At 41.0% G+C, this 72,089-nt stretch overlaps 1 protein-coding gene across 3 annotated transcripts; it reads right to left on the reverse strand.

Moving 5' to 3' along the window:
* Positions 1-16,474: 16,474 nt before the first annotated feature.
* On the reverse strand, positions 16,475-58,982 carry Dsor1 (mitogen-activated protein kinase kinase 1). Of its 3 annotated transcripts, XM_080286845.1 has the most exons (11): positions 58,842-58,982; positions 55,145-55,289; positions 54,073-54,186; positions 52,715-52,827; positions 50,987-51,098; positions 47,859-48,035; positions 33,793-33,843; positions 19,800-19,986; positions 18,633-18,805; positions 18,014-18,153; positions 16,475-16,731 (listed from the first exon to the last, which is right to left on the reverse strand). In XM_080286845.1, the coding sequence occupies exons 1-10, from the start codon at positions 58,922-58,924 to the stop codon at positions 18,040-18,042; spliced, it is 1,269 nt and encodes a 422-aa protein (XP_080142971.1). In that variant the 5' UTR covers positions 58,925-58,982; the 3' UTR covers positions 16,475-16,731; positions 18,014-18,039. The 3 variants fall into 3 exon arrangements, with proteins under 3 accessions (XP_080142971.1, XP_080142970.1, XP_080142972.1); XM_080286844.1 differs by lacking the exon at positions 16,475-16,731 and having other exon boundaries at positions 17,528-18,153; XM_080286846.1 differs by lacking the exons at positions 16,475-16,731; positions 33,793-33,843 and having other exon boundaries at positions 17,528-18,153.
* Positions 58,983-72,089: the final 13,107 nt, after the last annotated feature.

Genomic DNA, 72,089 nt, shown 5'->3' on the forward strand with positions numbered 1-72,089 from the left:
AACCAGGTTATCGTAAGCATAACACTATTGTTTTTTAGAACAGGTCACACGTCAATGCACACAGCTAGGTACTTTGACCTCACAAGGTCAACTTCAGCAGTTTTGATCAGATGTACACCAAAGTTGGTGAACAGTTGAGGGTAATGCAGGAACAAAGGTGCTCAGTTTTAAGAACTCAGTAATTGAAGGTCAGGTCACAGGGCTAGATCAAAGATCGACCCATTTCTGTGTGAACAAAGTAACAAGCAGTTTGGATCAGATGTGGCCCAAACTTGGCAGAAGGGTTGAGGATCAGCGGTTGACCCACCATTTTTTATAACAATAGGTTAAAGATCAAGGCCACACAGCAAGGTCAATGTAGTTATTATCCATTTTCCACTAAACTCTGTGGAAGGGTTCAGGATAAGGCAAGTATAAAGGAATTCCACATTTGGAACAATAGTTCATAGGGAAAAATAAAAATTAAGGTAACAGGAAAATGTATACTGTGCTTGGTGTTAAAATAAGACAAGAATGAAGTCTTTCAATTTTGAGAACACTTGGTTGAAGGTTCAAGTCACAGTGTAATGTCAAGTGTTCATCTGTTCTGTTAGACCAACTGGTGGGCACTGGTGTGGCACTCTTCCAGTGCTCTGTGTTGCTTTATAATGTTATCTTTTTTTATTCTGATCAGTTTACATCACTCCACTGCACCTTTTCTTTAACCATTTATTAAGGATTCGGTACTACACATTAATATACTGTTTTACAGTATTCTCTTCTGTGTTAGTTTCTTACTTTTGACATTACAGCACTTGTATCGGTCACTAACATGGGAACAGTAAGGTGTTAGCTGTAATAAACCAAAAGAATGACCAGTGCCAATGCCCTACAAAATCTCCAAAACTGTTCATGCTTAACTATAAGGCATCAGGGATAAAGCAATTCAGTGAGTGAGGAAACATTGTAGGCCAAGTTGTTGGTGTCTAGATATTTTGTCGCATTTAGTTTTTAAGTGTACATATCACAATGGGTAACTGTTTTGGAAAGTGTAAATATCGTAAGAAGGGAGAAAAGAACAAGGAAGTGGGTGAAAAGAACAAGGACGTGGTGGAAAAGACTGAGGAAGTGGAAGATGCACCCCTCGAGTCAAATTCAGATGATGAAACTGAGTGGATGAACGACTGGCTACAGGACACCATTGACCCCTGGGAGCATATCATATGTGACAGTGATGGCAGGGGCAGATAAACCAACAGAATATCAAATCAGTTAAGTTCGAATAGCCAAGAAATTTCAGATAACGACGATGACAGCGGATTTGAGAGCACGGATAATGAGGACTCAAGCAGCCCTATAGCAAGGGCATGGCACCAGAGCGAAGGCCTTGCCCCGTACTTCAATTATCCAAGTTCAAGCAGCAGGTATTCAGATGATTCGTCTGAGTCAAGTTCAAGTGAATCAGATGGACCACTTCACATTAACGAGCTGATGTGGCAGCTTGTGTTGGGGTATAATGAGATCTATGTGGATGATATTGAGGACAGTGGTGTGTATAACTATGGTTATGAGGCCATGTTTGGTGGCAGTTACGGGGATGGTGATAGTTATGACAGTTTTGAGGAAAGGGAAAGTTATGATAGTTTTGAGGATATGGATAGTCTGCTGGATAATGATAGTTACAACAGTGATGAGGACAGCGATAGTTATGACAGTTATAGTGATGAGGATAGTGATTTCTCCGATAGTGATGACAGTGGTTATAGAACGTCTTCACCTACTGAGGACAGTAGTAATGATGATAGTAGCTCAGACAGTGACAATAGTAATGACAGTGATGATAGTAATGACGGTGATGGCAGCAATTCTGACCGCTATGGAAGATGGCGGTACAAGTATTATATCTATGCACACATGTGAGCTGCCCCGACACATCTGCGTCCCTCAACTTCCTACTGCCCGAAAGGAGGATGGTGAACCGTGGGAAAAGGATGAAAGCCTGCAGTCAACGGGGTCCACATCCAGCTTGGGGCCACAACAGCCGCCCCCGTCATTCTTACTTGTGAATTTAATGCTGTATTTTATGTACATAATTCCAACTTAGTCTACTTTTATCCTTCAACTGAGTACTGTAATATCTGTAACCTTTACTCTCCCTGCAATGTAATATCTGTAACCTTTACTCTCCCTACTCTAGTTACTGTAATATCTGTAACCTCTACTCTACCTACTGCCAAGCATACCTCATTCTGCTGTAACTTAAACTCCTTTTCTTCCCTCAGACTCTTTTGTAACTCTTCATCTGATTACTGGTTGCCATTCTAGCTTGTGTATACTGTAGTCTTGTACTTTAAGCTGGCTAGGCTACTTCGTCCTGACATTTAAGATGATGGTGACCAGCCTCCCTTTCCCTTGAGCAGCAGTATGTGTGCAATAAACCCCAAGTACCCCTCAGATGTACACCTTATGGGCCCCATCCACGGAGCATCGTAACCCACTACACCATTGGCCATCCCCTCCTGTACAAAAAGAGGTAAACATTAAACTTATATGTCAAAATACCAATTTATTTAAATCACAAATACTAAAAAAAGATTAGTCATGAAAGCCTGTCTAAACATCTTATTCTACAAATTGTTTCACATTGGACTGGCTTTCCTAAATCATGGTCCTACACTGTCCCAGATATATTTAATCTTTACAATACAAAAAGATCCAAGTTACGAATTTCCACTAAGTTGTCCTGTGCTTTCCATCCGAAATACAACAAGGAAATACATTACATAAGAGCACACTATTTCATAAACTTAGGATAGATTATTATTATTATTATTATTCCCCGTGTCACAAGAGAACACACAATGATGTATTAAAATTACAAAACGACAAACCCAGTTCATGCAATGATGAATGGCTTCTGTACAACAAGCCAAGCATGGAAAGCCTGGTAGTCCGCTGTTATATATATACTGGATATATATTTAGCAACTAATGAACTGCCTTCAAACAGGAAAGAACCTTGGCTGTACTACTCACAAACAAGTAATTAAAGGCTGTAGTCTAGGTCACACAGAAGGCCTCTTAGCACCTCTTCCTTAGTGATTTACTTTGCAAAGTACACCATAACATTCTCTTGTACAATGCCATTAAATATATCCTTTAATTATCATAGTAATCTGCAACAATATAATACAACTGGGCACTGGGATGCAATTTATTTTGTATAATATTCCTCAACATTCCCTTGCATATTATTTGTATCACTTTAATATCCACATACACTGCATCAATAACACACGAGAAGATATTGATGGGTAATGTGCAGAATAAATCACCAAGGAAGCAGTGTTACAAAATCTTCAAAGCCATTTAAAATATGACTCAACATGCCATACTCGTGAAGGCCTGGGAGGTTTCCTTACACCTGTTCCTTAGTGATTTACTATGCATACTTCACAACCCACTGAGGATGGGGATAACTTTTATGCTTTATTCCTCCCATCTAATGAATTTAATTAGGCAAAGGATAAAATCTTAGCATTGGGGAGGTTAAATACAGCCATCATAACCCCTCCAATATGAGGTGTCTGGTAAATTCAATAGTTATTTGGCAGCAGCAAGAAAAAAATGAAAATGACATCACCAGGACTGATGGAGTTAAGGTTCTGTGATCTCTACTTTAATGCACCGAAGGAGGAACCAAAAGCCAGAAGCCTCCATGACTGGTCCCTCCAAGAATAAATGAAAACAAACTAACAGACAGCTTCATTAATACACACAAAAACTGTGTAAATAATACATAAGAGAATATTAACATGCCTTTAGCAGAATATGCTGATTATGAATGGATTAACCAGCCATGTGCAAAAATAAATCACTAGAGAAAAGGTGCTAACAATGATAAAATCCTCCCATGTTTCACAAATATGGTCCTAAGGCTTGCATTCTTGTCAATTAAGGAGGTTCCCCAGCACCTCTTCCTTACCTGTGTATTTCTATATCTGGTACATTATTATATTTTTGTCAGTTAATTATGCAATCTGCCTACCTATCCATCCACCTATAATCAAATGCCTTAACCCCATCAAAGTATAAATCACCTTTAAGTTATCCTGTCCTCTGCAGTCAGTCTGCCCTCACTTCATGTTGACATTAAAAGGGAAATACAATAAATAGCATAAAAGTGAAATACATAACAGTAATATACAATATAAATCACTAAATACGAGGTGCTAAGGAGCCTCCAAACCTGATGACAATATGCCTCATAAGACCCCAGAGTAGCAGCCCAGGTTAGCTTCCCGCCATGTGCCCGGCTATAAGTGATAAATAAAGGCTGGGTCAAACTGCCACTGGAGTAGCACACTAGTTCAACACTCCCCCAGGTTACACACATCTCAACTTTGGAAATGAGTTACACAAATCTCGACTTCTCAAAAATTAGTTACATAAACCTCAACTTTCTAAATGAGTTAAGCATATTTCTACTTCTCGCATACGAGTTACACAAATCTCGACTTCTCATAAATTAGTTATCGTATGTAAATCTTGACTCTTCAGAAATGAATTATAATACGTGAATCTTTACTCTTCAGAACTTTAGAAATGAGTCATGCAAAGCTCCACTTTGGAAATGAGTTACGTATATCCTGACTTTGGAAATGATTTACGCAAATCTCAACTTCAGAAATCAGTTGCACAAATCTCGACTTCAGAAATGAGTTACGCAAATCTCTGCTTCTCAGAAATTAGCTAGGTAAGTCCAGACTTTTCAAAAATAGATTACACACATCTTGACTTTCTGGATATGGTTTACACATATCTTTATTTTTCAAAATTGTTTACACTAATACTGACTTCTGGGAAATGGTTGACCTGGTACTTAAATATGAACTTTTTATAACTGAGAGGCATGCAACTCAACATTTTTATTATTTTATTACTGCATTATGTATGGTTTATATTGTATGTTTATTTTTATTACAGTGTGTACAGAATATTATATTTCAATTATCACAATGTAAAAGGAATTATTTTTACAAACAGTGTGTGTCATGCAAACAGCTGGGATTTTTTTTAATGTGTCAACACAAGCAAAATTTGACACAGGTTCAGGGGTACTTCCTCTGAAATTTTGAGTGGTCAGGAATATATCAGGGTCGACCACTGACACCCCACGTTTCCTTGGCTATATACCTGGAGCTACAGTTCCATCTAATGTTGTTTGTTTATGCTTCAAACTGACCTAAATAAAGCTACCAAACATTTTGTAATCAAGCTAGAAGGACCAATACCCTGAAAAATAAGACAAAACCAAACCACAGAGATCTGTTTATCATAGGAATTGGTTGAGATATTATATGGAGTCAGGCCCTGGTGTGAAAAGTATGTATGTATGTTCTCTAATTATGCTTATCACAGTAAATCCAAAGCAGGTTTTTTCATACCAGTTAAAACTATGTGGAAAAATCTGCTCTGGATAAAGGTTTAAGTTTTCATATTTCTGAAGGTAAAGCCAACTTACGCAAATCTCAATACCATATTATTAAAGTCTTCCACAACAGATCTCATGAAAAATTCAGTTATCAGTCCTTGTTTAAGTCAGGCATGTCTTGGAAAATATCCCAACACTTTTTTTTTTATATATATAACTCATTCTGTGAAATGGAGATGACAAATCAGCTCCAAAGGTGGTGGTGGTGGTGGTGGTGATGGTAGTAGTTGTAGTAGTAGTAGCAGTAGTAGTAGTAGTAGTAGTAGTAGTAGTTGTAGTAGTTGTAGTTGTTGTAATAATAATAATTGTAGTAGATGTTGTTGTAGCCCCAGGATCATCTGAACCCAGTGGACTGCAGGCTGAAGCTGCCCTTCTGCAGTCAAGCATCTTCTGGGGTGTAACAAGCAGGATGCTAAGAATATTTGTATAGCCAGGCCATGAAGCTGCCTGGTTATATCGGTGCCACCACATGCAGACATCCCTCTCCAGCACCATCACTCCACAGGTAACAATGGAGCTTTAATGGGCAGTATTTCAGTAGGCCTTGTTAATTTAGACACAAAAACCAATGCATGAATGAGTGACTTACAAAAGAATGCATTATTCCATTGCTTCACAGTTAATAATAGAGCTTTAATACGGACTTCAGTACTTAATATGGACTTAAAGGCAAAAAACAATGCAAGAATGGGTGACTTATAACAGGCCTTACTACACGGCAAATAGTCCCTTGTGTGACCCGAGGGAGTGTGGAAACGCAACCCAGTCTGGTGGAATACCATTACATACATTCCCTACACTAGCAGTAAATAAATACACCATTATTTCTTTGGTACATTTAGCTATACTTTTTCTTATATATAACTATAGACCTTCATCCCTACACACACATTTTCATACACAAGTAAAAAAAATCAATTAAGCAGTTTATGATTTTTTTCCCTTAATTTAAAATCTACTAATTATTGTTTATCTATATTTACCATGAATCACAGGATCATACTCTAGGGGGCATAGAAGGCCTCTCAACACCCCTTCCTTACTGATTTATTCTGCAATTTACACCTTGATATTCTCTCATATGTTAGGTGTAACCGTTTAAAATTTTACAAGTTTGAATCAGTAACATATGATACTGAAGTGCAATGTGAAAAATAAATGAATATTACCCCTTTCTCCTGTGTTATTTATTTACAAATTAATACTCTTTTTTATGTTATTTATATCACCATCAGTATCATCCAATTCTACGTTGCCCCATGAGAAGCATATTTTAATATTGATATACTTGGCATTAATAACATATAGAGGATACTGAGGTGTACACAGAATATATTACATTTTCAAATTTGCCTGTACTCAATTTAAATTCAGATCAAATAATATATCGGGGTGTAATGTACAGAATATATTAACATCTCCACATTATTATGGTATTCAAATTAACATTTAGCATTAAGGAAACTATTGAGGCATTAAGTACAGAGTAAATCACCAAGAAAGAGGTGTTCAGTAATTTCCATGGCCACACAGAATACGAGCCATTCTTCCATTATACAAAAAGTAAGACACATATCATCCCACATGCAAAACACAACACTAAACAGTTAAGGCAATCAAACTCCCACACACCCAATTAGAATGCCTCTTCTAACTTTTCATCACATCATCTATGAAATCTCTTCCAACTTTTCATCACATCATCTATAAATTCTTCTGTTTCATCACATCATCTATAAATTCCCTTCCAACTTTTCATCACATCACCTATAAATTCCCTTCCAACTTTTCATCACATCATCTACAAATTCTCTTCCAACTTTTCATCACAGCATCTATACATTCTCTTGTTTCATCACATCATCAATAAATTCTCCTCTTGTTTCATCATATCATCTATAAATTCCCTTTTAACTTTCATCAAATTGTTTATAAATTTTCTTCTAACTTTTCACTGTCAATAAATGCCCTTCTGTTTCACCGTATCGTCTATAAGTTCTCTTGTAACTATTCATCACATCAACGTCATTATCCCTTCAATCCAGTGATGTTTCTGTTTTGTTCATGCTACCTGTTGATTATTTTTATAGGGAACTAAACTGACTAATGGATTTCTACTGCCACGTACCAAAGATCATACGGCACTAATTCAAAAGAGCGATGTTTTGGAAAGGGCAAGAGAGGATGAGGAAATGGGGGGGGGGGAGGATAAATGGTCCATCAATATTGGGAAATCTTTTATTATTATTATCATTATTATTAATTACTATTATTAATATTATTATTATTAAGTAGATAAGAAGGACTTTATGGCTGGAAACTTTCTAAACACATATTCTTCCCAGAAAAAAACTTAACAAATGGAAGTCAAATTCAAAATCTGTTCATTCTGAGATGCCTGGACACTGCATTTAAAAGCTTGGAGGTTATACACTGAGAGCAATACAGACTGAGGAAGACAGTTCAAGAGCTGATCCGTGGCATACAAGGAGGAGTAAGAGTATCGATTAATTCTGTAGGTAGCAAGATTACTTTAAAAATACACCACTAGAGTGAAGGGGATAACCACAGCCACATCAATCCTTCCTTGGTATTTCATTATATCAATTTCTCAACCACAAATATGAATTTTAAATACTTAATTCTTCACGTATAACTTCGTCTCATCCCCAGCACTTCTGGAAAATGCAGCAACAGCAAATCTTACCAAAACAAATGTCACACTTCAGTCAAATATACATCCAAGGTTTGTTTTGGTTGCTGGGGACCCCCACCCCCACCATCCCCTCCTCAATGGACATAACAAGCAAATTTTTAAGAAGTTCCCTACAGAATCATAATGCTATTTTTGTTACTTTATTTATTTTAACCCTCCCCATCTCCCTATCTCATGAATATCTTTTTAACTAATCATCCCACATACAGACTTTTTTTTTTTAGCCGGTGGATGTTTTTTTTCTTTTTCTTTCTTCGCCCCTTCCCTCCTCTCCCTCTCAATTTTCTGGGCTGATGACTCCCTTCCCCCCACTACACTTATCTATAAACAAAAAATTCAAGTGTCAATAACAGACAACTATGGCTTCTGTAAACCCTTCTCTCTAAGCTAATTATGATTGTGCCTTCGCCCTCCTAATCCCCTGACCTTTTTCTTCATCCCCTGACCTGTTTTATATGAACACTAACCCCCAACCATACCTCGGGCTTAACACCTTATGGGCCACATCCAACTGGAGTGCCATAACCCACTAGACCACCAGGCATCCACTGCTGATTGTGCAATAAGCAAAATAAATCCATAAGAACTAGGTGCAAGAAACCCACCATAGCCAAAAATGATACAGGCCCCAAATATTTTTAATTTACATAACAACAAACACCATCACCCCACTCAATCTGATAATGTATTTTTTAGTGCAGCGTTGCTATCTCCAGACAATTATATTCAGGAGTGGAAATTTCTAACATACAACTGATTCCTTGTCGTAACTTGGGCTTGTTTTTACAGGAAGAACTAGAAACATGGGAATATTCTATACAGGCGGGTTCCATTATATGAGTGGGATATGTTAATGGAGGTCTGCTTGGATAGCGGAAACTTGTATAACAGACTGAAAATAATACAGTGGAAACTCATATAACAGACTACACTACATAACTTATGGGAAAAATAGGGCTAGGTTAACTGACCCTGCTCGCATCACCAAATTTGGGTCTAAATTGCCCATACTCGTATCATCGGTTTCTTGTAAAGCCGATGCTCTTGTCATGGGACCTGCCTGTATTTCCTTTTCCTTCCTAAAAAACGACACAACTTCAGAAACTAATATTTGTAGGAAGGACACAACTTAAGGAAAAACTCTGCATTCTCCTTTTTTTGTCCTTCTTATAAAACAAATCACAGTTGCGACTGGGAACCCATATTGTATTTATGTCTGTAAATTCCCCTCCACCTTAAGAAGGATCCCTCATATTAAGGACACTAACCCAGTGCTGGAATGGACACCTTCTTGTGGTGGCACTGATATACCATAACCGAGTGGGCCTTCTGCCTGGTTTTAGAAATGTCCCTCAGCTCCCTTCATATCCCCCAAAAGGAGGATGGTGGATGGCAGGACATGGGTAACGTCAGCCTGCAGTCCACCATCCTCCTTTGGGGGAGAACAGGGAGGGAGATGATGCATGTTTGTATAACTGGGCAATGAAGCTACCAGTTACATCAGTGCCACCACATGAAAGCATCCCTCTCCAGCATCAGGCAGCAAGTATCAAACAATTATACATCATCAGACTGAAGGGATCAAGCTGTAGAGGAGGACGAGTATTCCTCCACAAATACGAGACTTATTACGATGCGCTTTTCAGGATATTTGGCACAAACCCCAACATGATAATACTGTTCTCTTGTGAACTGGGCAAAAAAATTCAGGAATATTTTAACTGGTAATTTCATCTTACCTACAGCACTCTAAAAAAATCATCTTGTGAACTATGTTTAAAATTCATGCAATAAGTTTTGGTTCATAATTTTACCTTAGTCACTGCACTCTCTAAAAATTATCTTAGCTGATAATCCATGCAGTTAATCCAGCTTATAATTTTTACATGACTAATTCCAAGCTAAGAACAGGCTGAGCATACCAAAGGATATATCTACATGACAGATTTAATTCCCTCAACCAACAGGAAGGAAGATATATACTGTACCTGATTCTAATTTATCTCTAATTTTATACAGAACTCACGGTTCTTTCAAAAACTCTTAATATGTCCAATTTCATACTATAATAACAGTTCCTCAAAAAACAGAAAAATAATAGTGCCTAATTTTCATTTATAAATAATTTCACACGGTACTCATGATTCTTCCAAAAATTTATATATACCTGATTTCATACACCATTTTCTCCAAATATCTGGGAGAAAAACATACCTCTTCCTCCTTCACAGTACTTGTGGTTCTCCCAAAACTTTTATATTCCTGATTTTGTACATTTTCTCCAATTAATTACTGACAGAAAAACATATCTAATCCTCAGTTTCATAAATATTTCTGGTGTGTCCAAAAATCACTTCATGAAACACTCATGGTTCCTTCAAAAACAGACACACACTTCACCCCAATTTCACACAGAACACCTCAAAAAATCAGGGAGAAAGACAAAATCCCTAACTCCCCATGTCCTGTCTCACACATTACTCTGTTCTTCTAAAAATCATTTAAGTAGAAGCCTCTGGAAAACTTCAAAAAGCAATACACTTCATTTCAACCATCCAGCCGGACAAATCAACTATCTCAGCACATGGCAATGACAGCAAATCTCGCATAGGTATATATACTGACACTCACCATTATCATCATCATCTGACGCAAAACCGAAAATGATGATGGCGATGATACAATGACACTGCTGAGAGAAATACAGGATGGTTCATAAAGTACAGTGCTCTGATGAAGGATTAACTGTTTGCTGTGGGGAGGACTTAAGTCAGCGTTATGTTCAACTGGCATTATTTAACTTTTACTCCCCACCTTTTATGCTGCATACTATCTGCTTAGATAACCCACTCCCTTTACCACCCCTGCCCACACCAGCAGACTAAGAGGTCCGTGCAACACATAAGACACCCAGAGCACTAATTATGGACCACCTTGTATTGCACTTAGCCTCCAGCACTGCCATCTATCACATGAATCTGCAACTGCAAAGAGTACGATCAACATCAAACATGAGGCTAGAGTATAAAAGCTACAGTGACATTATAGTGACACGCTTCCCAATGTGGTCTGGTACCATGAGAAAAAATGAGAGCAACATTGGTAGTGGGTAAATTGAGAGTATCTGTATATCTGAACACATCCTAACAGCATCACATAAAAGTAACACAGAGACTTGTCATTAACGCGTAACAGCAAAAAACTATTGATGAAACATGAGATACTGCGATAAACCATAACAGCAGGCAGCAACAATCATAATAATTCAAGATACAGAAGAGAAGTCTACAGAATAATATAGTACCTCAGAAAGTACACTTGATCAAAAAAGTATCCGTGAATGCTGGACAGGAAACACTTGTACAGACAACAAGTGCTGCGAAACATCCTATCATCCAACCCAAGGCTTTTTCTCATCTTGAAGTGGCATTTACTCTAACATGGCAAACCCCTTGGCAAATATCCCTTATCCTTTTTCAGTTCAGTTGATGGCCAAGTGTGGCTGGATCAGAGGGTTGATTTAAATATAACAAAGGTAACTCATCAACATCATACCTAAGACAAGCTTTGTCCATTCATGACTTACTTTTCAAGTAATAGGAGTTGCCCTGTTCCATCAGATAAAACAGTTTATAAGTGATACAAACAGTTTATACTGTGTTATACAAACAGTTTATATATTATATATAGTTTATATGAAGTATTTGTATCATATGCATAGCCACTTGTTCAGAGATTGCTCTTCTTCTGACAACATGAACTATAGTGATCATTTACAATATCACTGGAGCCTTTAGGTGTGATACTCTTTGGATCAAGTGTATATAATCATCAGTCTTGGTGTGTATGGATTTATATACACACATCAAATGACAAATAAATCTTGTATACATCACCAAATCATATGCGGATGCCCAAACAAATTTTTCTAAATGAACTTTGAAGGATGGAAGGTAATGCTTTTAACACCATATTTAAAATTGGTCTTTTTTTTTTTTTTAGGAAGGACCTAGTATTAATTACATGCTAGAAAAATATAAATAAAAATAAAAATCAATGTCATATCAAAATATATAAAAAATAAGGATGAACATAAAACACACACACATTAATCTAGTTTTGAGAACTGAAGCTAACCTCTGGATTAATATTAACATTGTGGATTAATAATAACCCCTGTGGATTAATATTAACATTGTGGATTAATATTAACCTCTGTGGATTAATATTAACATTGTGGATTAATATTAACCTCTGTGGATTAATATTAACATTGTGGATTAATATTAACTTTGTGGATTAATATTAACATTGTGGATTAATATTAACTTTGTGGATTAATATTAACATTGTGGATTAATATTACCCTCTGTGGATTAATATTAACACTGTGGATTAATATTAACTTTGTGGATTAATATTAACATTGTGGATTAATAATAACCTCTGTGGATTAATATTATGTATCAAGATACACCCACATTATACAGCCAGCCTTCATTATAGGTAAAGGGAGTGTTTTTAAATATCACAAAATATTACAACTGGTTCTGTGAATTTGAGGGCCTTGGCAATTCACCACTATATGTAGCAACGGAACCCCTACAGACTGATGATGCATTTCTCTATTATATACGGTGATAGATACGTAACACTCAGGTGATAGATATATAATGCTCCTCGTCCACTCTCCTGGCTGATTTCTCCTGTGTTGTGGGGATGGCCCAGTGTTTTCAATGTCTACCCTGCATCTTTTAACCATGTCCTCCTCCCACTGCCACAACCACACCAGCTCAGCTCAGTCACAGTTGTCAATGCCTATCCTGAATCATTTATTCATTTCCTAATCTCAATGTCACATCCACACCCACACCAGCAGACTGAGCCATCCCCAAACACAGGCTTCTACCAGGTGAATTTCTAGTGCAGTGCTACTGACAGACAATTCTGTATTCTTCCTAACTACAAGCAGTTTTATTCAGCTTAACCGAAACTTTTCAAACCATGAGAGAAATATTGTTGTTACCCACAGAACCTACAGACTTTACGTTTTAAATTATATTCTAGCCGTTCCCTGATTATTTCATTTGATTTGGGATATAATTTTTGAGCTAGAGGGATTAGGCACATCAAAACAATAATACATAATAACAATAATAATAATAACACTAATAATAATAATAATGAACAAAATTATAATGATAATAATAATAATACAGTAATAATAATAATAATAATAATAATAATAATAATACACAGAAAAGAAAAAGGAAAGAAAAATCAATGTGTGATCTTTTTATATGCTGAATAAATTTGCCTGGTGCAACAAGAATACATTAATAAACAAATCACCTGTACATAGGAGGGTTATTCAATTTCCATACTTGAACTTAATAAAAATTGCTGTATATAACTGCCTGTTGTTAGTGGAAATATAATGTCAAATACACCATCATACTGGGGAAGCTTAGGACAATTCTTTACAATTTACCATGGAACCAACAGCAAAGGAATATAAAAAATGCTGACCTAAAATGAAAGCTTACTGTACTGTGAGCCAACACCGTGCCACTGCTGAGTATTTGAGTCAGCATGATTGGCACATCCAAGTTCGTATTTCTGTCAGTGTAGGACCCTCCACAGCACCTCTTCCTTACCATATGTGTTGAGAATTTTCTGTATGTAGATGATCCAGTGTGGCAAGAGGAAATGTCAGGTGGGAGAGAGAGACATGTTAGAGCTTAAATTCTTTAGTTTCTCTAATGTTTCAGGCTACACAGAAAAAGAAAGAAAGAAAAAAAAAAAAAACACCAAGGATGGGTTCTGTTTAGCTCGAAACACTGAAGAATATAAAGAATTCAAGTTCTAACCTGTCTCTCTCTCCCACCCAACATTTTCAATCTCCGTATGTTATCTATGGAATAAACGTCGATGTTAATCTATGGAATAAATGTTGATGTTATTCAGATATCGGTAACATACAATAACTATGGTGCAATAAGCAAATAAATAATCAAAAGAACAAATAACTCATCCTTACCAGCTAATTTATTTATCTGGTAGGCTGCATGCTTCCTGTATACTAAAGATGCAATCCACGTTGATAATGGTGGGATATAAAGAAGAAACAATAAAATAATATGGCATAAAAAAAAACTCTTCCTTACCAGTTTTTTATCTGGCAAAATAATGATTTCTTGTATATCATCTATTCAATCCATACTGATATTAGTAGTAGTAGTAGTAGTAGTAGCAGTAGTAGTAGTAGTAGCAGTAGTAGTAGTAGTAGTACAATAGTAACCCCAGACTTATCTGAAAATTAACCCAGTGGACTGCAGGCTGAAGTTATCCTCCTTTAAGAAGACAGGGAGGGAACTGAAGAACATTTATTTTATCAGGTAGTGGAGCCATCCAGTTACATCAGTACCACCACACGAAGGCATCTCTCTCCAGCATCATTAATTCCTTGTATACCAGCCATGCAGTCCAAGTTGATGATGAAAGGACATACACAACACACAAGGCTAAGGAAGAGGTGCATGACAGCCTCCTACACCAACAAGAACACAAGCCCTGGTGATAGAATGTTGGGCTTTGTAATAAAACCCTCTATCGGTGAGCCCGGGGATGCAGCTTCCTTGTACCATCAGGACGCTGCATTCCGACGGGTCTCGTAAAATCACATCTCAACAACGTACCTCATATTCTCGTAAAACTATTGATGTTTTTCTTCAGTACTTATGGAAAGCCACAAGTAAAAGTTCACTTATATAGTGCATATCACAAACACCTAACATTACTAAAGCTAAGACATGATAACTCCATTACCGCTAGTTTCTGCAAAGTCATCTGACAACGGCAAATCATTTGATGCTCTACTCACCCAGCCCGGGATGTCTCTCTCATTCTATTCTTGCCATATACAATACTGATGGTTCTATTCAGCTTGGCACTGACTTAATGACTGAAGGGGTTAAAGACAGCCTTGATAAACACCTTCAGTATTTATGGCAATTCCTTGGTTGAATGTAATTGTCCAGCAGTTGCAAAAGTGAACTAAAATGGATGTCACCCAGAGTAATAGTAGCTGTCGTTGTGGTGGTAGCAGCAGCAGTAGTAGTAGTACTGTAGTAGTAGTAGTAGTAAGAGTAGTAGTAGTAGTAGTTCAGTAGTAGTGATTATAGTAGTAGTAAATATAACTGTAACAATAATAATAATAATAACAACCTGGTTCTGTTTCTCCAAAGCACCATTTCAAGCTAAAGAATTCATAAACTCTTCAAACACACTTAAACCTTTAAATTAACAAGACTCACAACCTCACACACATACAACACAAACAACAAAGAGACGTGGCAGCAACAAAACCTCATAATCAGCCAAGACATGACCTCCAAATATTGTAACTTCTTGAGAAAGGGTCTGAGCTGCCCTTAACCCTTCACTAAGATGATATATATTCAATTTTCTGAGTGTCTGGGAGTGAGATGGAGATGCGAGAGGGAGGGGTAGACCAAGGATGAGATGGAGGGATAGAGCAGAGGTCTTTGAGTGAGGGGGTGTAAGTTGTGGGGATGGAGAGTGAAAGACTAACAAGAAGAGTATGTGAGTGAGGTGAAGGGGGGAAGGGAGGGGAAGATCAAGGATTACATAAAACGATGGAGTAGAGGTCACTGAGAGAAGGGGGTGTAAGTTAGGGGAGGGCAGAGATATGGCAAGGGACAGGGTGGCATGGTGGAGAACCCGAGAGTAATGATGTAGTTCCAACCCATGGCTAATTTGAATGTGAAACCAGTGGACTGTAGGTCAAAGCTGCCCTTCTTTTGCAGTACACCATCCTCCTGTCTAGGGATAGGGAAAGAGATGGGAGACTTTTGTAAAACTGGGCAGCTCCACCACCTGGTCACATCACTGCCACCACTTGAAGGCCTCCCTCTCCAGCACCCTTCTTGATGCTACACGATGTTACTATTCAACCAAGGAAGGTGTCTCAATAGGGGTTTATTAAGACTTTATTGAACCCCTCCAGTTCAAAAAATCTATCCTATGGTAAGTAAAATCATCCTAACATGAAAGCCTCTGAGTAGCAACTCCAAAGGCATCAAACTTGATAAACAAGAAAGTGATGGTTAGACAATGAATTTTTTTTTATCTGTAACACCTTTTGAGTTCCTCCACAGTGCAGCATCAAAAAATAATACGAGGAGCTCCATGGAGGGAGTCCGAAGGTGTAACGTGACCAAAATTCATTTATCCACCCTTTTCTCGATTCTGCTTGGGTTACTCCACAGAACTGCTATGTAAAGAACAAAGTGAAAAATACATCCCTAGTTTCCAAGAGTTAACGTGTCATGTACAGAAACAAACTGGTAAGGAGGAGGTGCCAGGGAGTCTCCTAACCTGACAAGAACACAGCCCTATGAGACAAGCGTTTGACTGGAGAGTAAAGAGGGCTCCAAAGAGAACCTATCAAATTTACACAAGACATCAACGTACGGGGCTACGGTGCTTCTCCTGCCAGCGGAATGCGCACATCTCTTCCCTGAAAGCAATTGGCACGTGTTACTTAACCCTTTCAATCCAGACACGTCTTTTTTTCATTATGTTCTTGCTACATTCAGATAATTTTATTCTGCTTATAAGAGGCTTTATGAACCAGAGGAACAAAACATGAGAAACTCTGTCAGGTAAATCTGAGGCTCCCAACTTTGATAAACCAAGTATGGAGGTAATATATAAATGTTCCCCCCCCCCAGGCGCCTGGTGGTTTAGTGAATAATTACGGCGCTCCAGTCGGATTGAGCTGGTGAAGGTTTATATCCAAGGGGTGGTTGGGGTTTATTCCTCACATAATGCCACTCAGGGATGAGTGAAGCTGGTCACTCTCATCTTAAATGTCAGGACCAACTTGCCTTGCCCTGGGCTCCTACACTCCTCATGGGGAAATGTAGGATTGGAAGATGAATGAATGAATGATGATTTTTTTTTTTCTCATGATGCCTTTGGAGGTCTTCCACAGAGCTGACTCATATGAAAGGCTCCGTTGAGAAATTCCAAAGGCACCATGTGCCCAAAATTTCGTATTCTATCCTCTATTTTCTTTATTCTGATTTTTGGCGAAGTTGGAGTTACTCTACAACACTTCTCATACAGCACTTGTTAATCTGCTCAGTATGAGATGCCTTTGCCAAACTGAATAAAATCGCCTGGTGGATGCGAGAATAAAACAGGAAATATGCCAGTGAACTGAAAGGGCACAATAAAGATCAAACCACATAAATGCAGTCCTCTTTAGATGTGCTGTAAAGATCACAGTATCTTCCTTATAACTGGGGACATTGGCAAACAAAATCTGGGCAGTAGATGATTGGTTATTATCTTACCTGGGAGATACTACCAGGTGAGTGGAATGTGGCTACAAGCTTGGTAATTATCCACACAAGCATCACACAGACAAGAAAGATTCAACCACAAGTACACAAAATCCAAGCTAAGACTCTTAACAATTACAGTCATTATTAAACATCTTAGATTTCTCTTTTTTCCCCAAGAGCTGCTACAAACTGTTAGGAAGTAATCAGCCAGTTTTGGCACTTGGTTCAGCTTCCAGTCCACCAAAAACATTACCTGTGCCATGGGCACCTTCACTATGGGGATTTATTTAAAAGGAAGCATGACATTATTTGACAGACTAACTGACTTCAATTTTACACGTAATAAAGAAAATTTAATAAGCAATTTTTCTTTACTCTTTGCAGTAAAAATGAATATCAAAAGGGGCAACTTATTATGAGAACTGACTACTATAAAATTTGTCAACTCACCATGGCAATTATCATTACGAATTTCATCAATTTTCGGCAGAAGGCTTGGTGGGGGTGGAGGGTGTGATGTCCATCGTTTTACACACCCAGCCAGCTATGTCTACATCCTCCTGCTCTGCCCGCTTTATCCATTCGTGGTTCTATAACAAATAAAGTGAACAAGTAACAATGGAGAAAGGTAACTAATTCATGTGTGTGGTAGCCATGGTTTTACACACCCTGCCAACTATGTCTACTGCATATCCTCCTGCTCTGCCTGCTTTACCTACTCATGGTTCTGATCACAAATAAGGATGGCTCAAAAACTAACAGGTCTAAGATGGGATGTATGCAGTATTTCACAATACTGTACTGTATCACAGTTTTCACCTTAGGAGGCATATCATGTATTAAATTATTTAGTGTAAAGTGAAACCAGCAATCCTTCTTAGCCCACTTTGGGGGTCCTAGATGGCACATGAGTTGGCTACTAGAATTCCTATCATTTAATCCCTAGACTAACCTACACTCCTGGCTGCATTATACATGATACAAAATGCTCTGGCCACCCCTGCAGTCAAGGTATGCTGTGTTAATACATGGCTTCCTATTGCTAAAGCTCAATCAATCACCAACCAACCTGAAGTGTAGTAAGATCAGCACGCTCACTGGGGCTCTTCTTAAGGCAGCGGTCCACCAGGTCAATAAATTCGGGTGAGAATACACCCGGAGGCAGCCGTGGTGGTGGCTCATTCACTATGTAATCCAGCAGCTCAAAGATAGCCATTGGACGTGGCTCACCGGGCAGTCCCGCTGACACAACAAATTGTTTACATTAATCTCTTAGCCTAGGAGAACTACCCTGAGATGGTCTGGCTATGAGGATAAAAGGAAGAGAGACTAAGAGAATGTATGTAAGTGAGGTGGAGGTGAAGGGAGGGGGAGCCTGATGTTAGAGGAGACACTGACATGTCTGGCCATGAGAATAAAATGGAGAATGAGGCTGAGTAGGAGAAAGTGTGCAAATGAGGTGGAGAGGAGAGGGAGCTGCAGGGAAGGCAGCCTGGTGGCAGAGGAGAGGGTGAAATGGAGATAGTTTGTTTGTGGCCAACACCTCAGGGATTAAGGAGTATGGCTGTACAGCTAATAAGTTCACTACAATGATGAAGCAAAAGTACCAACTAATACCAATCAATAAAATATGAAACTGCAAACTTCTGAAATGATGGAGGACTTTATCTGTCACTATCTTACTGAATAAGCCCTTCATGCACCGTCAAAAAGGTCACAGTCACCTCTTCCGCTTCCCACCTTCCTCTGATGGATAATATTCCTAAGTTGAGTATGGCATGATATATTACTCTGTCCAAAGATACAAAAGTTGATCTAACATTCCATCTCTTTTGCTTTTCACTTCCCACTGCTAACTAATACATTCCAAAGCTGAGAAAGACTTGGTATGTTACTCTTCTCCAATTTAATTTTCTTTTATATGAGCATTTGGGAGGAATGTGAAGGACATGCCCTAAGTGTGAAGGAGATGTAGGGAATGACAGAGCTTTTGCCACTTACTAAACAGATTGAGGTACATAGTAACTGCACCCCAGGCCCATCTGAATGTGAACCTGGTGCACTGCAGGCTGAAGCTGTCCTCTTCCTGCAGTCTACCATCCTCCTATCTGGGATAAGCAGGGAGCTGAGGATGTATGAATAACCAGGCAGCACAGACATCCAGTTATATTGGCATCACCACATGAAGGCATCCCTCTCCATCTTCTGGGTGTGGAAGCGTGCAGTAAGAACTAACCTGAGCGAGGTGAGCGTGAGGTGGGTGAAGGGCTAACACCCTCAATTTTAGATCCGAATATCTTCTTCAGTGTGGCGGGGTCAGGGGGAGGGATGGGGTACATGCCAATGGCCATCTCCACCAGAGACAGGCCCAGGCTCCAGATGTCACTTGCCACCGAGTAGTGATCGCCATTCAAACGCTCCGGCTGACAACAGAGCAACACCCGCTATGTGTCACACTGACTCAAAACTCATATTAACTTAAACATTTATTCTAAGGTATACAGAAGGCTTCATAGCACTTCATCCTTACCAAGTCTTAGTGACACAGAAGGTTTCACAGCACTTCTTCCTTAGCAATATCTGTAAACAGTAGAGGGTGTCCACAAAGACCGGCTGATTTACAAATACAGTATATAATGTGTGTACTAGACAATATATCAAGATGCAGTTTTTCCCATAAGAAAGAGAATCTGTAGAAGTTCCTTAAAGGCTAACTTGTAATACTGCATATCAATCTCATATCATTTACATGCAATAAACTTTTTTAAGTCCAACAGACCTTTCTAGACACCCCGCACAGTATTTTGCATATTACACCTTCACATTCTCTTATGTGTTATTTGCACCATTTTAATACCAACATTGTTTTCATCAACAACATACAAGAGGATACTGAGGTGTAATTGCTAAGGGAGAGTTACTAAGAAATCTCCAAAGCCATTCTAAATACGGACCACAATGACATCCATTTGAAATCTACTTGAATAGATTGTCGTCTTTTATACGTTTATTCCTCATTATCAGTCACCTTTTTTTTTTAATCATTTTTTCTTTCCCTGTACCTCATTTTTGCTGTTAGCTTTTCAAAATTAATTTGTTACTTTCCTCCAAATTACAGATCTACTTGTAAGGTGAAAGTCATGTTATTTTGGAACACATCTCTGACTTATAATGAAGATTTCCTGTAGCTTTAGGAAGACTGTAGATGCTGTGAAAAAAAATACTGGACTACACTTTCCTGACAAAACACTGTAGTTTGACTTTTACCAACACTAGACTCTGTTCACATTAACTTGGCCTATAGCTGCCTCCATTCTGAATGCTAAGCTGCAGCAAGTGGTTAACACTAAAACATGATGCTAGTCACAAAGCAGTGCTGAGGAAAGGATGCAGAGCCATAGTACAGTACTGTTTTATTCTGCCACTTAACTAAGGGAAATAGGCAGCAAGGGGACAAAAACCTCTGCCAAGTTAAGGTGTACAAACTATAGTGTATCATTAAGTATATAATTTTTTTTATTTTCTCGAATTCATCCAAAATAAAAATGTAAAAAAACAAACATAACATCACACTTCTTACACTTACTATAACAATTATATCACATCATCTAAATGTCTACTTTACAATGCAATCAGATCTCCACTAGCTTTATTTTGGAAGTTGTGTGTGTGTGTGTGTGTGTGTGTGTGTGTGTGTGTGTGTGTGTGTGTGTGTGTGTGTGTGTGCGGAATACAGCAAACTGGAATGAAGTAGGTTATAGGGGGGATGACTAGCAGGGAATTATTTAAACCAGGGAAAAACAAAACAGCTGGGGTAAACCTTTAAACAGCGGCACCTGCTCATGGATGGCAAAAATTACTGTGTGTAGACTACAGTGTTATATATGATAGCTGAGGGACCAAATGTACTGGATTTACCTATACGAGGACTTTATGTAGGCATGATGCTTTTAATAAGTGCTATGGAAAGGATGTAGAGTGCATTTACTTTATCTGAACCACACGAAATAAGCCCCCCCCCCCACGAGAAAAAAAAAACCCTGAGCCAAGTTAAGGTGAAAAAGAGTACTGTAATCATAACTCCAATATACTGTACTGTGCTACCTTTCCATTAAAACACTTAAAAACAGCAAAATCCATTATAAATTTCACTTTTCCAGCAATGATACCAACCAAACATTATTGAACATACAGCAGTCTCTGTGCAGTCAGCCTTAATATGCAATGGAGACCAAAGAATATCAACACACAACAAACATGAATTATTTACAAGGAAGAACTGAAAGGAAGCATTAACATAACCCCTCCCTGATGAAGCAAAGAGGAATGAGAGCACAAACACACAAACACGCAATAAACAGGTGTTATTCAAGAACATAAAGCCAAGGGGAAACATAACACAAACACGCAATGAACAGGTGTTATACAAAAATGGAAATAAAACATACACATAACCCCTCCCTGATGAAGCAATGTGGTAAGAACAAGCAATAAATGTGTGCTGTGCAAGGAAGAACAGAAAGAACACACACACACACACACACTTTCCTAGCAATGCATTGGGTAGAAAAGCAACAGAACAAAGAAAGCAAACAGAAAAAAAAAAGTGTTATACGAGGAAGAACAGATATTGTACACCTAACCCTTCCCATATGATGCAATGCGTAAAAACACAAACACACAACAAGTGTGCTGTATAAGGCATAGTGGAAAGCATACATAAACACAGCAAGGGCCACCACATAAAACACTCCATGCACAGACAAGTAAAGCTGATATTAAGTGAAAATAAAATGAGGAAGGGTCAGGAATAGTAATGAGGGTACCTGTATTTCTTTGCCCACTCATGGTCAATACAATTCTAGTATCTGTATTGGAATTAACTCTCACAGAAAAAAAAAAAAAAAAGTTAAGTATTCCAGTGTACACAAAACAAGACAATATTCTTCAAGTGAGTGAGTCATAGTAGCCTCAGCCTGAGTGTTAAAACTGATTCCATAGGTCCTCTCATGGGGAGAATAACTCTACATTCTTATCCAGCTAACGCCAGAAAATTTTATCAGATGAGTCATATACGTCGGTGTTTAGCTTACTTTGGCAGTCTTATTTCTCGAACAAATCACACCTAACGCGCATAACCTAACTCTGAAAACCCACATAATGTATCTTTGTTTTCCCTTTTTTTCACAATGGTTAAGAATAAAGGATGGCACTGTTAACCCCCTAAAACAGGGCTATCTAACTGGCAGCCCGCAGACCAAATCCAGCCCTAGAGTCATTTTTGTTTGGCCCTTTGACTGACTCAGAAGAATGAAAATAAACAACTAAACAAGTATAAGACAGGCAGTTTTGCATTTTTCTCTTAATTTATTCATTTAGTGGAAACTGTAATCACAAAAAAACTATGAACTTCTCACTTCTTTCAGCATATGTGTTTAGACAGAGTGAAAAAATGCAGGTAAAATAATGTATGACCCTCTTGTTAATCTGAGTTTCATAATTTGGCCCGACTTCTAGAGTATATTACTGCAGATGAAGAATGAACAGCCTTAGAATATGGGGATGTAGTTTTGTGTCTCTCAGCACACCTACCTATCTATGTATCAATCCACCTATCTATAGCCAGAAATCTTAATCCTGTAAAGGGGTGACCACAAACAAACCACCTCCATGTCACCCTGTCTTCTACCATTAGGCTGCCCTCCCACTGGCCCACACCTCCATCTCTCCACCTCATCCTTGATTCTAGCATCTTCTTGCTATTTCCAGATTTTATTTAGCAAGGGAGTGACTTTTCAAACAGGAAGTATAAGATACAGTATGGCCTTAACCCAACAACTGCGCCATTAGGTTTCCTGGCCTACCCTCCCATTTGCAAAAAAATTAGAATTTTTTTTTTTTCTCAAAGTTTATTTTTGCTCATGAAATGAAAGAGTATAGGAAAAACAAACATGAGTACATTATTTACCTCAGTTCTGTTTTCCTAAAAGTAATCTACACGTCTTGCAACACTAGAAGTGGAGGGTTGTGGGTCCTGCGGCAGTGACTGCCCTCTGCCCTCCATACTGGCTAGGGAGATACTAAGGATGCATGGGTGGTGGTGGGAGGTGCCGGTGGTGGTGGGAGGTGCGGGTGGTGATGGAAATAGCTCAGCTGATATGCCAAATGACATTAGAGGACATATGGGAGACACAGGCAGACCACCCATTTCAAAAAAGCTTGTTCATATGATGTACGTCGCAGCTATCGGGTTAATTGACTCTACCAATTATACAGGTCATTCAAAAGGTAAATAAATTGTTGCGATAGTAAGCAAAAATAAAAAATATATAAACAGACTAAAGAGGATAGAAACAATAAATGACTTCCAGTCAGGTTAGTGTTGATTGGTCTGGTCTGTGTGATGTTGGAGCCTTTATAAACAAAACAAAATGAAACTATACCCATAAGTGAGTCTTGGGTCTGTATTCCTGTGGGCCAAGGAAGCTCTATAGCACCTCTTCCTTGGTTATTTTTTTTGGGATACTGCCAGTTTATGTTAAGTTTTGGTTATTTATATGGAGTATGGTGGTACTTGAATGATACTGTAGGGGACACTGTAGTAAACAGTAATTAGCATAAAAAATCACTTAGGAAGAGGTGTTGGGGGTCTTCCTTAATATATGAGAATATGGGCCTTGATGCTGGAGAGAGATGCCACTATGTGATGGCACCAATATAACTGGGCGGGTTCACTGCCTGGTTATCAAACGTGCCTTAGCTCCCTCCCTGTCCCCTAAAACAGATGATAGTGGACTGCAGGAGGAGGACAACTTCAGCCTGCAGCCCACCAGGTTCATATTTTAGATGAACCCAGGGGTATAACTACTAAAAATCTGTGCAACTCAATTATTACCACGCTGCACTTACACCTTCATGTGGTGGCACTGACATACCTGGGTGGCTGCACTGCCTGGTTATGCTAATGTCCCTCAGCTCTCTCCCTATCCCCCAAAAGGAGAAGGATGGACTGCAAGAGGGTAACTTCAGCCTGCAGTCTACCAGGGTTACACTCAGATATGCCTGAGGTTGCAACTATTACTACTACTACTACAACAACTACATAACTACCACCACCAGCCAACTATTTTATATAACCTGGGAAAGACCCTCACACTAAAGCGGTTAATTATGTTATATCTAAACCATCTAGTTTGAAAAATTCATCTAAGGCTACATAGAATTGTCCAGAGATGGCAGCAACTAAATGAAAAAAGACACTTCTGCATATGGCACAGTGATATCCTCTTTTGTTATTCAAGCAACAGGAGTAGGAATATTGTAGTAGCAACGCCAGGCTCATCTGGATGTGAACCCAGTGGACTGCAGACTGAAGCTGCCCTCCTCCTGCAGTCTACCATCCGCCATTTGGAGGATAGGGAGAGGTGTGGGATGCCTGAATTACCAGAAAGTGGAGCCGCCCAATTATATCAGTGCCACCACATGAAGGCATCCCTCTCCATAACTACCCATACTATTGAAGTCAATATAAGAGACAAACATATAGGAAATCATGTGGGTATAGAAAAGCCAAAGAGAATATGGCCCATGCTGTGCAGTAGAAGCAGCAGTTGTAGCAGTAACAGCAGCAGTAGTAGTATCAACCCCAGGCTCATCTAAACATGAACCCAGTGGACTGTAGGCTGGATCTACCCTTCGTACATGGTCCACCATCCTCATTTCAGTGGACAGGGAGGGGACTGTGGGATGCTTCTACAACCAGGCAACTCCACTGCCTGGTCATACCAGTGCCACCACATGAAGGCATTCCCTCTCCAGCACCAAACCATGATGTGAATACAAGGAAACACTAACCTATATTTTTTCTATTTATGGAGCTGGCTGGCACCTCTTCCCTACCAGTTAATATCTTTACATGGAGTGTTAATATTAACATTATTTATGCCACCCTGATATTATACAGGCATAAATGACATACAAGAGAATAATATGGCTTAGTCATTTGTTTGTTCATTTATAAAGGATCCAACATCCTTGCTGACAATGGCCTTGGTCAGCTAATAGCAGCTCACCTCACAACTCAATCTCTAGCACCTCTTTTATCAGTCCCTTATCTCTGAGGTCACAATGTACGACCTCATCCCAGGTTGTTTTCAGTCTGCCTCCCACTAAACACCCAAAACATTCACACCTCTCACCCTCTGTACATGCCCAATGGCCAAATAAATCTTTTAAGGAAGAGGTGCTACAAAGCTTCCTTAACTGGCAAAAATATGACCAATGAGGCCGATGGAGAGCAATTTCATTATACATTAGTGTATGTGATAGTTTTTTTTACCACCTTGGTGGTGCTGCAGTGGGGCACCTTTATGTGGTGGCATCAATATAACCAGGTGACTTCACTGCCCGGATATACAAACATCCCGTAACTCCCTCCTTTTCCCACAACAGGAGGAAGGGGGACTGCAGGATGGAAACTTCTGCTTTCAGTGAACCAGGATCACATTCCGATGATCCTGAAGTTGCTGCTACTACTGCTCCTCCTATTACTACTACTATTCCCTTAATATACGTAACTGTTTTCTCCTCATTTAAAGTTGTTTCAATGTTAATATGTTGATGAAGTTAGTGTCTAATTTTATCTTCAGGTTATTTATGATTCATCTTAGAGTTGTTTCATTTTTAGTCATGTTTTGTACTTTCAACCTCTCAGTCATTAATCAAACGCATGACCCAAAGTTAGCATTCTGCCTGCACATATTTCAGGCTTTGATGTTACTACCCTGTACTACTGTTGGGGCACCAGGTTCATCTGAACATGAACCAGATGGACTGCATACTAAAGTTATCGTTCTCCTGCAGTCCACCATTTTCCTCTTGGGATACTGGAGAGGAGCTGAGGGAAGTTTGAACAGTATAATGGACAGCTCTAATGCCCAGCTATGATAGTGCCATCACATGCGAGCACCCCTCTGCACCACCTACTTGAAGTAGCATTTTCCCTATAAACAAGCTAAACTTTTAATTGAGAACCGAACATATTTTCAACTGAAATACAGTATGACAACTAATCCACTCAATAAATTACATACTGCACTCCCACTGATACTGTACCAGTAATATAAAATTCCAATAGTTGAAGCTTTAAGAAAAAGTACACATATCTAGACAAAGGGAAAGAGCTGGTGAGAAAAAAAAAAAAAAATCTTGCCCCTACTTGGCTATCTTTCCCTTTCCTGTTTGTACCTGGTTATCTTTCTCTGAACATAATTTTGCATCCAAAGAACAGCTGTGCAAATAAATACTCTGGACATTATTTTGCATCCAAAGAATGGAAAGCGTTATCCTCAGGAGGAACCAGGACATCAATGTGATTTGGATTTACCCAATTAGATTTGGTTCAGTTTTCACAGCCATATAAAAAGAAAAATAACCTCTTATCACTGCATCTTTTGTGGTATCCTATTGCAGTTTGTGCCAAATTATTTTATTTTCTCCAAGCGTTGTAGGAGCTTGAGAATTATAGTCACTAATGACCCTCTCATGGTCTGAACAGCTCTAGTTTTTCAGTCAAAGCCAAATTACTTTGTTCAGTCTAGTGAGCCAAATGAGCCCAGGTGTTAACCACTTCAATAGTGTAAAGTACTTAATATTTTATTCTTGCTATCTCCAGACTATTTTTATTCAGTTTAGAGGGAGATATTTTGAACTGGAGAGGTTAGATGAAACAGAGGCAAGGGGTGGAGGGACGTACGGGTGAGAATGATGTGGGTCGGAGAAAGGGCTGCCTGATGGTGGACAGGGTGATATGAAAGCGACTCATTTGTGACCAACCCTTGTGGGATTATGGCATCTGACTACAGATATGGATAGATAGATAAACAGATAGACTGATTGATAAATTGACAGACAGACAGATGGATAGAGGAAAGACATATACAACCTTCTCTAACCTTTGCACTGTCTGAGACTATCTTTTTACCTCAAAATTTTCTGGGGAAAATTCACACATCTTTACCATACAGTGTATGGATATACAGCGTACTGGCATACACTTTACATCCATGGCATCCTGGCTGGTCAACCCTACACGCTGCAGCGGGATGCCTTCACGTGGTGGCACTGACAGATGGGCAGCTCCTCTGCTGTTACAGGAACTTCTCTTAACTCCCACCTAACCCCAAAAGTAGGACAGCAGATTACCAGAAAAGGGCAACTTCAGACTTCAGTCCACTGAGTTCACATTTCAGATGAGCCAGAGGCTATAACTACTACTGCTGCTACTACTACAGTACTATGACTACTACTTCTATTACTACTACTACACAATTACAACTATGACTACTACTACTACTACACAATTACAACTATGACTACTACTACTACTACTACAACTACAACTATGAACTCGAAAACATACTGAAACGACAAAATCAAGACTACTGTCCTGCAATGCAATTAAGAAAAAAAACAATATTGTGTATTACAGTCTTGGTTTGGCAGACTGAATAATACGCTGTGTCATGACCCCAGGCTTATCTGAAACATAAACCCAGTGGACTGCAGGCTGAAGCTGCCCCTCTCCTGCAATCCACTGTTCTACTTTTGAGGAGCAGGGAGGCAGCTGAAGGACAGTTGTGTAACTGGGCAGTGGGCCAACCAGTCATATTGGTGCCACCACATGAAGGCATCCCTCTCCAGCACCTTAAACATTTCCTCACAGCCAATACTATTAAGACACTTACAAAGAGGAATTTCAAGAGATTTCCAAATGGATTTCTGATCTTAAATCAAATGGCTCAAGAAACGAGAGAGAGAGAGAGAGAGACCTATCCGCATAGCAAAGGGGCGGTTACATTGTTGTTGTGGCCCCAACCTCCACTGGAAATGAACCCAGTGGACTGCAAGCTGAAGTTGTCCTTTTACTGCAGCCAACCATCCTTCTTGTGAATATAGAGGTCTTTGAGGGACCTTTGTATGCCAGGCAGTGGGGCCGCATGGTTATATCAGTGCCACCACAAGAAGGCATCCCTCTCCACCACCCGCAGAGCTAACCAATTCAGACAGAGAACATCTTTTCTTTCCTTTTTATTTTCATTTATTTACTTATTTATGTACTGTATTTTCTGCTCCCTGCCAGTGTTTGTATTTGGCTTAGCACATACGTTTATTTAACTGGATGGGTCAGCTACAACCATTTACAATAATACAGTGCGCTCCTTCAATACCAACCCCTTTATTGAGTGGAATAAAATCGTATAGTACCAGCAAGAATGAACTATGGTGCTGAAGAGGGATGCCTTCATGTGGTGGCACCAATATAACCAGGCAGCTCAACTGCCAGGTTATACAAATGGCCCATCAAGTACTTCCCTATCCCCCAAAAGGACAATGGTAAAATGCAGAATGGGAAATCTGAGCCAAAAATCTATCTATCTATCTATTTATTGCCAGATGCCATAATCCCATAAGGGGTGGCCATTAGACTTTGAGTTTACTTGGTTCAAATTTCAGATGAACCTGGAGTCACAATAATAAAAATAACAAAACAAAAGATTAATGCTCTCCAAGGGCTCACTCAGCTGAAGAAATTAATCTGGAGTTTGTGAGAGAAAAATACTAGAGTTATCCTGATGATGTGAAGGTTAACAGTGTCACATCAATACTCAGGTTCCTATGAATGACTATCAGGTATACAAATTCATCAGGTCTATCTACAGTCAGACACCTAAATCCCATGAGGGGTGGCCACAAACAAATCTCCTCCACCATTATTTTGCAGCCCTCCCCTCAACTTACACCCCCCTCTCCCATATACTTCTCTACTCCATCCCTCCATCTCATCCTTGATCTCTGTATCCTGCCATTTCACTGCCCTGCCTCCAACTTACACCCCTCTCTCTCATGTACCTCTACTCCATCCTTCCAACTCATCCATAGTCTTTCCCCCCCCCATCTAGTCTGGCTGAAATAGAACACTGTACTATACTAGAGTTCTCCCCAGCATGAAAGGGCTAATGGTGACAATGTATTAACATTCTGGCTCCTATTACTCACAGTTCAGTTTAACCTGCAGTTATCTGGAATACATTACAGTACTAGGGCCTGCATTCTCATGGCCTAAGGAGTCTCCTTAACATCTCTTCCTTAGCTATTTATTTTTGGATATGGCTGGTTTATATCCGTTTGTACATTACTTATCTTGCTGCTTAAGGAGGAACTCAAGCACCTCTTCCTTAGTGATTTACTTTTGGATATCGCTGGTTAAAATAGTTTTGCAGGTAATGTACACAGTGTCATGATACTGGAAGGATTTATACAACACAAAGAAGGGCAGTCAGGTGTAATCAGCAAAACAAATCACTTAGGGAAAGGTGTTACGGAGCTTCCTTACCCAAGAGTTGTCCTGACCATGAGAGGATTAATGGTGACAACATTATAACACCAGCCCGTATGATTCACTCAGCTGAATAAAATAAATCTGGTGCTGGCTGAAACAGAAGACTGGATTTACTCTGACAATGAGAGGGCCAAAGTGACCATTTTAACACTCCTCGGCACAAACACTGACTCAGCTGAAACAAAATACGCGGCAAATTGCTGAAACAGAACGCAGACAGGTCCCGTTATAACAGCATCTGCTATACGAGAATCCGATAATAAGAGAATGGGCAATTTACACCCAAACTTGGTGATACGAGTAGAGTCAGTCAACCTATCCCTATTTTACCCATAGGTTAAGTAAACCGATATAAGGTTCGCGATACTTTCTTCAATCTGTTATACGAGCTTCACCATCCTTTTCTTTTTATCCATCATACAGTACAAGTATCTGCTGTCCGAGCCATCCTTCTCCAATACATCCTACTCATATAAAAGGACCTGTCTGTACTAGAGTTGTCCCCACTATGAGAGAATTAGTAGAACAATATTAACACTTTCTGGCTCCTATGACTCACTCTCAGCTGGATAAAACTGTGTGGTGTCAGCTGGCATTAAATACTAGAGTTATCCCCACAATGAAGAGACTATTCCCTTCAATTCCGTGACACATTTTCTCAGTTCATTCTCGATATCTTCAGATGTTTTTATTCAACTTAGGAGACCTATTGAACTGAAGGGGTGGTGGAAATAATGGTAGTAGTAGTAGTAGTAGCCCCAGTCCACCACCCTCCTTTCAGGGGATAGGAAGGTAAGTGAGGGACATATGTTTAACCAGGCAGCTCATCCAACTGGTTATATCAGTGCCACCACATGAAGGCATCCCTCTCCAGCACCAATGGAAGGGGTAAATGAAGGCTACATTTAACCTCTCAGAAAAATCTCTCCTAAGTTGAGTAAAATCATCACAGAGTTATGAATGAAATAGAAAAAAGTAAGTCACCAAATTGACGGGGTTAAGGGAGCATGGACTCATATTCTCACTGGTCAAGGAGGCTCCCTAACACCTTTATCCAATTATGTTGCTTCTACACTGAGTACACTAACATCCACCTGTATGTTATCAATTCAAGGTATGTCAATATTAAAAGCTATGACATGAGAGATAAGGTGTAATAAGCAAATATATCACTCAGGAAGAGGTGTTACAAGCATTCTAATATACCCAACATCCTCCTCCTTAGTGATTTATTTTCCTTATTACACACTGATATTCTCTCATGCTGTCTATGTTTATCGACAAAGCTTGCATAAATAACATACAAAAATACAGGATGGTCCACATACAACTCTTCTTCCGCTCCTCTGGGTGATTTCTCATGTGTTGTGGGGACGCCTCACTCAACGATATCAATGTCTACCCTCCATCTTTTATTCATTTCCTACTCCCACTGCCACCCCCACACTGCATCATTCATTCATTTCCTACTCCCACTGCAACACCCACACTGCATCATTTATTCATTGCCTACTCCAACTGCCACACCCACACTACATCTTTCTCATTTCCTACTCCCACTACCACACTTACACTGCATCATTCATTCATTTCCTACTCCCACTACCACACTTACACTGCATCATTCATTCATTTCCTACTCCCACTACCACACCCACACTGCATCATTTATTCATTGCCTACTCCAACTACCACACCCACACTACATCTTTCTCAATCCTACTCCCACTGCCACCCCCACACTGCATCATTCATTCATTTCCTACTCCCACTGCCACCCCCACACTGCATCATTTATTCATTTCCTACTCCCACTACCACACTTACACTGCATCTTTTATTCATTTCCTACTCCCACTGCCACACCCAGACTGCATCATTCATTCATCTACTCCCACTGCCACACCCAGACTGCATCATTCATTCATCTACTCCCACTGCCACACCCACACTGCACCTTTTGTTCATTTCCTACTCCCACTACCACACTTACACTGCATCTTTTATTCATTTCCTACTCCCACTGCCACACCCACACTGCATCATTCATTTCCTACTCCCACTGCCACACCCACACTGCATCATTCATTTCCTACTCCCACTGCCACACCCACACTGCATCATTCATTTCCTACTCCCACTGCCACACTTACACCCACACCAGCAGACTGACCCATCTCCACAACACCCAGGATACTGCAAATTGAGTTGTAATAATGGATATCCTTGACTATTAATGTTCAATTGTTTATATGTAGACTCCAACGCTGTACAATCCCTAGCACATAAAGAGGTGCAAAAAAGCCTCCCATACCGCAAGAATACGAGCCACAGACACAAGAGGGATGTGTTGTGAACAGGAAGAGGCAGGGTGGGTGTGAGGGCATCATAGGTCACGCAGGGCAGGGAATGACAGGGCAAGGCAGGGCAGGGCAGGGCAAGCAGGGTGGGGTGGTCAAATGGAAAGAGGTGGTCTGCTGCTGATGAGGACCAGAGTTTGATCCTAGGCTTGGGAAGGGAACAGTTTGATAACCTGAATTTTATTAAAGGTTGTCTGCTGTTCAACAAGACCTGAGATCAATCCTAGGGCAGGGCAGGGAACAGTTTGTATTTCATCAACCCCTGAATCCTGGCAATGTCTTTTTATATTTATTCTTGATGTTACCAGATAATTTTACTCAACTTAGGACAGGCTTCATGTACTGAAGAGGTTTATTAATGCTATATCTAACCCCTCCTGTTCAATAATCCTAAGCCAAATAAAATCATCAGGAGAAATGAATAAAGTTAAGAGAAATTCCAGGAAGGAGTAGGTTAAGGCAAGGCCCACGGACATGTAAAATCGTCCCCACTAACATCACACCAGACCTGAATGAGACAGCCCTGGCATGTGTTCAGTAGGGACAGTGGGCTTTAGCACTGACGTGGTGACATGCGATGTGACACGTAGGACTGCTGGGCCTTAGGGAATAAACTGTCAAGGAGGGGCTCAATACACGCTGTCCAGAAAGGCATCGCTACAAACAAAAACCAAAGGAAAGGGGGAGGGTAAAGTGGCTGAATGACAAGAAATCAGATGCAAGTAAATAATAACAATAGCAATAATAATAATAAATAACAGTGCCAGTAATATTTATCCATGGGCTAGATGTTTTGAGCTTATGCACTACACTTTTTTGTTTTTGTTTTGATGGATGCAAGAAAAAAAATCTGGGTCAACAATTCGGTTTCCGCACATCAAGGTAGGATCAGCCAAACTCACAGCTTTCTCACTGAGGGAATAACTATTTGGATCAGGTACAGAGTGGTCCATATATCGTCCATCCCAAGTCTCGTGTGTTGAGGGCACCGCTCAGTCAATGTTGCCAGTGTATACTCTGCATCATTTTCTACTTCCCATTATATCTTCTGATTTTTTTTTTTTTTTTTATTCCTTGACTGCAGGGTTGATTTTATTCTTTTCACTTTAACTTGGCCTAAAACTGACATCTCTCTATACTGAATGCTGAACTGTAACATGAGATTAATATAAAAACATAGTGCTAGTCACAAAAAAGTGCCATGGAAAGGCTGTAGAGCCATAGTACAACAACATCTTACTCTGCCACTGAGCTATGGGAAATAAGCTAATGGGACAAAAATCTCCAAGTTAAGGTGAAAGAACTATGGGAATTTCATGAAGCAGCCAAAATGTCAGCAGTCACCACACCAGCAGACTGAGGCGTCCCCACAACACAGGAGACAGAAGGAGGGGGGTAATATAGGGTCCACCGTGTCTTTATTGCATCTAACCTTGGATACCCACACACCTGTGCCTCCCTCCACTCACCTCAATGTAATAGTACAATGATGTAGTCAATCTCTCAACGGGAACTTCACCCTGTAAAGAGGAAGAAATGTGCCAAAGAGCCTAAGTGCCAGGCGGACATACACATCGCAACAACGGAAGCACGCAAACACTCTTGCCTATGGGGTCACATTCTTGCCAGCTTAACAGGCTTCCTACCACCTCTTCCTTAACCTCTTCCAATCCAATGACGTTTTTTTTTTATTTTTTGGTACCTCGATGATGTACTTTTATACTTCTTATATTGCCAGATGAGCTTTTGTATTTTTGCGATCTCCATAACGTATTCTCAGATTTTATTTTTGGCGTCTCAATGATGTATCTTCATACAGTATTTTAATTTTGGCATCGTAATTATGCATTTTTGTATTTTTTTGGATTTCAATGACGTATTTTTGTATTTCTGGTATCCCGATGATTATTCTTCATATACTATTTTTGGTATCTCAATCATGTGTTTCCATAATTTGTTTTTGGTATCTCCATGCTGTGTTTTCATATCGTATTTTCGCCATCCCTAGACAACTTTGTTCAACTTAGGAAAATTCTCTCATATTGAACGGGTTAATAAAAGTTGTACCTAACCCCTCCAGTTTGAAAACTCTCCCAATCTGATGCGTAGCAAATTATAACAAAAAACACGTCATCAGAGTAAAGGGGTTAACAATCTATTTAGCAATTACAGCTTACCAGTCTCTTGTGTGTTATAAAACAATACAGTAATGATACAAAAATAAACTTGTAAGGAAGAGGTGAAACAAAGCCTCCTTAACTGATGAAAATATGATCCTAGGTATTTATTTTCATCTGCTAAGATGGCTCCCTAGCACCTCTTCCTTAATTTCCAATCTACCCATTATTACAGTATTATTATTTTTTTTTTAATGTTGACACAGATTGCATGAGTAACACACAAGAATACAGTAACAGTGCAGAATAAAAAAATAAACCAGAAAGGAAGAAGTGTCAGTAAGCTTCCTAACCACACCAGAATACTGCCCCTGTAAGCTGTATTCTAGTTAGCTTAGGAAACTTTCTGACAAATTTTCCTTGTTGTTGTGGTCTCAAGCTTATATGGATGTGAACCCAGTGGACTGCAGGCTGGGGTTCTGCATTCCTACACTCCAACAACCTCCTTTTGAAAGATAGGGAGATGAGAGACGTTTGTATAAGTTGGCAACAGAACTGACCAATTATATCAATGCCACCACGTGAAGGCATCCCTCTCCTGTACTACCTTTTCTTTAGCGATGCATTGTACATATTATACTTCATTACAGTTCATCCTCAGCTGATGTCACTGTATTATCAAGCTGTTAATGAACTAACTCCAATTCTTGTATTAAAGTTCATTTAAAGTCAGAAGACAATTTTTCTTGAGCTTATCTCTTCAATCATAAACTAACAACACATCTCACATCATGTAGCATTTGGCCTGCACACATCCTACACTTCATATGAGAAATGAGTGTATTCTTCTTTGTTATTCATTGCCATTCAGTCTTGCAACACAGTGCATTAAATACCATATGATGGAATGAACTTGATACAACCTACTAGTCCTTTGCATGTTACTCATGTCTTTCTAATACTGACACAGACTGCATAAATGAGAATACTGATGTGCCATGTACAGTGACAGACTGTTAAGGAAGAGGTACCAGTCAGTCTATTAAGCTGACGATAATACGAGGTAAGAGATCATATTTCAAGCGTTTTTTGGATGCTGTAGCACCTCTTCCTTAACAATATACTCTCTGCATCACCCTTCATATTCTCTTGTATGTCACTGATAAAAACTGTATCAATATTTAAAAGGTAAAAACAGCATGAGCATCTTCGTATGTAGTATGCTGGTATAGATAAACAGCATGAGACTATCAGGATGCAGTATGCTAAACAAATCACCAAGGAAGAGGTGCTAAGATGCCTCCTACTCCACCTAGAATACGAGCCTTGGCCTGGTGTTTGTGGCTGGGAAGAACGTAAGCAGGTATAGGAGAGGGGGATGGGGCCTTCACTGATGGGGTAGGAAATACACTTATATTCTATGTGGCTCTAGGGATTTCCTGACACTTATTCTTTAGCAACTCATTCTGCACAAGCTAATATCCTCTTGTCTGCTACTTATGCTATGCTGATATTGAAACAATAATGATTCCAAACAAGACAATGTTAGGGTGAATATGCAAAATAAATTACTTAGGAACAGGTGTTATAAAGTCTCCCTTGCCATTTAGAATATATTTAATCAGGCACTGGAGGGAAAGGTCAAAGGACAAACACACAAGCAGTGAGAGAGAGAGTGAGAGACAGACAGACAGACAGAGACAGACAGAGAGAGAGAGAGAGAGAGAGAGAGAGAGAAATTGGTTTACAGTACATCAATGAGGATATTATGAGATGAATATACTGTACTGCAATGCAAGTTTTTACAACGAATAATGAATGCACAGGGATGATTTTAGAGTGAACAATGAATGCAAGTTGGCAATTTTACAAAGAATAATAAATGCAAGTTGGTAAATTTACAGTGAGTAAAAAAAAAAAATGCATGTTGGCAATTTTACAGGGAATAATGACATGCATACTGGCAATTCTACAATGAATATCGAATGCCTACTATTATAAATGAAATGTATAATGAAGGCATGTTGATAATTTAACCTCTTCAGTACAATAACACCTTTCTCGTTTTACCCTTGCTAAAATGGCCAAGTCCTCATTATATGTCACTCATTTTTGTACTTATTGTAACTGCTGTTGTCGTGGCCCATCTAGATGTGAACCTGGTGGACTACAGGCTTGAAAATGTCCTTCTGCAGTCCACCATCCTCCTTATGGGAGACAAGGACGGAGGTGAGGGATGCTTGTACAGCCAGGCAGCATTGAGGATACAAGTTTCATTTTGTTTTTCCATTTCCCAACAATCTTATTCAGTTTAGGATTGACTTTATGATGTGCAGGTGATACAGCCTTAACCCCTTCAATATCACAGGCTTTCCTGCATTACATAAGGTTGTCTGTTTGCAGCAAAATATAAACTATAACTAACATCATCAAGTTTTAGGTGGTTACTCCCTTCACAGCTAAATGCTCTCCCTACATTGAATGAACTGTCTGGTGGTGGCCATGATGGAGGGGAGAGAGTGAAAAAAAAATAAATAAATAAATAAAAAAATAAAGTCACTGTGCTGAATAGGACTGGCCCATTTGATCTGATAACATATTCTTCACTATATTTGCCACCACCAGATATTTTTATTTAGATTTAGTAGGGTTCTTCCATACCCTCCCTTTACAATCAAGTCTCCCTATGACTGTATTTCCCTCTGCCTATGGCTTCCAGTCTTTTAAATGTAATGTGTCAGGCATCTCAATGAATGGCTCTTGAAGTTGACTTTTTTTTTTTCTTGGAGGGAATAATCTTGCAAACTCCCAGCCTTTGGTTCCTTCTTCCTTGCAGTAAAGTATTTTAAAAAATAATAATAACTTATACAATATTAACATTTTGGCATCCTCTTATCAATAGCATTATATGGTTGCCATTTTCATTTCTATGATGGCCAAGACTCCTGATGAGGCAGTATTTTCTTTTTAAATGTATGATCAATAGTGCTGTTTAAATGACTGCTAGAATCCCAACATTAAAAATAAGACTGATCGTTACCCCACTAGTTGATCAGTAGTTCAGTGGTTATTGAAAAGTATATCTAACCCTCAATATAAAGACGGCTCTCTAAGCCGAAAATAAACATGTACATGTAGCAAGAATAAAGTTTTAAAATACAGCACCAGATTCAAGGAGTTAATCAAATATGTTAGCAAAACTCTTCACCCGCACTTTAGGTCTGTTTTGGTGCTGGAGAGGGATGCCTTCACTTGACGGCTTGTGATTCATTATGAAAATGTTCTGGTATTCAGATTTTCTTTTTTGGGGGGGCAAGGCTTTCAACCCCCTTCCATCACGAACCAAAAGTGTATTGCAAAATGCATCACTTATAAAGTATGTTTTGCCCACATGCTTCATCAACTTAACCCCTTTCATTCAATGATGTAATTTTTCTATAAATTTTGCTTCAACTAGATGACTGTTTCCATCTTAAGACTGAAGTCTTGCAGTGCAGGGGTTCATGATACCTATTCTTAACCCTTTAGTTTATGGTGCTGGAAAGAGATACCTTTGTGTGGTTGTACTGATGTAACTGGGCAGTGGAGATACCCAGTTACACAAATGTCCCTCAACTCTCCCTACCCCTAGGATGGTTGGCTGCAAGAGAGGGCAATTTCAGCCTGCAGTCCACTGGGTTCAGTTAGGTAAGCCTGAGACTGCAACTACTATGACCACAGTTTTTCATCAGGAGGCAAATGAAGTTGCTTGAAAATGAGAAAAATAAATTTACTGCCCATTCCTTCCTTCCTCTTGTGTCCTTTTTTCTTTCCTCTTCCTTCTGTCTACAGGTGATTCTACAGAGTGACAGGGCAAATGGTTTCCTGTACACCAGGAAACCATTTACTACACTGAGTGGTAACCATATAACCAAATTATGGCGCCTGGTGGTTTAGTGGGTAATTAAGGCGCTCCTAGTGGGTAATTAAGGCGCTCCAACCGGACTAAGCCTGTGTCGTTTATATCCAAGAGGTGGTTGGGGTTTATTGCTCACATAATGCCACTCAGGGATGAGTGAGGCTGGTCACTCTTATCTTAAATGTCAGAACCAACTTGCCTAGCCCTGGGCTCCTAGGTTCCTCATGGGGCAACACAGAATTAGATGATGTATGTATGTACAGTATGTATGGCAAAATATGACATTGGGCTGAATGGGGTTACAGAGCTGACTATACTCTTACACCTACACTCTGTTTACCTTAACTTGGCCCAGATTTTCATTCTTTTGCAGCTTACTTCACACAGCTCAGTGTCAGAAAAAGACACAGCTACAGTTCTACATCATTTAAACAGCACTTCTTTGTGACTGGCAGCATATTTTAGTATTAATCTACTGCTACAACCCAGCATTCAGGATGGAGAGATGGCAAGCCGAGTTATAGCATTAGATTAACAATAGAATACAGTGCTATAGTCAGCGCACAACTCTGAGGTTGTCATTATCGTACCCTGGCAACCTACCATTCAAAAATGTGTCCAATTTCATATCATATTATACACGAATCATATCATTATGCATGAATATATTATACACGAACATATTACGGTATACATGAATCACACGCGCCTCAAATTATACACAAAATCGGACGCACTGTTGAGGGGTAGGTTGCCAGGGCACGATAATAACCTCAGAGTCGCACGCTGCAACTATAGTCATGAAGATGTGCTATGGAAAGGATACAGAGCTGTAGGTTTGCCTTATTCTGCCACCGTGTTACAGGAAATATGCTGGAAAATAATGCAACTCTCAACCATGTCAATCATGACCGAGATGTACCAATGAATGTGGATGCATATGCATGACTGAAGCAAGGACACAAATAGTGATGATAATTTTGAGAAAAACAGTGACAAACAGTGATGACTCGGACAGGGGGAAAACACAGCAACCAATGGTGATGACTGATAGATAAAAAACACAGCTGAATAGTGATGAGGAAAAACATGGCTGATAAATGGTGATGACTATGAGGAAAAACAATAGTGACAAATGGTGCTGACTGTGATGAGAGAAAACACAGCCTGATCATGAACAATGCCTGGCGTCTGCAAAAGTACAATCGTGGACATAAATTCACTACACAGTCACACAAAACGAAAATGTGGACAATGACTTCTGAAACCCTTTACTGAAGCCTATGGAACCCAACACACTTTTCAGAATAATATGTACAGGTCTGGCAATTATTCAGCCAGGAAGTGAAGCAATATCACGGTCCACAACTGTACATGAATATATATACACTCAATAAGCTTTCTCTCTTAGCCACATCCTGCCTTACAACTGGTGTCCCATGCAAAGTATTCAGGAAAATTTGGGCTGTATAATAAGTGGCACAGATGGCTCTTAACACCTCTTCCCTAGTGATTTATTTTGCATTTTGCACCAGAATGTACCTTTGTATGTTTGTCATATCAATTTAATATCAAAACACAGATGTAAGATGTTGAATAAATCTTTAAATTATACCTTAACATCTTCCTGCATGCTATTTATACCACTTAATATCAAAGCAATTGGCATAAATAACCTACAATAGAATACTAAGGTGTACCATACTAAAAATAAAATACGTAAGTTATGCCTTTTTTGTATGTCATTTATACAGTCTTAATATCAAGACAGCATCAATAACATACATGAGGATAATGAGGTGTAATGTGTGGAATAAATTACTAAGGAAGAAGCATTAAGGACTTCTAAAGCCACCTAGAATACAGCCAATACAATCATAAATCTTTCAGCTGAGGCCAGGCACTCCCACATAAATCTCTTGCACAGTCCACCATCCGATAAGTTTTGTTTAACCTCTCAACCCATGGGCATAATTCTCACACAAGACCATTCCTGATGCCTCCACATAATCACATTCAGATTGGGAGAAACTTTTCATATAGGGAAGATAGAGACAGCCTTCATCAATGTCATCATCATCATCATCATCATTATCATCGTCATCAATGAAACCTCTTTTCCCACCCAAGATAGGGCAAAGGATGGTCAAAGGAACCAGAAACATTTTGGCAGAAAGAGATACTATCCAAACTTGCCCAAATGAACAAGCCACACTCCCATTCACTCACCATTCAAGCCCCGAGAATCCTGACACCACCTGTCAACTTTCCCTAGTTAGTATTATAGACAGATACATAGACAGAATATGAAAATCAGAGGACAACAATAAGAACATGACCTGGACATCATGGTAATGAAGGAATTAAGTTTCATGACAAAGATGCTCCGGCCCACTGCCATCTGACTGGTAGTGTGACAGCTCCACACCATCTTGTACAAGCCCTTGATTATTGCTATCTCCAGATGGAAGAAGACAGTAGACCAGTATACTGGTGAGAGAAGAGGAGGAGGAGAGAAAGACGAGAAAAGGGTGGAGCAGTATACAGGTGAAAGAAGAAGAGAGTGGTGCAGTATACTTGTAAGAGAAGAGGAAGAGGACCATGTGAGACAGAGAGGTGTATGAGGATAAAGTAGCCAGGAGGCATTTCTGTCAATGCCAATCCGTGCCTAAGAGTTCCCAGGAGAAGCAAGGTATCAAAAGTGATGATGATAATGATGATGATGATGACCTCTAGTCAATTTGGTTAACGTCTGAGAAACCGTTTGTACTGATATGGTTAGGCATGTCCTTTCCTTAACACTAAACACTACATGTATCTCCCTCAATACCGTACAGGCCAAGAAATTTTATGTTAATGGGATGTTATGCTGATTCATATTAACTTCAACCTTTCTCCAGACATAAGTAATATTAACTTCACTGTTATAGCATCCCCTTTTTATTCATTTGTGCAATTTGTGGATGATTTTATTCAGACTAGGAGAGACTTTTCACACTGGACAGGTTAGGTATAGCCATCAATTACCCCTCATCACAGTACTGGAGAGGGATGCCTTCACACGGTAGCACTGAGATGCCTGGACCGTTCTATTCTATCTATCTACCTATAGCCAGATGCCTTAATCATGTAAGGGGTGACCACAAATATATTGCTTCCAAGCCGCTCTGTCCCCTGCCATTTCGCTGCCCTCCCTGGTCAATTACTGTCTGATTCCACATGTATCCCTACAATCCTTCCCTGTCCCACAACATGAGGCCGGGCCACTGTACGGGAAGGGCAGCTTTACCTTGCAGCTCACTAAGTTCACATCCACAAGCCTGGGGCAACAACAGCAACAATGACAACAAAATAACCCTTAATTACAAACACCTTCCCTAGAAAGAATAAAATTATCTGAAGGTAACAAAACAAAAAAAAAAGAAAATCAACACAGGACGTCACATTATTCAAGGGGTGAAGAACGAAACAAGGACCCCAACAGAACTCGTACGCAAGCAACTGTAAACCAGCCACTCCTAATTTACCCCCTTTGAAGTGTGGGGGCCTGAGACTAGACTAAAGTATTATACTACAATTAAGGGTAGATGACCAGCTTACTCCCCTATGTGACATTTTACAATCCAAAATCCTCCAGTCATTTCTTGGGGTCGAGCCAATGAAGGCCCTCACTCCATCTGGGGCATTCTAACCACTATACCAAACAAGGCACTTCCAGGTAATGTCCAAATAATATACAAGCTAAGGGATCACCAAGGAAAAAGTAGCAAGCTATTAACTCATACCAGGAAAGGTTTTATGAGCTGAAACGGGGAAAATGCTTTAGGAGAAACAAAAAGCCTTAAACTCAAACAACAGAGCACATATTAGCCCACTGAGACCAGAGATGTCATTTTACAATATATTCTTGTATTTTACTCAGCTTAGGAAGTTAGGACAGGATTTCCTAACTCAAGGGCTAAGATACTGCCCCTCCACACAACCACAAAATGCGAGTGTAATTCTGCTACTTTCCAGCACATCCACATCAACGCCACAACATTCCTTCACTTCATCTGCCTGTCTGTCTTTCCATGAAACTCATCACTCAAATACCTCATTTACACTGCTCTCACTCTAGACCCATGTCTTTCCAACACGGTTCAAGCTTCAATTCCTTCCACTAGACTGAGAATCACAATTCTGCTTTGCAACAACTTCATTACTTCCTTGTTCTCTTACCTATTCCTCATCATTAACCTCAGTGAACCTGCAACCTTCCATTTGTACTGAACCCTCTCTTGCACTCCATTCTTTAAACTCCCATCCCTGCTCATCACACCACCTGTCTCACATTCTCCATTTCCTGACCATTCTTCCCCCCTGTGAACTCTGACTTCATTTCTCTCAAAGACCAGAACTTTACTCTTTGCTTCACTCACTTTCAAATTTAGCTTTTTACACATGCTCTCAAACTCATTCACCAACCAGGGAGAGGTTAAATAGTGACAAAATTAGACTCTTCACTACCAAAGGTCCTTTCTCAGCTGAGCAAGAATACACTAATATACAGTATATACATATACACAGTATTACCACAAAGAAGTCAAGGGCTGTGGATATGAAGACATGAATTTCCAGATTAAAACATAACAGACTGGACTCACTGTATGACCAAGGATATGAGGACAAGAATTTCCAGATTAAAACAGAACGGACTAGAATGAATGCATGACCCAGCAGGTGATGAAGGTAGTGCAGGAAAGTTAACTTTAAAGATACCAAAAACATTCTCAAACAGAAGCATGAAAACATGTTAAACTCTGTCCACTTTAACTGGCCTAAAACTGCCATCTCTATCTTGAACGCTGAGCTGTAACAAATGATTAACAACAGGATACAATGCTAGTCATGAAGCAGTGCCATGGAAAGGATGTAAAGCAATAGCACTATCTTATCTAGCCATTGAGCTATGTGAATTAAGCAGCAAAATGACAAAAATCTCCGCCAAGTTAAGGTGGACGAACTATGGGCAGGCATTTCTAAATTAATAGATGATTTAATTAATTACACCTCTATACCCACTTCACTGCCAGGAAAAAAGTCAGTGTTGTAAGTTGGGTTGGTTTGAGCTTTATATGATGGTTTGGGCTTTATATGACTGTTGCTAAGGAAATTCGTACAGTATCTTGTTATCACCTGGTTTTAAGCAACTACAATCCATTAACTTATTTTTCATGAAATTCTTGCTCTCTCTCAATGATTTTATTCTGCTTACGAAGACAGCTCGTACTGAATTTTTTAACAACGGCTACATCCATCCCTTTAAGTTTTAACGAACCTTTCCTAAGCTAAATAAAATCATCTGAAGGCAGCAAGAATAAAATTAAAGCTACACCACTGGAGTGACAGAATTAAAAGAATGATTTCTTGAGCAATTCTCTGCCAGGACTGGCATAATATTTCCCCACATGTTACTTATATTTACATACACATTGTGACATTAGTGTTGTTGCTGCAGCTCCAGGCTCTACTGAACATGAACCCAGTGGACTACAGGCTGAAGCTGCCCTTTCCTGCAGTCCACCATCCTCCTTTTGGAAGACTGGGCAAGTGCTAAGGGAAATACTGTACAGTATTTGAATAACTGGGCAGGTGCACCATCCTGGTACATCAGTGCTACTGCACTAGTACTCTGTAAGTGCAGCTAATAACTCCATACTCTACCAATTCAAATCTACCACACTGCTCCTTTTTCAACAAGCATGCAACAGCCACATCTCTGGGCAGACTGGCCCAAGACTGCTATACTACAGTACTCTACTATCCCCTGCAGGTTATACAAACAACTACACAGAGGGAGTGGGAGGATGGACAACTACCAACCTCTCTGTACTGACATACTGATGTGGAAACTCCACCATCCAACCTCTGTGCTGTAATCAACTTTGTACTGACCAAACCAATACACCAATAAGTATATCCCCAACAGAAAAAGTCATGGGCCAGAATGTGCCTCACCTTCCACTGTCTTCCCCTTCATCCTACCGTGAGCTCACCCTCATTCTCGCCATCCTCTGGGGTTTGCATCACCCTTGAGTGAATGTACTGTTCCCTGGGCCAAGGTTTGTGTCTTGCAGGGATACAAATTACCGGCTTTGTGTTTATCTCCTACATTACAAGAAAGATTGCTTGACCTTTGATTCAATTCTTGAAACACTAATGCCCTTTGATCTGCATATATCCACCCAATGTGAATATACAAAGCTGGGATATGATGATGATGATGATGCGTGACTCACGTAATAATCTCTCGATTACCCAGACCGCCAGTACCTGGAATCCATTACCTGGACGCTGTGATATGGCTCTTTGAAACCATTATTCATACATTTTTTCATAATATCTGGACAAAATATACGTGTCCAGGTGGATATTATGGCCGCACGAACATTTTTGCACCCGGCCGGGCTGAAATAGCCCGATGGCACCACCCTGTCTGGCTGGGTAGCTTACCCAGCATCAGCTTGAGACCCAGTCAGTCATTCTCAGTTCCTGCCTGGCAAAAGCATAATGAACAGCTCCTCTCAGACAGCTGTTATGGCAGTGCAGGTGGTGGTTTTTGTGGTTGTTCCCTACCTGCTTCAGGCTTTGCTCTTCCTTGCATGCCTCTAGCTAGGGTGTGTGGTGATGGCCCCTCCACTAGGCAAAAGCAGTGGGAGATCCTGGGTAAGACTGATCCAGGATGGTTGAATCATGAGTGTTGATGTTCACTGTATTCTAGCTTACTGTGGTGTACCAGGATTTCATTCAATTTTACCGGGATTTTATTCCATTTTACCATTAGGTTTTCTGCACCCACTGCATTTTTCTTGTGTAGCCGTTTTTTTCATGTTTTCATGTCACTGTTAGGCATGAGTGATGATAGCTTGTTTGTGGTTGATGGGTCTGCTTGACCATGGTAATTGCTTGGCTGTGGTTTATAGGTCTGCTTGACCATGGTAATTGCTTGGCTGTGGTTTATAGGTCTGCTTGACCATGGTAATTGCTTGGCTGTGGTTTATAGGTCTGCTTGACCATGGTAATTGCTTGGCTGTGGTTAATAGGTCTGCTTGACCATGGTAATTGCTTGGCTGTGGTTAATAGGTCTGCTTGACCATGGTAATTGCTTGGCTGTGGTTTATAGGTCTGCTTGACCATGGTAATTGCTTGGCTGTGGTTCATAGGTCTGCTTGACCAGATAAGAGTAGTGTTAAACAACCTGATTAAGTGCTGTACAAAGTATTGTAGTGGTCTTTTACATTGGCTTTCAAAGTTGGGTTATGTATTAATGGGGATGAGAGGAGACGTCAATTATCAGGACGGAACCATTACCCAGACATGCCTTTGGCTCTACAGCGTCGGGTAATCAAGGAATTACTGTACACTGAAAATTTAGATCAATTTTTTCAATTTCACTTTAAACACATCAATGTGGAAACTTAAGAATACCTAATATCACTACCATACTGCACTGAGAGAGAGAGAGAGAGAGAGAGAAACCTCACAAAAATGAAGTGCTAAAAAAACAAAAAAACAAAAAAAAAAAAAGCACTGTGGGAGTAACCTTAACCCCTTCCATCCAGTAACTTATTCTTCAGTTTAGTCCTGCTGTCTCCAAATGATAATATTCAGCTTAGGATATTTTGAACTGGAGGGGTTTGGTACAGCCTTAACTCTTTGAATCTGGGTGACATGCTTCCTAGTCCATTCCTGCTGCTATCAGGCAATTACAATATATTCAACTTACGAAGGCCTCTTGGATTAAAGAGGAATATTAACAGTATACCTAACCCTTCCAGTTATTAAGTCTATCCTCAGCTGAATAAAACTGTCAGGAGATGGAAAGAATAAAATGGAAAGACATCCCCATTCTCAATGAGATAACGGTGCTGCCCCATGGCTCTCTGGATATTAGTCCAATGGACTGCTGCCTATTGCTCCCATACTGCAGTTCATCATCCCTCTTTCAGGAGACAGGGAGGGAGCTGAGGGACATTTATAGAGGGCCAGTTATACCACATGAAGGTCCCTCTCCAGTAACTCCTCCAGTGCAACCCCAGGCTCATCTGTACATGAACCCACAGGAATGCAGGCTGATGCTACCTGTACCCAGCAGTCCATCATCAAACTTTTGGGGCAACTGGAAGGAGCTGTGGGACGCTTGTATAACCAGGCAGCTCCACCACCTGGTCATAATGGTGCAACCACTTGAAGGAATCCCTCTCCATCAATAAGACCTATTACATTTATATGTGTAGGTCATTTCACAAGCACTACCCTTATCTACCTTATATACAAATCATCCCACAGCAGCAAGATTAAACCACAAAGGACACCACTCAGGTGCAAGAGGTTAAGAACCGGGTGAGTTTGGGAGGATGCTGGCATCTGTGCAGAAACCGAAATGTTTTTTTCTTTTAGTTTAATGATACCGGAACTTTCCGTTGTTTATATATGGCTAGTCCTCATTATAAGTACTCACAAAAGACTTGGAACTGGAGGGGTTAGGTATAGTGCTTATATAATCCCTGTATGAGAAGTGGAGTGCTGGAGAGGAATGCCTTCATGCAGTGGCACCAATGCTGGATATGTGAAAATCCTTCAACTCCTTCCCTAACCCCTGAAAGGAGGCTGGTGGATGGCAAGAGAAAAACACTTCAGCCTGCAGTCCACCACATTTACAACCAGATAAGACTCAAGACAAAACACAAAATCTTCAAGAGATCTTCTCTGCACTTACTATAACCTTCTGGAAGTAGCAAAAATAATACAAGACATCCCCAGACTTAGGAAATAAGTTCATAGTAAACTACAGAAAAAAAAAAGTTGCTCATTAAAGTTCCACTGATGCCTGCCAAGTTCAACTGTCAGCTGCCCAATTTTAAAAGTACACTATTAAGATGAAGCTGTTGAGTTCTACAACAGATGCCCTGACTTAAATTGAGGATCCCTGACTTACAACCAGGATCCCTAACATATAAGAATACCTAACATGAGGATCCATCTAATACCGAGGATCCCTGACTTATAATGAGGACTGCCGGTATATTGATTTCTGTCTGTGTGTGTGTTTGCATGGGCCACCTCACAATAAGGCAGGAGGGCCATAGTAAGCTATATTGCAGTATTCTATGTGGCACTGGAGGCTTCCTACCACCTTTATCTTAGCTAGTTTTTATGCCAAGAGCTTTTGGTACAATCTTTGATGTCACCACCACCATCATCACTGTCTCTCACCCATTTCTAGGGGGGGGGGAGAAAGAGGTGTGGACATAATTTACATATTTTTTTAAAGACACAGTTTGCATCAACAATTGGCATGGCAATAATCAGGTGCAATTTGCAGGATAAGTTGCTGAGGAAGAAGTGTTAAGAAACCTCCAAAGCCACCTACTGTAGAATATATGACCCAGGAATTGTTGAGCCTGTTTACAATATGCCAAAAGTTACTGCCCTTTAATACAGCACTCTCAAAACGCTAAAGCTTTATACCACTTACTGACATGTAGCTCCGCGTGCCTACGAAAGTGTTGGCCATACTGTCTATGAGCTGTCCTGACACACCAAAGTCACAGATTTTGATCTCTCCCCGCGAGTTGACCAGAATGTTGGAGGGCTTGACGTCTCGGTGGATTATCTGGTGCTTCTCCCTTAGGTATGCCAAGCCTTTCAACACCTGGAACACAGAACAAGACATCATCATCATTACCATCGTCATCAAGACCTTCTTCCCTGATAAGGATTAGGTGAGGCAAGATCCAGAAAGTGAGGACAAGAGAAAACACAACAAGCCCAGTGAAATGGGCCACATACTCATTCATCATCATTCAAGCTCTGAGAATCATGACTACCTCACTGGCCTAACAATTAAAAAAATAATAAATAAATTTCTAAAAAGGGCAAATCCAGGTGTTGTAAACACAAATATACATGAAAAAAGCCATGAATAATGTGTAAGGGATGGCTTAAACATGTAAACATACACACCACTGCAGCAAGTCAAGGTCAACACTCAGCTGTGACAGTATGATTATCATTGTTGCTGCTTAACTCCAGTCTACTTATAAATAGCAAATGCTTCTGTGGTGCTGTCCTACAGGCATAGCAGAATACACAGACCATGCAGAGATCTGACACCCCATGTGGTAGACAGTGCCTCACCAGGGTTCTTCCCACAACAAGATGCAGGGAAATGTGAAGAGGTTTGGCTCCAAGGTGGATGCCACAGCCATTCCACCCGAGATGCACCCCGCCACCACAAGGATGCTCCTCATTGGCACCAGTATGACTTGTGAAAATACACACTGTGCAACAATATGCTTTTAATCTCTTTAGTTCAATGACATTTTCTTATTCTACTCATGCTACAACCAGATGATTTTATTCAACTTACGACAGACCTCTACTAGTGAATGGGTTTAAAGAAAGCTATACCCAACACTTCCCTTCTGAAACATCTCTCCAAAGCTAAATAATACTGGTTGATGGTAATAGAAACTGAGTGAAATTCATCATCAAACTGAAGGAGCCAAATTGACAAAATTCACCTTTTACATTGTTCACTTTAATCATACAAAAATTTAGGCATAATATTGCCACCTCTCCACTTTGAATGCTGAACTATAACATGAGATTAACACTACAAGACGGTGCTAGTAACCAAGAAGTGCTAAGGACCAGATGTAAAGTCATAGTACTGACTTTCTTGTGAAACCTCCAGGTTAAGGGACTGAAGAGAGAGGCTCCTAGAAATCAGGCAAGAGTGGGGAGCTGCCATTAGGTGACCAAGGCCAACACACGCAAGCATGCTGGGGCTTATATAAATGAAACAACACAAGCCAATGAGCTACGGGAAAAAGCTGCAAAAAGATGACAATATCTGCCCACTTAAAGTGAATGAAGTATAGTACCAACACACATTCCATTACCAACATTACATCCAAAAACCATGATCTAGAGAAAGATACATGTAACTCAGGAAACTATGTTACTGTAACTGTAATTGGCTTGACTCTGATTCTAACACTTTTAAACTGCATAGGTGATTCCTTATTGAATTTAAATTTTAAGTAATTATTGGCAGGAAATTAATATTCATTTTTCATTCATTCATTGCAAGACGCCATGTATCCCAACCGGGGTGACCAAGGGCTTAGAGTTAATTGTTTTACAGGGAGGGGCACTAATCCTCCACCAACCCCACTTGACACGTAGGGATGAAATTAATATACTTCTTATAATTTTTCTGCTGCCTGTCAATCTACATCCAAATAAGCCTGATGCAACAACTATGAAGTCCAACACGCTAAGGAGTAATAGTAAAATGTGAGTGATAAAAATACTCCAAACCTTGATACTGTATTTTAAAAGGGATATTATAATAAAATACTGATTTACCAAATAGGTACTGTATTTTGTATTTAAAAAAAAAAAAAAAAATAGGTGGTAGGTGGGGGCACCCATCATCCACTCACTCAATGTAGAGTGATGCCATATGAGCTCTACACTGAGTGACAAGCCAAATGGTTTCCTGCACCCAGGAAACCATTTACTGCACTGGGTGGTAACCATATAACCGGGGTTTCTGGCAGGGTTAAGTGTCAGAGATTTTGGCACATCTTGTGAGCATGGCAGCATCCAGATTGACTCAACCGGATACATTTGTGTGAAGCTGCAGAATGTGGTGAATGTTTTTTGGCGTATCCGGTAGAGCCAGGATTCCGGGGCCTTGAATGAAGAATGAATGGAAGTGTGGCCTATTTGGATTGGGCAAGTTTGTGCTGTCTGGACATTGCTACTCCTCACCCTGCCCTAGGGTGGGAAAGGAGGTATGGATGATGATGATGACGAAAAAGAAAAAAATGACATTCTTTTAAATGAAAAAATAAATAAATAAAAAAAAAAACAGTACATAAAATTACTAAATACTGAAAGTGCAACTCTGCAATTCTGGACAGACAACAGATACAGTACTGCAATCTATGGTAAAATAGTGTTTAAAATGTAATAATTCTCTATACAGTACATACATATAAACAGTTGTAAAAAAGGAAACCATACTGAACACACTACATAAAACCTAACAATTCTTTAAAAAAAAAAAAAAAAAAAAAATGCATTTGGCTGCCTGTAAATGCAAAAGATATTTTAGTCTGGTGTGTTCTCTTATTATGGGATACGATGCGTGAAGATCATGTCAACATAGCTATCTTCATCCACACCTCCTTTCCCACTTAAGGACGGGGTTAAGTAAGGGGAAGGGAAAAGCAGGAGGAGGAGAATGCGTCCCCAAAACTAAGACCAGTAAACCATACAGCTCAGCAGGGCAAGGAGAGATCTTGAGAGACCACTACATCTCTCACCAGAGATACACTACCCTGGTGTCAGCACTGCCACTGAGCATTCTGGTCCCATGAAAATGAAACTGACCAAAAGTCAGACCAATTAAATGGACCATACTCTCACTGACTCAATACTGAAGCTCCCATAATCCTGGCTCCACCCCACACACATCAACATCTATGCTTAAGCCCTTCATAAAACCAAACAAAAATTACAAGGCACAAAATAGTAACTGAAGCTCTCTCCTTTGTAATAATAGTAAAAAATTAAAACACTATAGCTTACCGTTGAACATATTTTTGCTAAGATTGGTTCTGGGATGCGGATGGCTTTTTTGAGACACAAGTCAAGGGATCCGCCATCCATGTACTCCATGCAGATTGAGATTTCCCCTTCACTGTGGATAAAGATAGTCTATTAATCTCTATCAATCAACCTACCTCCCTATCCATCTACCTACCTACCTATCTACAGCCAGATGCCTTAATCCTGTGTGGATTGGTCACAAATGAACTGCCTCCTTGTCATCCTTTGCCATCAAGCTTCCCTCTCTCCACTTCACACCTCCCTCTCTGATATACCATACTTCCCGATCCCATCCCTCCATCTCATCCTGTCTCTGCAACCCTCCTCTACCTCACTCACAAACACTCTCTTAGTCATTATTCATCCTCTCCACATAGCAAGAACATACCAAAGTGCCTCTCCAAATGGTTTCTATCACATCCACACCAACACATACTAAACTGTATAAACACTCTCCTAGTCAGTCTCTCATTATTCATCCTCTCCACATAGCAAGACCACATCAAAGTACTTCTCCACATGGTTGCTATCACATCCACACCAACACATACTAAACTGTACATAAGGTCAACCACTTCACTGTAATGATGTACTGTATTTTTTATTTAATCCTTGCTACCACCAAACAAGGTAATTCAGTTCAGAGGAGAATTCGTAAACAACATACCCGGTAGTTCCTAAGCTGTATAAAATCATACTGTACTTTATCACTCATGGGAAAAATTCTATCATTCTATTCTGTATGTCAGTCAAGTTACTCAATTTCATCGTCTACACTAACAACGCTATTACCCTAATTATATCATCATAATCATCATCACCTAGGCCTCTTTTCCAACATAAGGATGGGGTTAGGTTGGGTCCACAGAGCAAGAATAAACCCGGTAGGAGAAGCTTAACAAACATCTACCTCATTAAATGTGCCACACTCTTACCCATCATTTAAGCCCCTGGAATCCTAACTCCCACAAGCATACACATAAACACTAACTTGCTTCACATTATCTATCAGTTAAATTCAACCTCACGACTGTCACTTCACCACATAAAGACAAGGTTGCTAAACCCTCGTCATATACTCCTCCATACAAAATTCTTCCACCAGTCCAATCCTGTCAATCCCACAGCATCAACCTCACTTCTCATACACTCATTACCTCCATACCTCACTTCTCATACACTCATTACCTCCATACCCCACTTCTCATACACTCATTACCTCCATACCTCACTTCTCATACACTCATTACCTCCAAACCTCATTTCTCATACACTCATTACCTCCATACCTCACTTCTCATACACTCATTACCTCCATACCTCACTTCTCATACACTCATTACCCACATACCTCACTTCTCATACACTCATTACCTCCATACCTCCCTTCTCATACACTCATTACCTACATACCTCACTTCTCATACACTCATTACCTCCAAACCTCATTTCTCATACACTCATTACCTCCATACCTTACTCCTCATACATTCACTACTTCCATACCTCACTTCTCATACACTCATTACCTCTATATCTCACTTCTCAAACACTCACTACCTCCATAGCTCACTTCTCATACACTCATTACCTCCATACCTCACATCTCATACACTAATTTACCATTTCTATCCACTTTCTTCCAGGCCTCCTCCCACATTCAAACTCACACACAACTTCCTTTATACAAACAAATAGATAAATAACCTGTAGAAGGCGCCGTAAAATCCAACAATGAAGGGTGAGTTACATTCGTGGAGAACCTTCAATTCTCGGATGATCTGGTTCCTCACTGCTGGCTTCACTTCCAGGTGTATTAGCTGAAACAAACACAAGTGCTAAGTCAAAGCTACTCTGCCTTACCATACGTACAGCTGCACACAAACAACTACATTGGTTCAATAACGAAATGATGAATAATGACTTCCGAACCAGCTGTTGTTGTTGTTGGCAACTAACCTCAGTCAGTCTGGTTAAGCAGACCCGTCAACCACAAGCAAACAATTTTTGTGAGGCCATTCTACAAGTACTGTACAGTACATACACAATGCAGGGATTTGGCATCCCTTATGGTTGACAGCACCTCAACAGGTCAGACCCAGGTCATTCCCCATGGCAAGGTCCAGGGATATATAAGGTTTGGCTCCTGGGTGGAAGCCACAGGTGCTCCACACAGGGTGGGCAGCACCAGTGTGTAGGCTCTTTGTCAGCATCTCAAAACAGAAGAACCAAGTCAAAGCTGCTTCGTGTATCATACGTACTGTTGTAGACTATTACTGATCCACTCACTTACGATAAATAATGAGACAGTGAATGAATACAGTACTTTAGAAAACCAATGATGTCATCTTCAGAGCTTAGCAAACTTTTCAAAATACAGTACAGTATAGGTGTTTCACAAACACTGATTTACGATGCAAAGTAACATTTTCTGCAACAGTAAAGCATTAATTTTTTTTTTTTTTTTTACTGTTACTAACTGCATTCTAAATGGCAAGGGTGTCTCTGTAGCGCCTGTTCCTTAGCAATTTAGTTTACATATTACAGTACACCTAATATTATCTCCTGTTATTACAACATGGTTGTTTTACAACTTGTCCTATGTGGGGCACCTACCAAACCATCTTTAATAAATATATATACCCTGGGTTCTACTCGTATATACCATGTCACTACTGAACGTCTTCTATGTCAAATTATCAGCTGTTTCACCAGCCTTTCCCCTAAATTAGTTCAATATAGAGAGGGTTAACTTATCACTACAGTATCAACAAAGAATGCATAAAAACACATAAGACAGTACCAATGTGTAGTACCGGTATAGAGAACACTGCACATTGCTAAATAGATGTTATGAAAATACACAAAGCCATTCAGAATATGCCCCAAAGAGTGTCCCAGCTGTATTTACAATGACTGTAAGGTTAATGACTAAACGTACTCCCATATTGGTAGCTAGTTATCATCATCATCCAGACCTCCTTTCCTACTCAAAGCTGCTGTGAGGTGGGGTCCAAAGAGCTAGAAGAAAAAGTGTGTGTGTGCGTGCATGCATGTGTACATACCTTCCTTGCCATAATGAGTCCAGAAGGCTTGTGCATCTCCTTGTTCACCACACCACCATTGCCGGCACCCAGTTCACCAAGCTTTTCAAAGTCATCGGCATTTAGCTCACCAATCTGTAATTAGGAAATGGTAAAACATGTAGGTCAATACAGTCAATACTCCACAGGGAAATATTGTGTCTGCATCACCATCATCAAGGAGAAGGGCTATTCTATTCAGTCCACACATAAGTGAAGACTTCCCTGCCTCTTGGCAGTATTACGTGAGTAATAAATCTCAACCATCCATTTATCCATCATTCAGTCCATTGTTGCCCCTTCAGGATAGTAGGGACCTGAGGCTAGGCTACCGTACTGAATCCAGACAGTTAAGATGTGAGTGACCATTTGCTCATCCCTTAGTGGTGCATTATGTGAACAATGAACCCAACCACCCCTTGGGATTCACTTCTTATAGGCCACAACCAGTTCTGGCATATCAGATTCACAGATAGCAACGGAACTTTTACTGCCAATCTTTTAGTAATTTACTATGGACTTTATTGAAACTAAAGGAAAAATATATAAAAATCTCCACAACACAAGAACTTAATGATACAGTACATGCTTAAATGTTACTTACTGAGCAAGGTTACTTGTCCCTATACTGTATGTACTTCTCACTCTGCCGTCTAGCTTTCTCCACTGTACTGTTCCATGACCAATACTATCAAACAATACATCTATCTAAGTACAACCAGATGACTTAATCCCATAGAGGGTTGCCATACATTGCTTCCATATCACCCTGTCCTTCCTTCTATCTTTACATTACTCTAATTCACATGCCTCTCCACTCCATCCCTCCACCTCATCCTCAAGTCTCCCCCTCCACCTCACTCACATACTTTCCTAGTCAGTCCCTCATTTTCCATTCTCTGAACATGGCCAAACCATCTCCAGATACTTCAAACACTCCAGCATATCCACATCATGACCACATTGCTCCTAAACTTCCACACTTGTTTGTCTGTCTCTCCACATACTTCCACACATCATGGAAGTGAAGGTTGTCCATGAGGGAGCACCATACCTTCTGCTTCTGGTTGAGGAACATCTCCATTCGTCGGCGCTGAGTGTCATCCATATCGAGTTCCTGAATACACTTGAGCAGCGACTCCAGTGACATGGACCCAAAGCTGCCCGTCGCCCCAGTACTGGCTTTCCTTTGGGGCGTGCTGTGGAAATTGAGTCATAATTACTGTACCTTACAAACTCAATACAGATGAAGATAAATACGAGGTGACTGACTCAGCGACAATATCACGATTAACTGACTGAAAATCCATGGGCCAATCTGAATCTCAATTTCTTCATCTGGTTTGATAGCATCTTGATTCAGATACAAGGACACGCAGAGGAGTTTCCACAGACACAATATGCATGGGATGTGTAGAGACTACTCAACGGAATGCAAGCCACAGCCCAGGTTATGCCCACGACAACTGCCATTTAAATTCCCCTGCCACAGCCGAGGCAAAACATATCTTCTCCTCACACTGTAGCAGCCCTCCTCTTGTCCCAGCACTGTCCTTACTTCACTTGCAATGTGATGAATGGCAGTAACACACCAAATCACTGTCTGATGACAGCATACCCTTTTCACTTACACAACGTTATGAACACTACCACCTCTAAATGAAGCCTGATAACAAGCTCTTTCCTCACCATCATAAGCCCCACATGTACCAGTACTGTACATTTTCACTGTAATTATACAAAACTTGAATTTTTTTTTTTTCTATCTTTTTTTAAGGCACTGGGGCAAGAAACTGCATACTCCATGGGTTAAGAAGTGGTAACAGAGGTATAATACCTTAGCTACTGATCCTAAAGTTAAAAATGTCAGCAGTGAAATTAGGATAGGTATTAGTTAAATGACATGGGAGATTATTCCACTCATGGATCAGGGCTCTCGTTAACTGCCGATCGTTGCGTGCCATCTGGCTCCTAAGGTTTCAGATTTACAAGCCAAATAAATTTTTAGTAGACAAACTGGCTACGAGCCGAAATATTTTACGAGCAATAAATATAATTATTTATTAATTTACACATTGTCTGTTTTTAAACATTCACAGTGGCGACAAGGAAAGACTTAATAATCGATCACAATGTGGTTTTTTATTCATTTAAGTGAGATTTACTTATTTTGTAGTTTACTGGGTTTTGAAGTGGATGTATTTTTTCCTCGCCAAAAGGCGACTTGCATGTAAAATTTGTTCACCGAGGGGAAAAAATATTCGCATTTGCGAGTTGTGGCTCGTCAAACAAGAGCCCTGTGGATGGTTCTGGGATATCAGCTGCTGTTGACAGGGCCCCAGGTTCACCTAACTGTGAACCCAGTGGACTGGCTGTCCTTCTATTGCAGTTCACCATCCTATTTTCCAACAGTTAAGAGGAAGCTGCAGGGAATTTGTATGCCCAGGAGTTGATCAGTTATATTAGCGACACGGCCTAATCCTTCTCCAGCACCAATCCAATGAAGATGTTAGTGCTTGCTTGATATATGTGGTATTTTAAGTTGTGTCTGCCTCTGGTGGAATGTATATGTATATGGAATATCGTATATAAGTGTCTTTGTTTATGTCAGCTACGCTGTTGTCATTTTATATAATGTGTTGTTTTTGTACAGTACTGTATCAGTCTTCTGGTTGTAAGTGAATTTAGTAAGTTTTGTTTTACCAGTGGTATGAAAAAAGAGATTGGAGGAGTATACTGGTGACAGACAGTAGAGAGGAAAAGGAGTGTCTGAGGGAGTGGAGAGGTTTGTGAGGACAAGGTAACCTGGCAGTGTTTGTCATGAACATCTATTTGGGGGTTCCCAGGAGACACCATGGCTATGGAGATGGTGATGATACATCAGGTCATGTTAGGTCTAATGCAGGAATCGACCTTGCACTCAGAGGAAGGGTGACTACTGGAATTAATCTTTCCCCCTTCTGGTGAGGGAAATGGCAAAGACTGATATGGTAGTCACATCTCTATATATACCTGAGTGTTCTTGTTCATTCTGTCAAGCCTCTACTTTTTCATCACTGTCATTAAGAGTACAGTATATACTATTTAAATGGTTGGTTTTAGTTTACAAACCCACTCTCAAAATATATTGATAAGTTTTTGTTTCCGTTAAGCAGTACCGGTACAGTACAGTATTCATTATGGTACAGTAATTTAAATAACTACCGAATTACTTTTCCGTGAAATTGGAGAGCTCCCATGCACAGCATTTACAATTTTTTTGTTTTAAAAAATGTAACATAATTATCAATGTGATGGCTTTACAAAGTTGTAGAATTGCACACCGTAATTTTGAAGATGACTACAGCATACAACCTCACCAGGTTTACACGCAAACCAAAGCAAGTGGCCACCCACTATGTAGACTTTTAGGTTGATTCACCTCCAAAGTCAGTCCGTTACTAATCATCCACCCTTCCTGGCCTAACCTAATACAAATTAACCTAACCTAGACTAACACAACTTAACCTAACCTAAATTAATCCAACCTAACTAACTGGTACAATTTGGGAACAAACGAGTTTCTTGTCTGAACTGCCCTCTGTAGGACGCCACCACCAATGTCAACAAACTTAACTTGGTGCTCCTCAGTAAGTGTTGCTTCCGCAGACTTAGGGAATCATAAACTTGGCCTAAAACTGCCATCTCTCCACCTTCAGTGCTTAGTTGTTGTGACAGATTAACACTAGAACATGCTACTAATCAGAACAAAGTGCTCAGGAAATGATGTACAGGCATAACAGGCCACTGTCTTTTTCTGTCACTGTGCTTCATGAAATAAACTGCAAAAGGACAAAAATCTGGGACATTAGGAGTATAAAGTGTACCGGTAAGGTTCCTTGAGGTCAGTAGGAATAAAATACACAGGAATCAAAATTAACAAGATATGATCATCAGCATATGGAAATCATCATCTTATGCTAGTTCACAGTTATGGGTGATTTAGTTACAATATCTGGCTAATCAAGAAATCTGTAAGGATGATGATGACCATAATAATTGAATGGCTGCAGATGGAAACCAATGCCAAATGTTTGTTGATTTTTATAAGTGATTTAGTGAACATATGGCTACAAGAGGCCCCTATATGGGTGCAAAATAATAAAAAAGACAGGGACAGGAGGTGGGAAATGAAATCTACAGAGGAAACCTGTTATCTAATCTCCTTATTCAAGGTTATGCTGGAAAGGCTACATGAAGTATCTACATGAACACAAAATAACATTAACAAGACTTAAATATGGCATGTATGTAAGTATAAAAACAATAATGACAGGGACAGAAAGTAAGAATAAAATGGTTACAGATGGAAGCCAATAAGCTGATTTTTCTCACCATAAACGATCTAGCAAAGACAATGCCTAAAAAGAAGGCTAATTGGGACCAAGAACAGCAGTAATAAGACAGGGATAGCAGGATAAATCGTTCCCTGCAGATCCAACAGGTCTGCAGGTGCCCCAAAATATTCAAGGTGTTGGTTTTTATCAGAGGAAGAGGAAGACGATTTTTATCTTTCCGGGCGACTTCCAAGAACTTATAAGCCAACGAGGTACTAATAACAAGACAGGAACGACCGTGAAAGGTGGGTTTGTAGGCGCAGTAAACAGTTCCATGCAAATCCAACAGGTTAGCAGGTCTAAAATGTTCAAGGGTGTTGGTTTTTCTAAGAAGAAGGCAGCCCTCTTGGCCGATTATTTTCTTTTACAACTTACTCGGAGCCGCTGTGGTTGTCATGGTCGTTCGTCTGCTCGATGGAACCCGGCGGTAGCTTGAGGTTGAACTTGTTCTTTGACATCGTGTTCCCGCTGAGGGCCAGACGTCAGGATATTGATTATGATCCACCACACTAACAGACTCGCCCTCGACCCCCCCGACCAGAGTTGCCAAGCACGTGAGGCTAAATTTCATCTAAAAGTACGCTAGAATGTCGACAAATCAGGAAAAACTCCAGATAAACGCTATGAATTTGATGACATCTCAACACTCTCCTTGCAACTGTAAAAAAATCACTACAATGCCGCTAGAGTTCTTGAATGTAAATATGTATAATAGTCGCTAAATGGAAGCGACAAATTCAAGATGAAGCAGGAGGTGCTAAATTGGCATCTCTACCCCGGACATCCCTACAGGTCTCGGGAACTCGACGTCTGTGCGCGCTGGCTAGATTTACCGTAAAAAACGCGTTCTCATTGGCTACTAAATGACAATGACCAATCATAATGCATCTCTCTTTAAGGGCGCAGTTTTGGGTGTAGTCAAGAAGTATCTCGAATAAAATTCGAGTTTAAATAATGTATTCTTTTTTCTTCATTTCAGGAACTAGACACTGAGTTACTAAAAATATCCTCCTCGGCTTTACTGTACCCATTATACAATGTATTTCGCATACCTCGAAAGGGTTCGATCGGGATTTCTGTTTGTCATAATCTTTTGAAATAAAAATCAGGTTCAGTGTATTTAACATATAGACCCACTGACATGGGTTTTGTATTATGTACGAAGATGCAACTGTCATACGTTAAGAACGAAAACAATGCTCGCTATGTAGGCGTACCGGAAATCACTCATCTCTTGCGTCATAGATGGGAGACAAAATATAATTATGCAATAGTGTTCTCATGAATTCTAACCACCTCATCACTTGTTCACCTTTAAATCTTGTTAATCTTTCTCAGACCTCACAGACGACCATTATTGGTACTTCCGCTCACAGAATTACTTTTCTTTCATTTATTAAACTTACAGGGAAGGCCTCAGCTTGTTGTGAAGACTTTAACAATCCCCGACTGTAATGAAGTATATGTCTAAATTATCCTGCTAATTAAATTATAAAAATCGTCAATAAAATAGTACATTTTCAAGTATTTCCATGACAAAAATCACATAGCAGAATGATGCTGGGGTGACCAAAAATCATCATGCTTTGGGCCGATAGGCTATTTCATGGTGACCTGAGTGTTTTCTTTTTAGCAGCACGATGAACAATGTTAATAAGGTGCAAGTGAACATCTGTCTCAACACTGAATGTAATCAAAGGGTGTGTGGCTATACCAACGAATTTACAACCACTGTGTATAATTATAACACGGTATTTGCTGAAGTACTGTAGGTGTGTGACAAGACCCACCACCCTCTTTTGTTGTATAAGTACTCTGTATACCTTTACATCAATAAATATTCAGTCAACAAATCAGGTTACGAAATTATTTTTTAATGTAAATAAGCACTGTATACCCCTTGTAATAACAACTGAACACAGTGAGGGGGGTCTTTTTATGGCCCACGGTGGATCCTCCTGCATTGTCTACAGTTTGTTCATGGGTAATCAATGTACAGCATATGAAGGGTCAAACCTCCCAGTCCCCTCCCCCCTCATTTCAAGCACTGTTTAAATGTCGCATGTGCCCCCTATTACCCTACTTACGGAGGGGCCTTGGGGGTGCAGCCCCCAGCAAAACTCTTGACCCCACCTCCTCATTTGGAATTTTCACATTATTTAATGTGTGCAGTTGTGCATACTGTGTGATATTGCAGCCTATGCAGTTGTGCGCAGTGTTTAGTACACTGCCCTCCATTTCAAAAGTCTCCCAGAAAAGCTAAAACAAGAATGACGTACAGTATGTAGGAGTGTGTATATATCAGTGGTTAAGGCTGATAGTTTTTCATTAATTGTGTATTTATTTATATGATTTACTTATCTTTCGATGTTAGGAATGGAAACAGTTACATTTATTCTTGCTTTACCGAGTATATGGGCATATGCCCCTTATACTTGCCATATTACCTGTTATGCTACGTGTTCTAGGGTCGACCTCTCGTCCTCAGAACACTAGCTACTGAGCTGGGGTTCTCTTACTGGGTCTAGAATACACAACAAGACAGGACATAAAAACTCGGGTCGACCAACCTTACACGTATACTGTATTAGCCTACCTTAATTACACAGTGAACAGATTAAAGTAGTGTATTAACATTATACACTGGTCGAATAGGACTGGTTGACTCTGGCCCGGGCTGCTGTGGTCCTGGACTGCTTACAGGTGTCGCCCGGGTGTAGGAGGGAGCTCGTCAGGTGTTCCTTCCCGCAGGAGGCACGGAATTACTGCCAAGGGCTGGGTCGTCCGGAGTGGGGTGCCTGTCGGCGTGGAGGGAGGCCCTTCCCTAGTGGGGCCTCGGTGGGGAAGGAGGCCCTCTGGACTAGGGCCGAACAGGACAAGCAGGCGGGCTTGCCTCCGCTTACTCCTGGAAGAAGACTGCCTGCTGATGGGGCTGGGGAGGTCACGCCCCGGAGTCCTGGAGATGCCCCTGGACGTCTAGGGGCTGCAGTCTCTCCTGAGTCGATTCGCCTTCAGGAGCTGCCTGCGGCATCCCTTCCCTGTGGAGTCCGACAGCAGGAGGCGTTGCCCAGGCGCTGGCTGCAGCTAGGGCACTGACTCCAGGACCTCGCCAGAGCTGCAACTCCTCCGGGGAACTGCACCTGTGGGGAGAGAGAGAAGGCTGTCCCGCTCGGCCTCTGGATGGGTGGTGAAGCAAGCAAGGGACTTCCTCCATAGGGGTAGTCTCAAGGGCAGTGGACGACGGACATACGGTAGCCGTTCCCTCCTTCCCGACGCAGACGGTGGCTGTCGTCGTGGTTCCACTTGCCCGTGAGACAATAGGCAAAGGGCGTACAGTGGCCATCCCTTCCCTCCCAGTGTGGACGGTGGCCGTCACTGCGTTTCTTCCCTTCTCTGGGGCCACAGCTGGCAGACGTATGGTGGCAGTTCTCCCCTTCCCGGTGAGGACAGTGGCTGTCACCGTGGTCCTGCAGGGGGTAGCAGCAGGAGAGCGTATGGTGTCCATCTCTTCCTTCCTGATGCAGACAGCAGCTGTTGTCACGGTGCTGCCTGGAACTGTAGGCTATAGATACAAGTCCCAACCCGATCCTGGCAAGGGCTGGCCTGGCTGTAGAGTAGTCTGCCGGGGCAGCGTACCTGCCCTTGGTCTTGTTGAGAGGAAGAGGGGCACAAGGTTATGGGGGATATAGGCCTGTCTTGCCTGGCTCCTCCATGGGGTAGGTATTGCGACACCCCTACTGGGTCTCCCGTTGGGGTGGGTATTTCATTTCCCTAAGAAAAAAAAAAAAGTGTGCTTATTTAACAAACTCAGTATTTTGTTTGTTTTCTGTAATGCTGCATACACAAGGCTCAACCTCTCGCTCCCTGAGTACAAGGAACTGATCTGGGGTTCTTTTCAAGACCGTGTCTAGAGCATGCAACCAGAGGAACAGGGCTCAAAAACACAGATCAGCCAACCTGGCATGTATATTGTCACATAAACATACAGTACTGGGCACAATGCAAATGGGCAGATTAAGTACAGTAAGAATACATAGGATAAGAGTTGGGCAGATTAAGTACAGTAAGAATACATAGGATAAGAGTTGGGCTACAGGTGACAGGGAAGCTATAGGCGTCGTCCAGGTGTTGGAGGGGTTCCGTCGAGCGTGCGCTCTCTTGAGGTGCACAGGACCACTGTCGTGGGCCGGGTCGTCCGGTGTGGGCTGCTAGGCGGTGTAGGGGGAGGCCTTTCCCTGGAGGGGTCTCGGTGGGTGTGTTGGACCTCGGGGCTGGGGCTGAATAGGGCGAGCAGGTGCGTCTGCCCTTGATGGAGGACAGCTCACCGGTTGGTCTGGGAAGGTCTCAGCCAGGAGTCCTGGGGATGTCCCTTGATGGCTGTGGGCTGCGGCCTTGCCTTTACTGAGAGGCCATCAGGGGTTGCTTGGGCTTTTCTTCCTCTGGGAGTCCAGCAGCAATGGGCGATGTAGGGGCACTGGCTGCAGTGAGCGTATCCCCAGGCTCACTATGGGGCTGCTCCAGACCCTCTCCAGCTGCAACTCTGCTGGGGAGCTAGTTGTCCCTTGGGGTGTGGGGAGAGCGAGAGGGACGTCTCACTCGGCCTCTGGAGAAGTGAGGTGAGCAAGGGACATTACCCTGAGGGGCGTCACAGGGGTAGCAGAGGAGGGAAGTACAGTGGCCGTTCCCTTCCCAACGGGCACAGTGAGCGCCACCACAGTTCCGCAAGACCCTGAGACTGCAGGTGAGAGGAGGACAGTGGCCGTCCTTTCCCTGGAGAGCACAGTGGGCGTCGCCACAGTCCTGCTCCCTGTGGGGGTGGCAGACGAGGGAAGTACAGTGGCCATTCCCTCCCCGACGGGCACAATGGACACCGCCGCGGTTCTGCCTTGCTCTGGGGCTGCAGGTGAGAGGAGTACAGTGGCCGTTCTCTCCCCAGTGAGCACAGTGGGCGTCGCCGTGGTCCTGCTCCCAGCAGGGGCTGCAGGTGAGGGAAATATGGTGGACGTTCCCTCCCTGACGAGTGCAGGGGGCATTGTCGCGGTCCTGCTTGGAACTGTAGGTGAAGTACAGTAGCCGTTCCCTCTCCGACGAGCACAGTGGGCGTCGTCACGGTCCTACTTGGGACTGTTGTTACACGAGTCCCACCCCGATCCTGGTGAGTTCTGGTCTGGCTCGAGAGTAGTGCGTACCTCCCGCAGGCTCCGTTGAGGGGAAGAGGGGAGCATGGTGGCAGGGGACGTATGCCCGTTTTGTTCAGCCTTTCCGCGTCTCCATGTGGTGACGGTCTCCCCTTGGTGCTGGTATTCTTGGTGCTGGTATGTTATTTTCCTTACTTGTGCAATTAACTAGCCCGTAATGAACAAATAATGGATATATGGGTAAAGATGAGTGACTCTTGTTGGGTACCAGTCGTTGTTGTTGTTAGATTAAAAAAAATACACTTGCGCTGAGCGGCACGGTGTTGGAGTGATTATCATTGCTAGCAATGAGAGTGCCGGCCGATAACACCAGGTCCAACCACTTAATACAAGTGTCCATCCACACTCTGTGGGTTTGTAGGTAATATGAATACCTAGAGTTAGGGCGGTAACTAGGGTGGTAACTGTGGTAACCTAATGTCGCAGTGACCTTGTATACCAGAATAGTGGCTGAATAACTTGTCACAGGCTCAAAGGCCTAAATTACGGATATGAACACCGTAGCTAATAAGTGCCCCTTGGAGTCTGCCCCATCCCTGTATATATGCTAGGAGACAAGTTTACCGATGTTCTGTTTTAACCAAAGTTTTTGCAATCAATCAATAAAGTTTAGCGATATTCCCGAGTGTTTAGCACCTTAGCACTTTTCTGGATGCGAGTTTAGCTACGTTTGTGAATTTATTAAGCAAGTTGGTAACACTGATGCCAGTCACCACTCGTCCACCGCCTGTTTCTACGCGAGCTACATATTAACAGGTATTATCTCTATTTATGCCGAATTCTTGTGTCCTGGATAGTTACCATGAGTATTTTCATATATTAGAGACTCTGCAGAGGGTTGTGTATAATACTGAGAATGACGGAGTGAGGTATTTGAGGCACACTGGGCCTTGTGGAATGTCTGCGTTTGGGACCGAGCCGTTTTTTGGCATTTTCTTTATTAAGCTTTATTTTTGTGTCCTTGGGAGTTACCACGAGTGTGCGAAGGTATTAGAGACTCTGCAGACGATTTTGTATATTGCTTAGAAGGATTGTGGGAAGTAGGCAGACTAAAGTGGGTCATGGAATGTGTCTGGGGTCGTCATTATTCAAGTCGCCGGATACACAGAAACGTACGATCAGTTCCCTGGTGCAACTAGGATTCATTTTACTAGGAACAGGGTGTGCAAAAGCTTCTAATGTCCCTTGCCCTTCCTGCAAAGCAAGTATTATGTATGATAAAAATTGTATATCATCTTTAAATCCCCCAGGTGCTATCCTGTATTCATTTATTTTCCCATACTTTGAATTAACACTTCCTATACCGCATACAGTACAATGAAAGATTATTAGCAGAATTTTTGGAAGTACACCCAACTAAAGGAGATGGAAATTAGTATGCTCACCACTTCTGTCTACGGTACGAAAGAATTCCGAATCGGAGCGAGATTTCCAAATCGGAGCTAGACTTTGAAACAGGTGGGGCTGTAACCACATGTATTTAGGTCCTATGTGTTATTTAATTTGTTTACGTGTGTACTTGTTTACGGTGGGATTCATTTCCTGTTATGTATTGTCATGCGGTGTATTCATTCAACAAATAAAATACATTTCTCAGTTGCATATGACATATATATATTGCACAAACAGTATATTGTTGATTCTGTAATTTCAGTTTCTTTGAAGTCGTTGTTGTGCACTTTGTACGTTTTCTTATAGCCTGATGGGGTTTCTTCCCAGCCGATGGAGTTTTGGGTATGGTGAGAAGTTCATTGTTGGATGTCACTTGGCTCCCATTCGTTCGGCCAGTGCTGTGCATAAATTTTGTAAACAACATCTGGTGATCTTCAGTGCATAGAGAGTTGTCTTCAGTGATGAAAAACTCCAAATTTCAAACTTACCTATATCCCAGACTCCGTGACTGAAAATAAAAGACCAAACATGCAACGAAATGACTAGAATCCAACCAGTTAAAGTCATTTTGAGATAAGGAAGATATCTGATAGATATTTCATAACAAAAAACAGACAACAAATGGCACTAGTAGCTCTGATTCGGAAGTCTTAAGTTCCAGTTTGGAAATCTCGCTCCGATTCGGAATTCTCGCTCCGATTCGGAATTCTCGCTCCGATTCGGAATTCTCTCTCTGATTCGGAATTCTTACGTACCCCTTCTATCTATCTCATCTATTTATTGCCAGATGCCTTAATCCCGTAAGGGGTAGCCACAAACAAATCACCTTCATGTCACCGTGTCCCCAACCATTTTGCTGCCCTGCTTCCATCTCACACTCCCCACTCTCATATACGTCTTCACTCCATCCCTCCATCTCATCCTTGACCTCCCCTTTCACTCTCCCTCCCTCCACCTCACTCACATACATTGTCATCAGTCTCTCGCTCTCCATCCTCTCCACATGGCCGTACCACCTGAAGTGTGTTTCTCCTATCACAACCACATCCATACCACAACACTCCTTCACTTCCTCATTTGTCAGTCTCTCCATGTGACTCCACATTCTCCTCTCAAATAACTCATTTCCATTGCTCACCACTTAGTTCATGCAATTTTTCATCATTATAATTTTTGTCAAAAACACAATTACGCCTACCAGTATAAGGTGCTGATCTGTTTTTTTTAGTATTATATTGTGGATGGAGTGGTTGGTCAGTGGGGTGTGCCAGCTGAAGTAGATGGGAATGGCAGTGCTTTGGTGGACATCTGTGCTGGTAAGGGGTTGGCAATAGCCAACACCTACTTTCGTCATAAGATGATCCACCGGTATACATGGAGAGTAATGAGGAGGATGGATAGTGAACTTGTTGAATGAAAGGCAATGATAGACTACGTGTGTGTGTGGTTGAGCGAGTGAGAAAACAAGTGTTGGATGCAAGAGTGTGGAGAGGGTGGGGGAATGGAATCTCGGACCATCACTTAGTGATGGCCAAGGTAGAGCTGCAAAGAAAGTGGTTGAGGAGACGAAGGGGAAGACAGGAGGAAGCAGCTCCTGTGAGCAGAGTGGAGAAATTGCAAGATAATGTAGTGAGAAAATGACAGAGTATGAGAGCATAGTGGAAGAAAGATGGGGAAGGTATGAGCTAGAGCAGATGGAAGGGGTGGAAGACGTATGTAAGATATTCATGGAAGAGATAGGCGCAGCGTGTGAGGCGGTTTGTGGAGTGAGGAGATGCAAGGGTGTGCAAGGGACAGCATGGTGGAATGATGAGGTGAAACGAGCTGTGGAACAAAAGAAGAAGGCATATAGTGAATGGTTAGTGAGTAGAGGTAGGGAAGAAGATGAGAGAGAGAAGAGAGAGGTATATGTGAGCAGGAGAAGGGAGGTTAAGAGACTGGTGAAGGAGAGTAAGAAAAAAGTGGATGAAGAGTTTGGGAGGAATCTGAGTGTGAAATGGAGGGAGAGTAAGAAATTGTTTTGGAAGGAGGTAAAGAAAGTAAGGCAGTGTGAAAGGGGAAATAGTAGGGGAGTGAAAGATAGGAATAATAGATTGTTGGTGGAGAAGAGAGAGAAATTGAGGAGATGGAAGGAGCACCTTTAGGATTTGTTGAATGTAGAGAGTGAGAGCAGTGCGAGTATTAGTGGTTGGGGAATGGCTGGGAGAAGAAAAGATGAGAGGAGGGAGGAAGAGATCAGTAGGGCGGAAGTAGTGGAAGCGATGAAGAAGATTAAGTTGGGAAAGGCCCCAAGGAATTGATGGAGTGTGTGGTGAAATGCTTAGGTATGGGGGTGAGATTGTTGTGGAGTGGATATGGAAATTGTGTAGATTGGCTTGGGAAGAGGGAAGGGTTCCAGAGGACTGGAAATCAGGTATAATTGTTCCTTTATACAGAGGAAATGGGGAGAGAGAAGTATGTGGTAACCATAGGGGTACTTGCCTTCTTAGTGTGATTGGTAAAATATATGGTAGAATACTCATTGATAGGGTTAGGCATATGACAGAGGAGCTAGTTGGAGAAGAACAAGGGGGATTTAGGAAGGGAAAAGGGTGTGTAGATCAGATATTTGTTCTAAGATGTTTAGTGGAGAAGTATCTAGAGAAGGGAAGGAAAGTGTATGCTGCCTTCATGGACTTGGAGAAAGCTTATGACAGAATAGATAGGCAAGGTATGTGGAAGGTATTAAGAATATATGGAGTGGAGGGGAAATTGTTGAGTGCTGTGAAGAGTATGTACGAGGGAGCTAGGGCTATGGTGTGAGTGGATGGTGAGCTGAGTGAGTTCTTTGATCTCAATGTAGGACTGAAACAGGGTTGTGTGATGTCTCCATGGCTGTTTAATATATACATGGATGGGGTTGTAAAGAAGGTGCAAGATAGGGCAGTGGATGTGGGGGTGGCTCTAATGAATGAGGGTGAGATTTGGAAGCTTCCGGTGTTGCTGTTTGCTGATGATACAGTACTGTTGAGTGAAGATGAATGGGAGTTGCAAGGTTTGGTGAATGAATTTGGGACAGTGTGTAGGAGGAGGACTCTGAAAGTTAATGTAAACAAAAGTAAAGTTATGGTGTTTGAGAGGAATGAAGTCACAGAGTGTGCAGTGAGGTTGGATGGTGAGTATATGGAGAATGTGAGTGCATTCAAGTACTTGGGTAGTGAGATGAGTAAGGATGGAACTTTGGGGGATGAAGTGCATGAAAGGTTACAGCAGGGAAGGAAGGTTGTTGGTACACTGAAAGCAGTGATGAGAAATAGGGAGGTGAGTATGGAGGTTAAGAAGTCACTGCATGATAGTATTGTGATCCCTACCCCGACGTGAGGCGTGGACCTTGCAAGAGGGGAACAAGTCAAGAGTGAGAGCATTGGAAATGAGTTACTTGAGAGGTGCATGTGGAGTGACGTGGAGGGACAGGTTAACGAATGAAGAAGTGAAGGAACGTTGTGGGGTGGATGTGGATGTGGTTGAGAAGATTAGGAGAAATACACTGAGGTGATTTGGACGTGTGAAGAGAATGGAGAATGAAAGACTGACTAAGAGGGTGTATGTAGGTGAGGTGGAGGGAGGGGTAGACCGAGGATGAGGTGGAGGGATGGAGTTGAGAGGTATATGAGGGAGGGGGGGGTGAGTTGGGGGGAGGGTAGTCAAATGGTGGGTGACAGAGCGACTTGGAGGCGTTTTGTCTGCGGCCACCCTTTGCGGGATTAGGGTGTCGGGCTATAGATAGATAGATATTGTAGACAATTCTAAGACACTTTCTTCTATGGCATTTTTGTCACAAATTATTCCACTCCTGAAAGTTAGGTTAGGTTATACTCTATCTATCTATCTATCTATTGCTAGATGCCTTAATCCTGTAAGGGGTGGCCACAAGCAAATTGCCTCCACATTTCCCTGTCCCCTACCATTTCACAGCCCTGTTCCCAGCTCACATCCCCTCTCTCTCATATGCTCTACCATTCCATCCCTCCATCTCATCCCTGGCCTCTCCCCCTCTCCACCCACTCTCATACACTTTCCTTGTCAGTCTTTCACTCTCCATCCTCTCCATATGGCCAAAGCACCTCAGTGTACTTCTCCTAACGCTTTCTATTTCATCCACTGCTACCCCTTACTCCTGTATGTAATACCGGTACACCTTACGAATGCCTGTATTTTGTAAGTGTAAATTAATTTATCAAAGGGCATGTGCCTACACCCAAATGTATAACTGCGGTGTGGCCACACCCACAAATGTGCTATCACTAATTGTATGTAACTGTGTTGGCTGAAGAAAGTGTGTGGCAACACCCACCACCTTCTTTTGTTGTATAAGCACTTTGTACCTTTTACGACAATAAATATTTCGGTTCATTCACTACAATGCTCCTTCACTTTCTCATTTGTCAGTCTCTTTCTCTGTGTAACTCCACATGCTTCTCTCTAATAACTCATTTTCACTGCTTTCACTCTTGACTTGTGTCCCGCCAGCAAGGTCCAAGCTTCACTTCCATAAGTTAGATTTGGTATCACAATACAGTAATGAAGAAATAAACATAAAGCAGAAGGTTGTAAAGTGTTGCTATGTGCTGCGAAATGTCCCATTCCATTCTGTTATCCTCTCATCTCTCCTTCCTTATTTCCTCTCCTCCCTCGCCCATCCCGTGTCATTTCCCCATTCCTGTTACCTTCCTTAACTCCATCCTCCTTCTGTTATTCCCCTTCTTGTCCTCATTCTCTCTCCTTCCTGTCCATTTCCTCAGCAATCATTAATCCCCTCATCTGATACTTGTTCTGCTCCCCATGCCTTTTTAATTTCATTGTAAATAACGAGTGGGTTATTTACTGTGATTACCCACCGTGTGTCCCATCCATTATCGCAGTTGAAGTGATCTAACCTAACCCAGCGTAACTGACCCAGCAGCCTGATTTTACAGTAGACCCTTGCTATAACAGATTCACTGGGGAAAAGCCTGGTTCATTAAAGCCAATAGTTCATTTTATGTGAAGTCCCCCTCCCCCCAATGGGATTTCAAGCACATTTGGAAATAAGCGAGTACAGTAGCCTATTCTAGTATTAAAAATGACACCTTTTGAACTAACTTGGCCCATAATTTCACCTTTGTGCAGCTTGCTTCACATCTTTGTCATAGCTCTTCTTCATTATTTGCACTAAACAGTATTACCTGTACCATAGTCTTTTACTACAATTTGGCAGTCATGCTGGGAAGAGGGGAATTTTAGGCCAGATTGACACAAAAAATGGTAGAAAACAATGTATAGTGATCCATTGCACATGCACACCGTTTAAAGGACATAGTGGTAGGTGGTGGCGACCATCATCCACTCACTTGATGTAGTGCTGCCTACTTCTTCCTTAGCCTTTATCATTCTTTTTTTGTGCCTGCCCTCCTCTCTTCTTATTTCTCCCATCTTTCCTGTCACTACTTTATGCTTTTCTTTCTGTTACAGGTGGCTTTACATTGAGTGACAAGCCAAATGGTTTCCTGTAAGTCAAGAAACCATTTACAGCGCTGGGTGGTAACCGTATAACCAAACCATACGTGCTCCCTACGTGTCAAGTGGGTTGGTGGAGGGTTAGTGCCCCTGTAAAACAAGTAACTCAGAGTCAAATGGCCACCCCGTACGGGATTATGGCATCTGGCAATAGATAGATAGATAGCTGAAGAAAGTCCGATGCCTTATTAGTGTTTGTTAAATCCGATATCTGGTCTGGAGGTCCATTTAATCAAGGGTCTGCTGTACAATCAAACTGACTTTTCCATCTTGACCATCAAAAGAGCTGAAAGAGGTTAGAAATCCCCATCTGGTTAGAAAAATAAAGTAAAATATGTTCCACAGTTGATACATCAGTGTGATTTTGCTGCTTAACCGCAACCTGTCTGGCCAAGCAGACCTGTCAGCTACTGGTAAGCATCAGTTTCTGTGGGGATGTCCGACAAGTACAATACAATAATACAATATATACACCGTTTAGGGACCCCGCTCCCTCCTCTGGTTGACAACACCTCACTAGGGTCGGGTTTGAGTCCTTTGCACCATGAAATGCTGGGAAATATGAGGAAGTTTGGCTCCTGGGTGTACACAGCAGCTGCTCCACCTAGAGTGAATAGTGCCATTACTTGCAGGCTGCCCCTTTGGCACCAATATGTCAAGTTAACAAATGTCTTCTCTCCTACAGATTGAGTTGAACTTCACTACATTTATTAAAGTCTTCAGTGTCGTCATTCACTTGTCAGGTAAAATCATGCTTTTCTTGCCCAGGTACATACATCTTTCAGTTCTTTATTGTAGTATGGCATATGTTCATCAGTTGTTTAATATTATATGAGCAAGGAAGCACATTAATAATTCAGTAAAAAAGAAAAAAAATCTTCCTAAATACTGGTTTTGATTGTTGCCATGTTTTAAAGTGTTGCCTACTGCTTTATTTGCATACTGTTCATATCTTTCACTGTGCTGTCTTTCTCAAGACCTATTTTCTGTGAGATAATTAGTTTTATGGTTATTTTTGCAGATCCGTTAATGGTAAGGTTTTTGTTCAGTTCATATGCTGACTGAACCTCACATCCTCAACAATCTTAAAGTGATATGGAGGTGAAGGTGGAGGGGTCATAATATCACTTTCCTCACCATGATCATTCCTTCAGTCTGAGGACATCTGTTTTGTTGTTTATTCTTGCTGCTGCCAGACTTTTACTTTGATGGAGAGGAATGCCTTCATGTGGTGGCACTGAAATAACAGCTATGCTGCAGTTACTAACATCCCTCAACTCCGTCCCAGTCCCATGAAAACAGGATTGTGGACTGCAGGAGAAGAGCAGCTTCAGCCTGCAGCCCACCAATCCCACATCTTGATGTGCTTGGGATCACAACAGCAACAGTGACTCTGTTGCAAGGATGAAATATAATGGCTGTCCTCAGACTGGCTAGGACTAAACTATCCTAGGAGATGTTTACATCTTGTGTGTAATGAAAATTGCTATTCACAGAT

Source organism: Coenobita brevimanus, chromosome 114 (assembly GCF_032717465.1).
Source record: "Coenobita brevimanus isolate Jiangsu-jjx chromosome 114, ASM3271746v2, whole genome shotgun sequence".
Taxonomy (NCBI): domain Eukaryota; kingdom Metazoa; phylum Arthropoda; class Malacostraca; order Decapoda; family Coenobitidae; genus Coenobita; species Coenobita brevimanus.

Bases quoted from the DNA above. Each gene is read 5' to 3' on its own strand.
- Dsor1 (XM_080286845.1), bottom strand. From the start codon at position 58,924: ATGTCAAAGAACAAGTTCAACCTCAAGCTACCGCCGGGTTCCATCGAG. The intron at 48,036-50,986 runs GTAAGCTATAGT...TCTGTGTTCCAG, and splicing joins TAGCAAAAATATGTTCAACG to GTGTTGAAAGGCTTGGCATA. The intron at 18,806-19,799 runs GTTAGTTCTTAC...TTGTTGTGTCAG, and splicing joins CTCACGCTCACCTCGCTCAG to CGGGACTGCCCGGTGAGCCA.